At 32.7% G+C, this 60,948-nt stretch overlaps 2 protein-coding genes across 5 annotated transcripts; one reads left to right on the forward strand and one right to left on the reverse strand.

The window, feature by feature from the left end:
* Positions 1-4,276: 4,276 nt before the first annotated feature.
* Positions 4,277-5,746, forward strand: LOC127737212 (ankyrin repeat domain-containing protein 50-like). Its single transcript, XM_052247747.1, has one exon. It carries the CDS (start codon positions 4,277-4,279, stop codon positions 5,744-5,746), a length of 1,470 nt encoding a protein of 489 aa, XP_052103707.1.
* Positions 5,747-18,564: 12,818 nt separating this feature from the next.
* On the reverse strand, positions 18,565-38,613 carry LOC127739284 (ankyrin repeat domain-containing protein 50-like). 4 transcript variants are annotated; one of them, XM_052250945.1, is made up of 5 exons: positions 38,342-38,613; positions 37,904-38,133; positions 26,658-26,952; positions 19,905-22,228; positions 18,565-19,607 (listed from the first exon to the last, which is right to left on the reverse strand). In XM_052250945.1, the coding sequence occupies exons 1-5, from the start codon at positions 38,556-38,558 to the stop codon at positions 18,852-18,854; spliced, it is 3,822 nt and encodes a 1,273-aa protein (XP_052106905.1). In that variant the 5' UTR covers positions 38,559-38,613; the 3' UTR covers positions 18,565-18,851. The 4 variants fall into 4 exon arrangements, with proteins under 4 accessions (XP_052106905.1, XP_052106907.1, XP_052106906.1 ...); XM_052250947.1 differs by having other exon boundaries at positions 18,565-18,914; positions 19,311-22,228; XM_052250946.1 differs by having other exon boundaries at positions 18,565-19,013; positions 19,311-22,228.
* Between the last annotated feature and the right edge of the window lie 22,335 nt (positions 38,614-60,948).

The raw sequence follows: 60,948 nt of genomic DNA on the forward strand, positions 1-60,948 counted from the left end.
TAAGACAATTCTTCAAATTTATTGAATAAATATATGTATAAATTAGTTTTATCAAGGGGTACAATTATACTATTATTTTCTGCAAGTATATGATAAATTAATAAATCAAATGTCAATACTCAGAGGTGTCGTGGATATCTAGAAAAAGACATGTTGCTTTGCTTTATTATGTTTGTTCTATTTAATGATTGCCTGACAGGTTTAGACTTGTAAAATATAGTACTTCCATCCCTTTCAAGGATATTATTTTCTACCATATTTCATCAAGCCTTGATCTTACGTTATATCTTAAAGACTAGGTTTGATCCTCAACAATTAAACATGCCAGGAAATAATATATCTTTTCAGGATAAGTCGAACACATTACTATACATGAATTCACTGATATGTGAATTTGTTGATACAAATAAAAATCCTCTTGCAAATATCATTATTATACTCTAATGATGAGGTTTAATACTTCGACTAACCTTTTTGGTAGGGTAAGACGTAGTCGAAACCTGGCTCATAGTATGATATGTCGGGCTTTTGGGAATGACGGATGGGACAAAGAACAAAACCGGCTTATAGTATGATGATGTCGGGCGGATTTCAAGGAAAAGTGGGTACTAAATTTGTGTTATAAATTTAGATCCCAAAGACTTGACCCTTTTGATTATGTAGCTCCTCAAGTATTCTGGTATTGATAAATACTTGGCTTTCAGGTTATTTGATTGAAGCGGTCCAGGTGAAGGTTTATCAAGAACAGATAAGCACTTCAGACACAACAAGTTTATCTAGAGTCATTTTCATCTATGTTTTGTCTAATCTGGAAGACTGTTCGTTGAACTTTGGATGCTTTTATTTTTTGGTTTGGTTCTTATCAAACTGTAGTGTACCACATTTTGCAGTAAGATTGGTGAAATCAAAATGATGCATTGTTTAATATATTGTGTAACTGCATTAAATTGTTTTATCTCTTACGTCATTGATTTTAAATATAACAGGGAGATACTTTAAACATAATAAGGGATAACACAAAAAGTGGACTTAGACAAAACAAGCGATCAGTCAATGTTCATTTTGTATATAAAATAACATCATCGTATCACAATATTAAAGGATATTGATATGAAAGGAGATAAAGAATAAAAGAGGGACGAAAGATACCAGAGGGACAGTCAAACTCATAGATCGAAAACAAACTGACAACGCCATGGCCAAAAATTAAAAGACAAACAGACAAATAATAGTACAGATGACACAACATAGAAAACAAAAGACTAAGCAACATGAACCCCACCAAAAACTGGGGGTGATCTCAGGTGCTCCGGAAGGGTAAGCAGATCTTGCTCCACATGTGGCACCCATCGTTTTGCTTATGTTATTACAAATCCGGTAAATATTCTAATTCGGTAAGTCACATTTGTGAAAAGGGTGGGTATTGTAGTTACGACATAAGGAACATATCCGATATCATCTGTGAAACGGTTATTCCATAACGGTCAACCAACTCGTGATGGCGTCCGTAAAATTAACGAAGGGATGATTTCAACTTCACCATTTGGAACTCTTGGCTTAATAGCTTCCTTGTGCTCACCATAATAAAAGAGGGACGAAAGATACCAGAGGGACAGTCAAACTCATAGATCGAAAACAAATAGATGACTTCAACTTCACCATTTGGAACTCTTGGTTTAATAGCTTCCTTGTGAGCAGCAATCCTCTATCAAGGAAATCATGATAGGAAACACAAGCCCGGGAATATCGTATCAATTGGGAGGTATATACTCCGTATGCAGGCGCTGCTGGAATGTTGCTACATAGAAATGGGAAGTTCACAATTGGGAAACTGAAATCATCTCTTTTGTCGTAAAGTTTTGTTTTCAATCGACCCTCATTGTCAATTTCTAGATGTAAATCAAGATATGAGGCAGACTTAACTGTATCTGTAGCATCCTTTATTTCTAAATCGATGGGATAGTTTCGTCTAACATAGTCACCAAATTTTGTATTATTTAGTGAGAGAACATCATCTCTATAGCGGAACGTAGAGTTAAAGGATATTGCTAAGTTCTTATTTTTCATCCTAAGAAGTTCCTGTATGAAGTCAGCCTCATAATACTTAAGAAACAAGTCGGCAAGAAGAGGGGCACAATTGGTTCCCATTGGAATTCCGACAGTCTGTTGAAAAACACGTCCTCCAAACGTACCAAATATGTTGTCAATCAAGAAATCAAGCATCTTGATAATGTCAGTTTCAGAGAATTTTTTGTTTGAATCAGAGTGATTCTTTACAAAGTAGAATTTATCCCTCCCCAAGATAAGATACTTGTATCTACGTTCGCCATGTTTTTAATGAAACAAAGTAATACCAACTCTTTTAATTTGTCTTTTAGTTTGGAATGGGGAATACTTGTGTAAAGTGTAGAAAAGTCAAATGTTTTAATACTATTGCAAGATGAGAGAGTCTTAGATTGTATGTACCCTAAAAGATCTTTGGAATTTTTTAGTATCCATATCTAATTCACGTCACCTCTAGAATAGGCAGTTTCACAATAACTTTGGAGCCCGGATAATAAGATGTACAAAATATACAATAAATGCTTAAAAGTCATTGGTTGTCTGTTATAGGGAGAATTTTCTCAAACTATTTGCAGACTCAAAACTTTCAAATAAGAATTTGAAAAGAAATAGGGGCAATTGATGACAAAATACCAAAATAATGAATATAAAATCTCAAATTTCAACAAAATGGACCATTGATAATGAAGATACAGATAAATTTTCAAAAGTGTAGACAAAATTGGTATTGTTGTTCAAATTATCATTTGTTTTATGAGTGATTAAATGGAGATGTACTAATACAGTATGTTATTTATATTCCTTAATTTATATTTCAGCAAGAAATGAAGAAAGACGCCAAAACTGGAAGGACAATGATAAAAAGATGTTCATAAAGACTAGAGCTGCTGAGCATGTTCTCAAATGTATAAAGGACAACAGTTGTGTAACTATAACTGCAAGTTCTGGTGTAGGGAAGACAGCAACACTCCGACATGTGGCGTTGCAGATGGTAAACGAGGAGTATGATGTTCTTATGGTGACCGAACCTAGTGAAATTGTGAATTATAACAATCCGAGTAAGAAGACATTGTTTGTTTTTGATAATTTGTGTGGAAACTTTACTGTTGACCAAAGTGACATTAATAGTTGGGATGCAGTCATGGAGGAAATAAAAGACATTCTTGACAGAAAACAAACAAAAATACTTGCAGCATGTCGATTACAAGTGTATCGAGATGAAAAGTTTGAATCGTTATCAATTTTTAAGTCATGTGTATGTAACATGTTATCAGAGAACATGCGTTTGTCAAAAACTGAAAAACAATCAATAGCAGAGTTATATCTGAAAACTAAAGCCGCAGAAATTACTGACTATTGCAATTTATATGACTGTTATCCGCTATTATGTAAACTGTATCATGATAGCCCAAAACTTAATATTAAAGATTTCTTTCAGAATCCATTTTCAGTTTATGAAGCAGAAATTATCAATCTACAGAAGAAGGGACATCACACCAAATACTGTGCTTTGGCCTTATGTGTCATGTTTAACAACAAGTTGAAAGAAGAAATATTCACTGAAGAGGTGAATGAAGAAACCAGGAATAATATAGAGAATACTTGTGAGGCATGCAGGTTAGACAGGGGGACTTCAAGACTTGTATTACAGGATGGTCTTGAATCACTTAAAGATACATACATAACACAAGAACAAAACATGTACAAGATTTTACATGATAAAATATTTGACTTTTTAGCATACTTCTTTGGACAGAAAATAATTCTTTGTTTGATAAAGAATGCAGACAGTGGTTTGATCAAAGAAAGATTTTTATTAGAAAGAAAGGACGACATGAATCAATTTATTACTATTATACCATCAAAGTATCATCCCATGTACATACAAAGAATGATAGATGACTGGTCAAATGGAAAAGTTCATGATGTATTTAGCAACATCAATATGAAGATGCCTCAGTTCAGACAGAAATTTCTGTCTCATTTGAAAACACTTGAGGAATCTTTCCAGCGGCAGCTGGCACATATCTGTGATAAACATAAACCGAAAATCTATTTTAATTTCTTTTCCTATATTGATCAGACTGATGATGATCACTATGATACTGCTTTATTAAAGAGTAGTTATATAGGAGATATTTCAATGGTCATGTGGTGTTGTTATCTCGATGTTGATGTAAATGAGTGTACGTATACTGGACTATCACCTGTTATGATTGCTTGTAAATATGGTCATACTGAAATAGCGAAGATGTTGTTAGACAGGGGATCAGATTGTAATAAATGTGACTCGTTTGGTCAATCAATGATCATGCAGGCTTGTAAACATGGTCATACAGAAATAGTAAAAATGTTATTAGACAGAGGAGCAGACTGTAATAAATGTGATGTTAATGGTAAGTCACCTGTAATGAAGGCTTGTGAAGATGGTCATACAGAAATAGTAAAGATATTATTAGACAAAGGGACAGACTGTAATAAATGTGATCAAAATGGCCAGTCAGCTGTAATGAAGGCTTGCAAACATGGTCATACAGAAATAGTAAAGATGTTGTTAGACAGAGGAGCAGACTGTAATAAATGTGACAGGAGGGACCAATCACCTGTAATGACGGCTTGTGAAAATGGTCATACAGAAATAGTAATGATGTTATTAGACAAAGGAGCAGGCTGTAATAAATGTGACTCGATTGGTCAATTCCCTATGATGAAGGCTTGTGAACATGGTCATACAGAAATAGTGAAGATGTTGATAGACAGAGGAGCAGATTGTAATAAATGTGACTTGGTTGGTCAAGCACCTGTAATGAAGGCTTGTGAAGATGGTCATACAGAAATAGTAAAGATATTATTAGACAAAGGGACAGACTGTAATAAATGTGATCAAAATGGCCAGTCAGCTGTAATGAAGGCTTGCAAACATGGTCATACAGAAATAGTAAAGATGTTGTTAGACAGAGGAGCAGACTGTAATAAATGTGACAGGAGGGACCAATCACCTGTAATGACGGCTTGTGAAAATGGTCATACAGAAATAGTAATGATGTTATTAGACAAAGGAGCAGGCTGTAATAAATGTGACTCGATTGGTCAATTCCCTATGATGAAGGCTTGTGAACATGGTCATACAGAAATAGTGAAGATGTTGATAGACAGAGGAGCAGATTGTAATAAATGTGACTTGGTTGGTCAAGCACCTGTAATGAAGGCTTGTGAAAACGGTCATACAGAAATAGTAAAGATGTTATTAGACGGGGGAGTAGACTGTCATAAATGTGATGGTTATGATCAGTCGACTGTAATGAAGGCTTGTGGGGGAGGTCATACAGAAGTAGTAAAGATTTTATGTGACAGAGGAGCAGACGTTTATAAATGTGACAGATGGGGTCAATCAACTGTAATTATGGCTTGTGAATATGGTTATGCAGACATAGTAAAGATGTTATTAAACAGAGGAATAGACTTTAATAAATGTGGCTTTAGGAATGAATCACCTATAATGAAGGCTTGTGAACACGGTTATACAGAAATAGTAAGGATGCTGCTAGACAGAGGAGTAGATTTTAATGATTGTGATAGGTTTGGCCAATCTCCTGTAATGAAGGCTTGTGAACATGGTCATACAGAAATAGTAAAGATGCTCTTAGACAAATCCGCAGAATATAACAAATGTGACAAGTAAGGTTAGTCTGTCACCTGTAAGGAAGTGAGCATGGTCATACAGGCATAATAAAGATGCTCCTAAACAGAGGGTTACACTATGATAAATGGAACAGGAGGGGGTCTGTCAACCTTACGTCTTTGGTCTTTTTTAGTATCCACATTTGATTCACGCCACCTTTATAATTAGTAAATTCACAATAACTTTGAACCCCGCCTTTGATTGCTGATAAAGTTAATTTTAATAATTTAGAAAGATGTTTCGTGAAGCACCTGAAGACTCAGCAACATAAAGCTGATTGTAAGAACACTTATGCAGTTTAGGTATACAGTGAAGGAAGATCAAGTTCTCCATCTGTGGTTGAAATTTCAGAGGAACATAGAACAGACCTATGCTTATACAGGATAAGTGTCGTGTGGGGGTATATGTTGAGTTTTCAAGTGAATTGTCAATACCTAATTCATTTATCAGCCAGTTTATGTATAATTAATCAACATTCTTGTCAGAAATCAGTTATAATTAAAGTCTTATCAGTGTATATATAACATTTTGTATGTGTGTTAAAAATATGTTATTGATTGCATTTTAATGAACGATTATATCACAATACAAGATATATATCATATTACTGTTGTATAAGTAGCACAACTTTGTTATAGTTGAACTTCAAAGTCATCATTGATAAATGAGATGCGACTTTTTTTGAAGAGCAAATGCCTATTGTTAAAAAGATGATCAGCGGTTGAATTTTGATTAAAACAGCAATAGAAAACTGTTCTTAAGCTGCAATTCCATATTATAAAGCAAGACTAAACCGTCGTTCAGATTTTTATAACATTTTAACAATATTTTTCGGTTCTAAAGATGTATTCTGACATTATAATGCAAAATGAAAGATGTATTCATCAATTTCTAAGAAATGTGTTTATATTATAATTGTGAAGTATGACACATAAATATAGCTCGGGTGTCTTCCTCCATCTTGGATTTTGAAGTAGCGGATAATAATTAGTCTAGATCTTTAATGAAATGTGCAAATTTTGAGAGTAGTATGTAATTCGTGTGTTAGACTTTTAATGTTAATATAGAAAATTATGTGTTTAATTATATTTACGGCTGTATTTTCTAAAAAACACAATATTTTTGTTTCATTCATTTTTTTCCAACTTTGCCAAATAAGGGGAGATAACTCAGATAGTCAGGAAGATAACTCAGATAAAGTAATTTTATAATAGAAAGTGTTGTGATTTTACATATTTTAATATGTAGCAAGAAAACAAGTTCGGTGACCGCCTTTTTTATCTTAAAATTCTATGGTGTAGTTTTATTATTGTCACACTAATTGGATTTTCCATGCATAATTTATACAAAATTTGACAATTTTGCACAACTTGTAGCGTGTAAAAAAGGCCGGTGACCCATACTTTTTGTTATATTTTTGAAAAAACAATGATAAAAACTTCATTTTGACAAATTATTAAAAAAATCTATGGGTTTTATTTAAGCCACCTTAAAGCAATACGCTTTAATTGTACAGATGTTTTCTGGCATTATAAATCAATGTAAAAAAGCATCTTAGATACCAGAATTTTAATTTGGTAAATCATGTGTTGTTGTTGTTGATAGATATGATGTTGTTTAAAGATGAACTGTGTTTGATTAAAGATGAACCGTTGTGGTTTTAATATGTGCCATTTTTGTAACAAGATTGCTATTGTTCTTAAAAGATGTGGTTTTGTGGATTTCATAACTCTACACTTTTCTAGAAATGACAAATTCAATAGGTATACCGTGAAGGATTTGAGCGTTGACAAAATGTTCATGGCAATATGACTAGGAATTATCAATGTGTTTTGAATAAAAATATGTTGTTTACATGGAAGTTTTATTGTGTCAAATTTACAGTAAGTTCTATAAAAAGGTTAAATTATATTAAATAAAATTGAGAATCAAAATGGGGAATATGTCAAAGAGACAACAACCCGACCAAATAGTAATTCATATTCTATCATCAATGTATTCATAAATATACAACATATTGTTTTCATTTCTGTATTATTTAGACCAATAGATATTCTATAACCTGTTTCATTAATGATATCTTATTAAATTACATTTTCTTTAATAATTTTCTATTTAAATTATCAGTTGTCACACTGTTATTGTTTCATGTATATTTTCATACCCTGTGATCTTCAAGTTTGTGGTACCCTCTATAAACACATTAAATGTAGATTTTAAACCTGAAGGTTTTTAATATCAATTTTATATTATTTGCTGTTTTTACAATTAACTTTTCTCACAATCTTAGAAATGATTATTTCAACATTGTTTACCTATAGTGTTTATTGTCTCTATTTCACTAGCCTAGTTACATATTTTTATATTAAAATGCATAAGGTATTTTCATATATTTACATTATTTTCTTTTTAATTCTATCCCGTTATTATCTATAAGATTTCAACAAAAAATCTATGCATGTGTGTAGTGTTAATTGAAGAAAAAAAATTTAAAACAGAAAAGGTGTATATCGAACCAAAACAATAAATAATGTTTATCAGAATACTGTGTTTTTGAGAGTTTTAAATGTTAATGGAATTATTAGTAAAAGTATTGTTCAACATGTATACATTGAGTACAACCCTTCTGAATATAGGGACATAGAGCAGAAAAATCACCAAGAAAAGGAAAAGTTAGAAATAATTTGCAGACTATGTAAAAGAAGAACGAAAGATACCAGAGGGACAGTCAAACTCATAGATCGAAAACAAACTGACAACGCCATGGCCAAAAATAAAAAGACAAACAGACAAACAATAGTACAGTTGACACAACATAGAAAACCAAAGACTAAGCAACACGAACCCCACCAAAAACCGGGGATGATCTCAGGTGCTCTGGAAGGGTAAGCAGATCCTGCTCCACATGTGACACCCGTCGTGTTGCTCATGTTATTACAAATCCGATAAATAGTCTAATTCGGTAGGTCACATTCGTGAAAGGAAAGGGTATTGTAGTCACGACATAAGGAACATATCCGATATCATCTGTGAAACGGTTCCATAACGGTCAACCAACTCGTGATGGCGTCCGTAAAATTTACGAAGGGAGGATTTCAACTTCACCAGTTGGAACTCTTGGTTTGATAGCTTCCTTGTGAGCAGCAATCCTCTATCAAGGAAATTATGATAGAAAATACAAGCCCTGGAATATCGTATCAATTGGGAGATATATATACTCCGTATGCAGGCGCTGTTGGAATGTTGCTACATAGAAATGGAAAGTTCACAATTGGGAAGCTAAAATCATCTTTTTTGTCGTAAAGTTTTGTTTTCAACCGACCCTCACTGTCAATCTCTAGATGTAGGTCAAGATATGAGGCAGACTTAACTGTATCTGTAGTATCCTTTATCTCCACGAAACCTCTTTCTAAATTATTAACATCTATTTTATCAGCAATCAAAGCCGGGCTCCAAAGTTATTGTGAAACTGCCTATTCTAGAGGTGGCGTGAATCAGATGTGGATACTAAAAAATTCCAAAGATCTTTTAGAGTACATACAATCTAAGACTCTCTCATCTTGCAATAGTATTAAAACATTTGACTTTTCTACACTTTACACAAGTATTCCCCATTCCAAACTAAAAGACAAATTGAAAGAGTTGGTATTACTTTGTTTTATTAAAAAGAATGGCGAACGTAGATACAAGTATCTTGTCTTGGGGAGGGATAAATCCTACTTTGTAAAGAATCACTCTGATTCAAACAAAATATTCTCTGAAACTGACATTATCAAGATGCTTGATTTCTTGATTGACAAAATATTTGTTACGTTTGGAGGACGTGTTTTTCAACAGACTGTCGGAATTCCAATGGGAACCAATTGTGCCCCTCTTCTTGCCGACTTGTTTCTTTAGTATTATGAGGCTGACTTCATACAGGAACTTCTTAGGAAGAAAGAAAAGAAGTTAGCAATATCCTTTAACTCTACGTTCCGCTCTATAGATGATGTTCTCTCACTAAATAATACAAAATTTGGTGACTATGTTGAACGAATCTATCCCATTGAACTAGAGATAAAGGATACTACAGATACAGTTAAGTCTGCCTCATATCTTGACTTACATCTAGAAATTGACAATGAGGTTCGGTTGAAAACAAAACTTTACGACAAAAGAGATGAGTTCAGCTTCCCAATTGTGAACTTTCCATTTCTATGTAGCAACATTCCAGCAGCGCCTGCATACGGAGTATATATCTCCCAATTGATACGATATTCCCGGGCTTGTGTTTCTTATCATGATTTCCTTGATAGAGGATTGCTGCTCACAAGGAAGCTATTAAGCCAAGAGTTCCAACTGGTGAAGTTGAAATCATCCCTTCGTAAATTTTACGGACGCCATCACGAGTTGGTTGACCGTTATGGAATAACCGTTTAACAGATGATATCGGATATGTTCCTTATGTCGTAACTACAATACCCTTCCCTTTTCACGAATGTGACTTACCGAATTAGACAATTTACCGGATTTGTAATAACATAAGCAACACGAAGAGGGGCACATGTGGAGCAGGATCTGCTTACCCTTCCGGATCATCTGAGGTCACTACCAGTTTTTGGTGGGGTTCGTGTTGCTTAGTATTTAGTTTTCTATGTGGTGTCATCTGTACTATTATTTGTCTGTTTGTCTTTTTATTTTTGGCCATGGCGTTGTCAGTTTGTTTTCGATCTATGAGTTTGACTGTCCCTCTCGTATCTTTCGTCCCTCTTTTATCTCTAGTTCGATGGGATAGATTCGTTCAACATAGTCACCAAATTTTGTATTAATTAGTGAGAGAACATCATCTATATAGCGGAACGTAAAGTTAAAGGATATTGCTAACTTCTTATCGTTCTTCCTAAGAAGTTCTTGTATGACGTCAGCCTCATAATAATAAAGAAACAAGTCGGCAAGAAGAGGGGCACAATTGGTTCCCATTGGAATTCCGACAGTTTGTTGAAAAACACATCCTCAAAACGTAACAAATATGTTGTCAATCAAGAAATCAAGCATCTTGATAATTTGCATAAACGATTGTTTATGTTGACATTTTGATTGCTCTCCAAACTATTTTTATGTCTTCTAAAAGAACTTGAAACTGAAAAAAAAAATATTTAGTTTGTTCATTGGTTGAATATTGTTTGTTTAATGCCTATAATATCAGATACTTCTCGTATATTCTGGAGGAGCAAAGTAAACAGTAAATAAAGAATGAAATCGAGTAGAAGGTTGAGGTGGATATATTGACTGGATTTGTTAATGAGAGTGTTTATTAGTATGGAATATTGTATTGCGACAGCTCAACTAGCAATACACGATAATTTGTTACTAAGTGTTTAGCCTTTCATTCTCCGAAATATGTTATTTAACTAGTTGAGAAAATACCAAGTAGATAATGTGGCTGTAGTTGTTATATCCTTACTTCTCCATTAATTGAGGAAACAAAGCAAAAATCGCTCCTACAATCATACTTCCTAGTGTTTGGTAAAAATCACAGTTCAGAAAGTCAAATTTGTTTTCTTCAACTTGTGCAAATTTGACCATGAAGAAATGTAATCATTCGAATAAAGTTTGATTAAAATTCATACAGGCTTATTCTTCAATCAATGAATGCATTCCACATTTATGAAAAAATCAAAATGAACCAACACAATCTTTATTTATCCTCTTTTCATGGCTTTCAGATAACATAAACCATCTGTTTAAGTCACAAATTTACATATGTATGTAATCATTATCTTCATTTGATTGATTTTGTTTTCGGTTGTTCAAATGGTAATATTTCATTTTGTTTTGTGTGTATCCATTGCATAACCTTGACAAAAATATTGCAAAAAAGACATGAATATTCCACACGTTTCCACAAAATCCGATTTAAAGTAGAATTTCAGTCCCTTTTAGTGATGCCTTTTCTAAAACTGTTTACAATTATCTACCAAATAATCAAATAATAATTGGGTGTTTTTGGTCTCAGTATTTACATATTACAATGGTTTTAAAATAAACATTACAATAATTTCTGGTCTCATATCTGACATTGTCTGATAAGATACAGATTGTCAGACCGAAAAAAAAACCCACCCAATTAAGCATATATAGTCGGCCTTTTACAGCCGACTATACGGTATTTGATTGTTTTCTTGTTGAAGGCCGTACAGTTACTTTTAATTGCTTACATCCATTTAAATTGAACTTTGGTGGATAGTTGTCTCATTGGCAATTATAGCACATTTTCTTATTGTATATAACACAGTCTTGATGTTCATGTAAACCGCTTATAGGTTATTATTTATTGCACAATAACTTGCATATTTGAAAAAATATCATCAGGGCAAACATGCAACACCACATACTTAACTGTAGAGTCCTACATTTACCATTTCGCAGAAAAAGAAGATACCAATTTTCTAGTCTTTGTTTTTACCTGGTAACACGAGACCACAGGGTTGGTGCTTTTGGAGATATATAATCAATCATTATAGATCAAACTTCAAACCCTTTCAATATCATGTCTTGATGTTCAACTAATCTAACAATTTCTAATTAATAGGATTTAATATGTACATTTTCTAGAGAATACACCAAAAAGTAATCTTAAATGCTATTGCAGCAACAACCAAAGATAATAATTTCTCTAGCAGTGTATGTAAATAAGCTTTGTGTCAAAAACGAGTTTGAGGGCAGATACTCCTGGTGACACCATGAAAGTATAAAAGTATCTAATATCTATCCATCACCTACAAAATTATTTCACATAGTTGACATAGAGATTTGTCTCGCCTACATGTAATTAGGATAGTAATAATACTTTTTATTCCAAAAGTAAATACAGCTTATATGATATATACAATTTTTGACAAATTAATTATACATTCACCATATCAAATAAACAGAAATAAGATAAAATGTTAACTACATTTAAATACATTAATTCATGCTCTTCAACTTCGTACTTTATTTAGCCTTTGAAACATTTTTTGATTTGAGCGTCACTGATGAGTCTTTTTTAGACGAAACGCGCGTCTGGCGCAAATATAAAATTTCAATCCTGGTATCTATGATGAGATTACTTATACACATATTACAATATTAAGTATAACGCAGAGTAAGGCATTCCTCGAATTCATCTTAATTCAAGTATTTATAAACATAGGGCATATATAGTATCCTGTTTAACAAGATTATTTGTGAATTATTCACTCCTGCAAAAAATAATTTCCTTTTAACACATTCTCAATATTGGAAATTAGGACAGTTGTCCTACTTGATACAAGTTTTCAATAATAATGAATATCCATTTAAATGTTGAATCTTTTAGGATACCAAAACTAAAAATTTTACAGTATAACACAAATTACTCAGAGCTCTCGTTATGTGAAGGATGTAACTGTTTTGTATATCACTTGTATTGAAAAATTCGGAAGCTTTTAAAATTTATCAACGTTTACAAAGTAATTAAAATCATCTTCAACAGTAATTAAAAAAAATATTCTAGTTTGTTTTCATCAACATTCTTAATTAAATCAAATGACAGAAAGAAAAGACACTCAGCATCAATTTCATTTTTATATATAAGAAAATTTTATGGAGACGACCATTTGATATTCCGAGGATAGAGGGACGGGCCAGGAAGATTTTGAAAATAAATAACAAGGCCTGGTAGGAACTGAAAATAAACATTTTGCACAAGACAGGATGAGTATGAATATTCTGTTAAAATGCAGAACATAAATGTGTACAAAAGTGACAAAAATAAGCATGCGTAGCATCAAATGAAAATAAATGATCAATCTGGAAAAGCCCCGCCCCACCTTACCAACCACCCCCGAATATCAAATGGTCGTCCCCTAACTGTGAGTCACTAATTAAGATGTGTATTATTTTGATCAAAGCTTCCATATAGAAGTAACCTATTATTTGGTATTGCAGTCAGTGTATGCAATGACCTTCCATAAGGCAGACAACCTACTATCCTTTAACCTAGAAATATTAAAAAAAATATCTTTGATACATTATTCAATGTTTTTTTGTCAATTAATTTGATAATATTGTTAAACTGTTGGAGCTTATTAAACCTCAGGTTTTTAAAAAACTTGACCTTTGGTTTGTATGCTTGTCTATAACTGATGACCTGAAGGTGATCTCAGCCAGTCTTGTTGATCATATATTGTTGGATTGTTGTCCTAATGATGTTGTGAAATCCAAGGTTTCATAAAAAACAATTTGTATTCAATATCGTTGTTAAGCCATTTTACCTTAGACACAACAGTCATTCAAACAGATTATGGCAAGAAAAAGGTGAAAAAAACATAAACATTTCTACTTTGTTCTTTCACATGGTTATGATTAATGACAGCTACTTGTACTGGGTTCTGATAACGGACACAGCATCTTTTGAAATACTTAATATCAGTTAAGTTTGGTTTATGCCTTTATGTTTATCCATGCAAAAACACTGTGTTTTTAAGGTTTAACCATATTCTTAATAGCCATCTTTAATAATCACTGTTATATACATCTTGGATTTCAAATATTTTAGTGTTCCTGATGAAGGTTAATCCAGAAAAGCGCTTTAGACACATGGAATTCATAAAGTGTTGTATAATTTTTTAACGTCTATGAGCTTTGGACAATTAAGGAATATGCGTCTTAATGTTTAAAGTAGTAGATTAAATCTTTTAAATTGATTTAAAAAAGATAGAAATTTATAATATAATCATTTTCCACATCCTGGCCCAATGAGATCTTGAATGAAAACAGCGTTCTTCCTTTTCTGTTACTCTGATGAAGATTTCCTCGTGAAATAAATATTACAGTGTAATCAATTAAAAACATAACTCTATTGACAATGTTCGATCAGAATTAATAGTTACAAATAGTTGAATTAATATCCGTTTACTCTTGTGATCAGGTCTAGTCAAAGCTAATATTACAAACACTAAAATGTACTACCACTTACTATCCTAAATAAAGGCAAAGGTAGTATATCGCTGTTCAAAAGTCATAAGTCGATTGAAAGAAAACAAATACGGGTTACAAACTAAAACCAAAGAAGCACATCAATTTTAAGAGGAAAACAACGGAACAACAGAAACACTGAAGTGCAACAAAAACAAACGCCAACATACATAGAAACGAACTATTTGATAACAACTGCCATACTCCTGACTTGGTTCAGGACATTTTAAGAAAAAAATGGTGGGGTGAACCTGGTTTTATGGCTAGCCAAACCTCCCGCTTATATGGCAATGTTAAAAAATATCGCTAAAATGACATCACTACGTGACAGAAATACAGCACAAACAAACGCAAGAACACTCAGCACAGAGAAACGCACAAATAAATAATATAATAGTCGTTACAACATGTAAACTACAGAATAACAACGAACATCTTCCATTAACGACAGCACAGGACATCACAAACAGTGACGTATTTTTGTAACGATTATATAACCATGTCTAAGCATGCATTATATGAAAAAACATCTTACTGCACTACGTTTGTACCGCCTATACTCCTAAATAATGTTAAATTAGAACTAATGTAACAAAAAAAATTAATATACCACAAACTCTTGTGAATAAGTACAATCAGAACTAAAGTTACAAACCCAATATTTACTACGACTTAATCTCCTAACCATATCTAATATGAACTAATGTTGAAAACAGCTTATTTTCCTATCGCATACTCTCTTGACCATGTCTAATTATTGTTCAGAACCCTATAATTTACCAATCGTTTGTTTGTTTTTATTACACAATTAGGGTTATTTAGTGACATTTAAATTATTCCTCAGCATTATTATCTGTCCCTTGATATAAAACGGCTCCAACTCTTACATCATTTGCGCCAACAGCAAGATTGAATTATTTTTCAAAGTCTGGAGTGATCTAAACCGGACTGTTTATTAAAAGTGATTTGCTATTTTCACTCCAGATGAATTAAGAATCTTTCCGTAAAAGATATTTAAATGGTTGAACAAAAGTAGCAAAATTTGAACAGAATTTCCTGTAAATTCCAATCATGTATAAATATCTCATAAGTTATTTTTATTTGTAGGAGGAAGAAATTTGGTAACTGCATCCACTTCAGTCATAATAGGTTTCACGTTACCTTGTTCAACTGTGTGCCCTAAATAATGAATAGTGGCCTGACAAAATTAACTTTTACCAAGATTAACAGTTAATTTGCTTGTGACAATCTACCATAGTATAATATAAATTTGTTAAATGGTCTCCCCAGCTATCACTACATACAATAAGATCATCAATATAAACATAACAACAGTCTAAATCTTTTACAACATTATTGACCATTCTTTTAAATGTAGCTGGAGCACTTTTCATACCAAACGGCTTGACAGGATACTGAAATAAGCCATCTGGTGTGACGAAAGCTAATATTTCACGAATTTTCTGTGTCAAGGGCACCTGCCAGTAACCTTTCAATAAATCAAATTTGCTCACAAATTGTGCTTACCCAGTGTTTTTAATGCAGTTGTCTATCATTGGAATCGGATAAGAATTAGATTTTGAAATTGAATTAATTTTTCCGGAATCAGTTACGACACGAAAGTTGTGATCTGGTTTGGGCACATGGAGACAAGTAGAGCTCCATTCACTGTTACTCGGCTCAATAATATCATTGTCAAGCATTAATCTTATTTCTTGTCTCATAAATTCGAGTTTTAGTGGATTGAGCCGGCAAGGATGTTGCTTAATCGGAGAAGCATCACCTACATCGATATCATGACAAACAGCAGTGGTTGTGTTTGGCACGTCTGGAAAGATTTTTAATAGAAAATTCCAAAGTTTACAATTTTTCATTGCGATCAAAAGTCAGATGTGTATGTTTTGAGACAAAATTTCTGAATTTTTCTATCGATCTGTTTGTTCAATAGTCTTCGAATCAAAAGGTCTTTTAATTATATCTGGTTTGTCATGATCTTTCTCCAACTTAGCTATGTCTAAAGTGTTAACTGGCTTGCTCTCACCTTCATTAGTACGTTCAAAATATGGTTTTAACATATTAATTGGACACACTCTATTTTGTTTACTCCGACCTGGAGTTTTTACAGTTTAATTCAAATCATCGATTTTACTCTCTATGGAAAAAGGACCAAAGTATTAAGCCTGTGAAGGATGCACAGGGACTGGAAAAAAATACTAGTACTTTATCACCAGGCTCAAAAACTCTGTCCCTTGCATCTTCATCATACCATATTTGTATCTTATTCATTAGATTTTTTTAATTTTTCTGAGCAATTTGACAAGCAGTATACAATTTTTCTTTAAATCAAGAAACATAGTCTAGAAGATTAAAGTCATTGAGTTAAATAAGCCACTTTTCCTTAACTAATTTCAAATGTCCCCTTACAGTATGACCAAATACTAACTCAAAGGGATATTTGAACAGCCTCTCGGACAACAAAAAGTAGAAAATGAACACTATCATCCCAGTCCCTGTCAAATTGAAGACAAACAGTACCAATCATGTTCTGCAATGTTTGATATAAACGTTATAAATCACCTTAAGATTTTGGATGATAAGCACTTGATCTATACTGAGCAATCCCTAACTGGTAAACGACCTGCTGAAATAAACCTGACTGTATAGACTAAGGAAGTCCTAATAGTGGAAAAAAATGATAAGAGCTTTGACAATAGTTGGTGTCTTAATATTCCTTAACAGAATAGCATTAGGAAAGCAAGTGGATGTCAATAAATACGCATTTTCAGTCTGAGTTTTTGGTAAAGATCCAACGCAATCAATTAGTATCTCTGCTGAAAGGGTATTCAAAGACTGGAATTGGCAGAATTTGTGCAGGTGGCATTTTCCGGTAAGGCTAATCAACAGCCTGTCATATATGGCTTGGTTTGCAAAATTGTGTGACATCATCAGAGGTCTGGGCCAGAAATGTTTCAAGATCTTATTGCAAGGCTTTCTTATATCAAAATGTCCGGTCAAGTGGGTGTCATGGGCAAGACCATAACTTCTTGCCTATATACTTTAGACACCAACACTTGGTAAACCACTCCCCATTTCTCCTCTGGGATAGCATCAAGGGTCTCTATTTCCACATTAAAATAGTCTCAAAGGTAGTAACATTCTGCTACTTTGTCTGCTTCCTCCTATGGTTGAGCATTCTTGCATAACTGGAGAACCTCGGGGTATTTATCTTGCTCTTTCATAAACTTTCATTCGTCTAATAAATAGCTGTTCACCTCTGGCCATTACATGCTTGTTAGTACTAGGTGGTTTTAGCCAACAAAAGACAAAAATCAAAAATAAATTAAACAATTTTCCAAGAAATATTATACAAATAGAAATCTCGACTTAACTGTCAAAATATCTGAATGTCCGATCCTAGTCTTTTCTTTATCCAGAATTCTTCTCTTATCTGTTGCGGAATACAAATGGAATATTCCTATGTCCAATAAGTTCACAAACGTTGATGTTGTTAACCTAAAAAAAATGTTAATCCAACAACTCCAGAAATTTTCTGATATCTTTTCTGAATAAGGCTTATTTTGGTGTCTGTATATATAGATACCAAGAAAAATGCTAGATCACTGTAGAAGGGAAATTTCTAAAAAAAACGGTAGAAGGGAAAATTCTAGAACATTGTAGAAGTTTAAATTACGCATCGTAGATTATGATTATTCTGGAATTATTATGCAAGTCAAACAGAAAGTTCAATTATTCCATCAATATCTACGACTGTTACAGTGATTTGTAAACTGCACAATTACAACAATTATAAATAAGTCACAACCCAATTATGTACCCATCTTTATTGTCTTTGTACACAAAACAAATTAGGCCTAGATAAATATTCATAACAATAACAACCTTATTTGTTCATCTGTCAATCAGCATCTTTACTATATCCGTTTGACCATCCTCCCAAACTTTCATTACAGGTGACCGATCATCTTTGTCACATTTATTACAAGCTTCTCCTCTGTGTAACAACATCTTAACTATTTCTGTATGACCATCTCTACAAACTTTCATTGCAGGTGACCGACCATCCTTATCACATTTATAACAATCTTCTCCTTTGTCTAGCAACATTTTATTTCAGGTGACTCACTCTCCTGTCACATTTATTACAGTCTGCTCCTCTGTCTAACAGCATCTTTACTATATCTGTATGACCATCTTCACAAATCTTCATTACCGGTGACTGACCATCTTTGTCACATTTATTACAGTCTGCTCCTTTGTCTATCAACATCTTTACGATTTCTGTATGATCATATTCACAAGCTTTCGATACAGGTGACCGACCATCATTATCACATTTATTACAGTCTGCTCCTTCGTCTAGCAACATCTTTACTATTTCTGTATGACCATGTTCACAAGCCTTCATTACAAGTGACCGACCATCATTATCACATTTATTACAGTCTGCTCCTCTGACTAACATCATTTTTACTATTTCTTTATGACCATCCTCACAAGCTTTCATTACAGGTGACCGACCATCATTATCACTTTTATTACAGTCCGACCATTTGTCTAGCATAACCTTTACTATTTCTGTATGACCATGTTCACAAGCTTTCATTAACGGTGACCGACCATCATTATCACAATCATTACAGTCTGCTCCTTTGTCTAGCAACATCTTTACTATTTCTATATGACCATGTTGACAAGCCTTCATTACAGGTGACTGATCCCTCCCGTCACATTTATTACAATCTGCTCCTCTGAGTAACAACATCTTTACTATTTCTGTATGACCATTTTCACAAGCTTTCATTACCGGTGACTGACTATCATTATCACATTTATTACAGTCTACTCCTTTGTCTAGCAACATCTTTACGATTTCTGTATGATCATATTCACAAGCTTTCGATACAGGTGACCGACCATCATTATCACATTTATTACAGTCTGCTCCTTCGTCTAGCAACATCTTTACTATTTCTGTATGACCATGTTCACAAGCCTTCATTACAAGTGACCGACCATCATTATCAAATTTATTACAGTCTGCTCCTCTGACTAACATCATTTTTACTATTTCTTTATGACCATCCTCACAAGCTTTCATTACAGGTGACCGACCATCATTATCACTTTTATTACAGTCCGACCATTTGTCTAGCATAACCTTTACTATTTCTGTATGACCATGTTCACAAGCTTTCATTAACGGTGACCGACCATCATTATCACAATCATTACAGTCTGCTCCTTTGTCTAGCAACATCTTTACTATTTCTATATGACCATGTTGACAAGCCTTCATTACAGGTGACTGATCCCTCCCGTCACATTTATTACAATCAGTTCCTCTGAGTAACAACATCTTTACTATTTCTGTATGACCATTTTCACAAGCTTTCATTACCGGTGACTGACTATCATTATCACATTTATTACAGTCTACTCCTTTGTCTAGCAACATCTTTACTATTTCAGTATGACCATGATCACAAGCCTGAACTAAAAGTGACTGACCAAACTGGTCACATTTATTATAGTCTGCTCCTCTGTCTAACAGCACCTTCACTATTTCAGTGTGACCATCTTTACAAGCTATCATTACAGATGACTGACCAACCCAGTTATATCTATCATAGTCTACTCCTCTGTCTAACAACATCATTAGTATTTCTGTATGACCATGTTCACAAGCCTTCCATGCAGGTGTCTCACGGAACAGGTCACATTTGTTATAGTCTACTCCTTTGTCTAATAACATCTGTACTATTTCTGTATGACCATGTTCACACACCATCATTACAGGTGAATGACCATATTTATCACATTTATTATAGTCTACTCCTCTGTCTAACAACCCCTTTACTATTTCAGTATGACCATGTTCACAAGCCTTCATTACAGGTGACTGACCAACCCAGTTACATTTATCATAGTCTACTCCTCTTTCTAACAAAATTTTTACTATTTCTGTATGACCATGTTCACAAGCTATCATTACAGGTGACTGACCCCACATGTCACAATTATTACAGTCTGCTCCTCTGTCTAACAACATCTTTGCTATTTCTGTATGACCATGTTTACAAGCTATCATTACAGGTGACAATTCACTATGTGTACATATTTTTACATCAACATCCTGATTACAACACCACTGAACCAGGGAAATATCTCCTATATAACAACACTGTAATAAAGCTGTATCATAGGTATCATCTTCAGCATCTGATAAAAAGGAATACGAATTAAGAGGTTTTTTTAATGGTTTATGTTTATCACAGATATGTGCCAGCTGTCTCTGGTAAGATATATCTAGTGTATTCAAATGGCAGAGAAATTTCTGTCTGAATTGAGGTATCTTCATATTGATGTTACTGAATACATCTTGTACTTTCCCCTTTGACCAGTCATCAATAATTCTTTGTATGAATATTTGATGATATTTTGTAGGTATTACAGTAATAAACTGGTCAATGTCATCCTTTCTTTTTAATAAAAATCTTTCCTTGATCAAACCACTGTCTGCATTTTTTATCAAGTGAAGAATTATTTTCTGTCCAAAGCAGTATACTAAAAAGTCAAATAATTTATCATGTAAAATCTTGTAAATGTTTTGTTCTTGTTTAATGAACGTGTCTTTAAGTGATTCAAGACCATCATGTAATACAAGTCTTGATGTTCCCCTGTCTAATCTACATGCCTCACATGTGTTCTCTATAATAATCTTGGTTGCTTCATTAACCTCTGCTGTGAAAATTTCTTCCCTCAACTTGTTGTTAAACATGACGCATAAAGCCAAAGCACAATATTCAGTGTGATGTCCTTTCCTACGTAGATTGATGATTTCTGCTTCATAAACTGAAAACGGATTCTGAAAGAAATCTTTGATATCAAGTTTAGGACTATCATGGTACAGTTTACATAATAGCGGAAAACAATCATATAAATTGCAATAGTCGGTAATTTCTGCGGCTTTAGTTTTCAGATATAAGTCTGCTATTGACTGTTTTTCAGTTTTTGACAAACACATGTTTTCTGATAACAGGTTACATACACATGATTTAAAAATTGATAACGATTCAAACTTTTCGTCTCGATACACTTGTAACCGACATGCTGCAAGTATTTTTGTTTGTTTTTTGTCAAGAATTTTTATATTCTCCATGACTGGGTCCCAACTTTTGATATCACTTTGTTCAACAGAAAAGTTTCCACACAAATCATCAAAAACAAACAAAGTCTTCTTATTTGGATTGTTATAATTCACAATGTCACCTGGATCTGTCACCATAAGCACATCATACTCCTCATTTACCATCTGTAAAGCCACGTGTCGGAGTGTTGCTGTTTTTCCTACACCAGAACTAGCAGTAATAGTTACACAACAGTTTTCCTGTATACATTTGAGAATATGCTTGGCAGCTCTTGTCGTTATGAACATCTTATCATCATTATCCTTCCAGTTTATGAGTGTTTCTTCATTTCTTGCTGAAATATAAATTAAGGAATATGATTAGCATAGATATTTTAGTATAATAAGTCATCTCCAAATAATCGTTCATAAAATAAATGATGAGTTGATCAACTATACCAATGTTTTTCTATACTTTAAATATATTTTCATTATCGACGCTCCTTTTTGTTGAAATATTTAGATTTCATTTGCATTCTTTTGGTATTTTGTCATCAATTGATTTTTTGATTTTTTTCACCTTGTTTGAATGTTTTGAATCTACATATACTACGAGAAAGATCTTCCTATAAGACTGCTATTCGATTAATCACTTTTTATATTTAAATTATCTTCCTGTTATCTTTCATGTTAAAATCAATGACCTAGAAAAAGAGTATTGAACAATGGATTTCTTTCATCGACGCTCCTTTTTGTTGAAATATTTAGATTTCATTTGCATTCTTTTGGTATTTTGTCATCAATTGATTTTTTGATTTTTTTTCACCTTGTTTGAATGTTTTGAATCTGCATATACTACGAGAAAGATCTTCCTATAAGACTGCTATTCGATTAATCACTTTTTATATTTAAATTATCTTCCTGTTATCTTTCATGTTAAAATCAATGACCTAGAAAAAGAGTATTGAACAATGGATTTCTTTCATCGACGCTCCTTTTTGTTGAAATATTTAGATTTCATTTGCATTCTTTTGGTATTTTGTCATCAATTGATTTTTTGATTTTTTTTTCACCTTGTTTGAATGTTTTGAATCTGCATATACTACGAGAAAGATCTTCCTATAAGACTGCCATGTTTAATCACTTTTTATATTTAAATTATCTTCCTGTTATCTTTAATGTTTAAATCAATGACCTAGAAAAAGAGTATTGAACAATGAATTTCTTTTATTTTACCAATTTTTCTACGGGATATGGTACACTACAGTGTATTCAAACTATTTCATTTATGCAAATGAAATTGATGTAACTAGTTATAAATTAAACGATATATATTTCACTGTGACAGCAAACAAAAACACAAAGGCTTTTTTAGATCAGCAAATAGTCTTCGAGAGTAGACCATACAAAAGATGTCCAAAACAGACAAAAAACAACAAACTACACATGGTCCAACCTTCCTATTGTGATATGAAACCTTATGCTAAAATTATATAGAAATCCATACACTTACACTCAATTCATTGCCTGCAAACCAGAAAAATAATTGTTTTGGTCCCTTTTCGACCCCTGTTTAAAAGGTTTGGGCTATGACCCCTAAAAAATCAATCCAAACATTCCTTTTGAAGTATGAAATCTTGTGGTAAAATTTCATAGAAATATATACTCCTATATACAAATTATTATCCTGAATCATGCAAAAATGCTTGTTTTGGCTCTGTCTTGGTCCCTAATTACGAAACAGCTACGACAATAACCCCCAAAATTAACCTTTTTTTTTTGTGATATGAAACCTTGTGTTAAAATTTGATAGAGTTAATTGCACTTAAACTCAAGTTATTGTCTTGAAACCAGACAAATAATTGTTCTTGGCCCCTTTCTGGCCCCTTTCTGGCCCCTTATTACAAAACAGCTATGACAATAACTTCCAAATAAATCCCAACCCTCCTATTGTGGTATGGAACCTTGTGCTAAAATTTCATACAGATCCATACACTTATACTTAAGTTATTGTATGCTAACCAAAATGTCTTCGGACGATGACGCAGACATCGCCTTAACATAATACGTACGCAAAAAATTGTGCGGTCATTTAAAAAGGGCTTAAAAAAATAGCCAAATCCGAACAAGTGGTGGTGTTAAACAACTTTTTTGTGTGAAAAAAACCTGAAAATGACACTAGATAAAGTTGTTACATCCGAAGCGCTTTTCTTGATAAACCTTCATCAGAACCGCTTCAAACCAAAAATCTGAAAGCCAAGGATGTACAAAAACCTGAATACTTGAGTAGCTACATAACTAAAATGGACCTGAAAAGAATAGCCTAATTCATTCAAGGTCAGCTTCGCCTGAGGGAGTTGGGACCTAGGATTCGTATTCAAATCTAAATTAATAATAGAGAATTTAACGAAAGTATGTAATAAACCATGCCAATACCAAGGCATCATTGACAACCGTGCTAATGATACCATAGGGGACAAATAGTTCACCAGCAGGATTAAAGACAAAGTGTTAGAAAATGAAAATACTTTATAATTTTGATCGTCTAAAAAGAGGCGAAAGATACCAAAGGGACATTCAAACTCATAAGTAAAAAGTAAACTGACAGCGACATGGGTAAAAAAAAATACAAACAGCAGTACACAAATCACAACATAGAATACTGAAGACTAAGCAACACGAACTAACCAAAAACTGGGAGTGGTCTCAGGTGCTCCGGATGGGTAAGCAGATCCTGCTCTACATGTTGCACCCGTCGTGTTAGCGTGTTGTAATGTAAGTATAAACTCTGTGGTAAGTTGGTAGGTCACATTCGGGGAACTCGGGACGTGATACAGTTACGACAATTGGAACATATCTGTCGTCATATGTGAAACAGATATTCCATAATGGTCAACCAACTAGTGATGGCGTCCGTAAAATTTACGAAAGGATGATATAACTTCAGCTCTTGAACTCTTGATTTAATAGCTTCCGTGTGAGCAGCAGACCTCTAACAAGGACATCATAATAGGAAAACTCTCCTGTTAGAAATGTCAGCCAAAACTTAAAATGATATAGGTAAACTTAAATCTTTCAGATTGATGATTACTTTTTTAATAAAGTATGGTTTCTTTTGTTTTTGGTGGATAATTGTCTTATTTGGCAATCGTATCGTATTTGTGTTTTTTTTTTTATCTTAACATAAATTGACCTTTACTAGATTGATTGATTGTTAATATGTAAAGCCACTTTCAGTACACTTTGCTATATGATAGCAATCGTTTTATGTTGGTTTTGGAGGCTGGAGTACCACCAACTTCAGCAGGAAAACCGACACTCATAATCAATTATTGTCAGCATAGAAATTGCCATACCGTAAGCCATAAGCAGGATTCATATTCACAAGCGCAGACATGACAGGTGAGTGATATATCCAGATGAATTATTTAGATCAGAACCAACGTGATCACAAATTCAACTTTAAAACTTTTGGAATATGATTAGATATCAATACCTATATTTCTAAATATGAGCCAGAGAGAGCCGGTATTATTTGTGACTAATCATTGTAAAATGTACGTTATAAATTTTGCGGGAAAATAACTAAGTTTCCAAGTCCAGAAATATGTGAATAAAATTCTTTAAATAATTCCATAATAGTAAGTGCAAAAATTTAACATGTGTACATTCTTTGGTCAAGTCTTAGGGATCTAGGGTGAAAAATGGTAATATCAAATTCCCTGAAATCCCGCCCACCCACCAGCCCAACATCACCATGCTATAAGCCAGTTTTTGACAATGTTTTACCCTACAAGAAAGGCTAGTCCAAGTATTAGACCTGATCATTGGAGTAAGTCAATGATATTTGCCAGAGAATCTTTATTTGTAGCAACCAATTTACATATCAATGAATTCATAGATATAGGAAGATGTGGTATGAGTGCCAATGAGACAACTCTCCATCCAAGTATCAATTTATAACCATTATAGGTCAAGGTACGGCCTTCAACACGGAGCATTGGCTCACACCGAACAGCAAGTGGATCAGACCTTATCCTAAAAAGTTATACCCTGACCACTGAAAATTTGAAATGCAAGCAGGGCCATGTTGAATATTTCAGATGCCTATATACTTGTTACAATAAATCTACATACCAAATTTTGTTTTGCTGTCATGTTTAGTTATTGAGGATCAAGCATAATTCTTAAAACGTTGAGCTTAATGAAATATGCTAGAATGTAACATATTTTCAAAGGATGAACATACCATGTATTTCAGACGGTTAGACCAGCAAGACATTGACAACAAATCTACGGCCAAAATTTTGTTGTTTTCCTGTCATGTTAAGTTATGGAGGATCAAGCATATTTTTTGAAAATTAACATGAGATTAACAAGGCTTTGTGAAATATACTATCCTGACAAGGGATAAACATACCATTAATTTTAGACGAGTAGACCAGTCAGGCACTCATTAAACAGAACAAACAACTGTTTTCTGCTCTTTGGTCGGGTTGTTGTCTCTTTGACACATTCCCCATTTCCATTCTCAATTCTAAAATCATGAAAATTTAACTTGTCTTTTCTTGATATCAACGACACCTCTGAGTAATGACTTTTGACCTATTCAGGTATGAGAAATTACCTCTCTGAGGAGTAAACTTTCAACACACCAAGCTTTTAATATGTCTACAGAATTTTAACCTCTTACTTTTCAAGGTTCAAGTTATGACGTCTAAGAATTATTACATTTTTGAATCACATGTGATCTGACCTCTTGATACAATTTCTCTAACTGTTTACCTCTAGTATTCCATGGTACTGTATCCTGCTGGGAGGTTTTCATTATTTCCATTTCTTTTGTCACTTTTCTATGGTCGTCTTGTAACAATTCATGAGATTTCTTAACTTTTTTATGGTTTTCTTGTAATAGATCATGGGATTTTCTCATATCAATATGTGAGCGTTTCAGATTTCTTACTGATTTCATTAGTCGTTTGATGTCTATCATTATTTCTTGATTGGTTTGATCTAAAGGTTTAGCTTTCAGTTGATCACACTCTTGCTTCATCTGCTGCCCACCTAATCTATCTATGGCCTGCAAAATATAGGATGATACTTTTCACTTTTAATTGATAGTTGCATACAATATCTATTGTCAAAATTTAAATAAATCAAAATTAAATTTGTTTATTTGAAATATCAAATACGTATACTGACAGGCTTGGCAGTTCGAGTCGTGCTTTATTGCTATAGGTATGCTAAATAGAGAGGTTTGCCGTAACACTCCGTGCACTTTAATAGTTTACATTTACTTTTAAATCCAAGAAGACGTTGGAAAAGATAGAAGAAAAAAAAATAAACACAAGTACTAGTATATCATGAATTTAGTTAAAAAAAATAAATATTCTAGCTTGAATTCGGTTTAGGTTATTTGTTTGTTTTGTTTTAGATAAATATTTAGATTTTCAATGAATTCAAATTGCAGCCATTTGGATATGGAAAAAAAAAAGAAAAATCAAAATGAATAAATTTTACATTTCTATACCCGAATTGCTTGAATATGTTTTATTTTGTCTTTGGTGTAGAATTACAAGGTATACATATAAATACTTGAGTACAAGTATTTGAAGCCAGGTTTGTTAAGTAAAAATGTGTGTAAATGTGTGTGTGTTTGTGTGTGCGTTTACAAGCTTACTTATTTAATATCATATCCATATATGCCACATAAATTAATATGGGATAAGAAATTTATACAAGATTCAATTTTGAGGAGTTCGAACACTAGTATCGATAATTTTATGTAATTTTAAATTATCAATTTGATGGATAATAGTTTAGGTTATGACCCTTCTGTGCATCTGCGTGTTACAGAGTTTTCATCATACTGTTGTATAGTTTCAAAACAACAAATATACTAAGTCACGTGCCATATTGTAAATATACCTGAAGGAGGTGTCTATTACACAATAATAATATTTGTTATTTCGTTACACTTTGTGGAAAAAGAATATTTTTTGAGGAGGGTCCATGGACTTTATTACACAATTTATTTATTATATAGATATAAGAAGATGTGGTATGAGTGCCAATGAGACAACTCTCCATCCAAGTCAAAATTTATAAAAGTAAACCATTATAGGTCAAAGTACGGTCTTCAACACGGATTCTTGGCTCACACCGAAAAGCAAGCTATAAAGGGCCCCAAAAACATTTTATACATTGATTTACGCTTGTTTGTCCATGTTGTCTGGTAAGGTATGGTTTGAAAGTCAGGAGGACCTTTAATTATTTTTTTTAAATATCATGCTGGTTACTGAAGTGGAGAGCACACAAAGGTGTACTTGAATAGGTTTATACTTGATAACGAATGACAAAAAACAAAAAATAAAACTCAGAAACGGAAAAATACTAAATACCAAACTCGTTCAAAGGGTATCGACACGTCTCAATCTTCAAAATCGCTTATCTAAAAATACTATTATCGCTAACATTTTTAATAATGAAAATCTTGGTTATCCTTCTATCGATAATTGTCATGCCAAAAACGACTTACATGTTCCCGTCTTTCCACCAACAATACGGTAAGGTCCACGTTTATTGGTCGCACATTTTCCTTAAATTTTGAAACTGATATAAATTGAAAAAAATAACAGTTTTATCTACTGTTCACTAACATGAAACAAACTGGGATGCAGTATTCAGTACGTAGGTGAAACTGGACGCTATTTATTTAAGGTTCATGTGGACCCTTCGTCTAAAATGGCTGCATTTTCACCTCAAAATTTACTCTGAGTACAGACAAACCTGTGCATCTGGAAAAGTTTTAAGGCATAGCATGCCCTAGATAAATAAAATTCAAATATATTTTGTGTTTTAGAAAATTAAAAACTTAACCGGATTTTTCAGTGCACTTTTTTTCATTCCACCAGAAGGTGCCAAAATAAACAAAGTTGGGAAAGATGTTTGAGAACTTCCCCACAGGTAATAATTGAAGTGAACTGTTTTGATTGACATGGACAATAGATGGACAATAGATACCTGACAATAATTGGTGATTTAAACTGTGTACCTGAGTGGCCCATATCAAGTGAAACTCAACTGTTTGTTAATTTTATCATCTTCTGCAGGGACGAAAAAAAGTGCACTGCTAAATCCAGTTAAGTTTTAAATTTTCTAAAACATACAATGCATTAGAAGTTTATTTATCTAGGGCATGCTATGCCTTAAAACTTTTCCAGATGCGCAGGTTTGTCTGTCCTCAGAGTAAATTTTGAGGTGAAAATGCAGCCATTTTAGGCAAAGGGTCCACATGAACCTTAAACGCACGCAAGAACACCTTTGTCGTTTTAAAAGACCCCATAAATTCAAAAGTATCATTTATCAACACCTTAATAAGCACTATCATCCTATTAAATATTTAAAAGTTCAACCCAAATACCGAACTCCGAGGAAAATTAAAAACGGAAAGTCGCTAATCAAATGGCAAAATCAAAATCTCAAACACATCAAACGAATGGATTACAACTGTATATTCCTGACTTGGTACAGGCATTTTATTGTGTAGAAAATGGTGGATTAAACCTGGTATTATAGCTTGCTAAACCTCTCACTTGTATGACAGTCGCATGAAATTCCATTATATTGGCAACGATGTGTGAACAAAGCAAACAGACATAATAGGTAAAAATGTCAAAAATAGGGGTACAGCAGTCAACATTGTGTTATAATCTTAATCACTATAAAAAAAAATATGTCAACAAAAAAAAAAAGACAAAAAAAAGAACATTAGCAAAAATGAAAGACAAGAATACAAAAATTTACTATAGCACAATGACACAATGACGAGATGTATAATTACCGAGCCACGTCAAATATTACCAAAAACAGATTAAACAGTAAAAATATTTATTTGCAAACACAAATAAAAGAATAAAAAAGCACGTTATGAAGATGATAAAGAACGTCAGTACCTAGAATCTATACTTCAAGACCGTCGTGTATTATTTGTGAAGTTGATACGGAATATTTATCAACAAGGTCTTGGTATCATCCGATATACTTTTTTAGAAAAAGGACGAGACGTTCTTTGACATACTCTTGGTTCATCAACTTTCTGCTCAGACACTGGTGACGTTTTACAAAGTCTGAGTAGCAGCTGCAAGCTCTTGAATACCGAATGAGTTGGGAAATGTATATGCCATATGCAGGTGCAGTTGGTATATTGCTGCTAAGGTGGGGGAAATTGATAATTTCAAAATAAAATCGTCTCGTTTGTCATAGATTCTGGTACTGAGATGACCGCTTATGTCAAATTCAGGTATAGGTCTACAAATGAGGCAAAGGAAGCCTTGTCTGTTATTTCTTTAATTTTTAGTTCTGGAGGATATATTAATAGAACCCAATCAGAAACGTTTGGATTTTTAATGGAACGAACATCGTCAATATATCTGAATGTGAAATTAAATGATCTGGCTTCTTTGATCTTCTTGTTTTTGACAAGTGTCTGAAGGAACCCAGACTCATAAGAAAATAAGAAGAGGTCAACAAGGAGAGGCGCACAGTTCCCATAGGCAGTCTGGTGAATCACATTTAAAGTTTGTACGATCAATGAGAATAATTGAATTACATTGGATTAAAAAATGGATTAAAAAATTACAGACAGTCTATCGTCTCGGTCTCAATGATAATATTATGGGCATTGGTAATATATCAAGAACCGATTCTGTTAACATTTTGGATATAGTTTCTAAAACTGTTTGTATAAACCATTCTTATGCGCGTAAAATCGCAATCAAAGAAAATTTCGTACCAACAATACAAATATTTCGGACCTAATTACTATTAAAAAAAAAAAACGGCAGACAGTATCTGTTCACCAAGCTCTGTTCTTTACCTGTTAATAAATTACATCAAATTGTATACGATTGCAACACAATTCCATATTGCAGTCGTAAGTATGAAATCGTCCAAATTATAATTGCATATTGTTATTCTAAGCTGTTTCCAAAAATTGATCGTCCTGAAGATTATAAAAAAACATTTTATTAAAATCAAATATGTCAATAAAGGTTTTGATTTTGTAAATATTGCCGGTATTTTTTAATGATCATTCTGTTAAAGAACAAATTCCTATTTTGATAAAACTGAACTCCCTCTTATTTGTTATGTTTACAAAATATCTACCCGGAAATATGTGTTTAATTAAAGCGAAGTGTGTAAAGATGTTAATATCAGTGACAATACACCTACGTCGTGAAATTGCAGTAATACCAAAGCTGCTAATAATATCATCATTGTTTGACGTAAATTTTAAATTGAGGTACTACTAAAGGAAATCACGAATTCACCAACATTCCAACTTACTCCATTTTCGAAAAATGACATCTGTAACAAACATGAACTTATAGCTATCTCTTTACAAGCAGAACCAAATAGAATGAAAGTTCGAACTTGATAAATTGCATGCCTATATTGGTTCAAAGTTTTGATTTTTATACCCTATATACCACTTTGCCTCATAATCTTACTAAGAAAAAATTCACGCACCTAACGAAATGGCTATTTAAAAAGTCAGAATGCGAATATATATATGTTCAAACTCTTTCATGTAATTTTTTAGTAACAACAAACAAAAGAACTATGTCAGTTGGACCTGCTTTGATACTATAACTGCCTATGAAATTTTACTAGATAACATTTTTGTTCGTTATGGAGATTCCGTATATCGTCAAATTATCGGAATTCCAATGGGGACTAACTCTGCACCACTTTTTACGGACCTGTTTCTGTATTGTTATGAGTTACAATTTATGACTAAAATCAGCAAACCCATCGCAACAACATCTGATACAAAAACTTAATAACACTTTTAGATATTTGGATGATATATTGGCTCTCAATAAGGACGAGTTCAGTATGTACACTAAATAGATTTATCCTGCTGAACCGACTTTTAAATAAAGCTAATACTAACAATGAACACTGCCCTTTCCTGAATCGTGATATCTGTATCTTTAACGGGAAGCTAAATACCAAAATTTATGATAAAGGAGATGATTTTTCATTTCCTATTGTTAATTATCAATTTTTAGATAGTGACGTTCCCTTGTCACCATCTTATGGTGTTTATATATCTCAACTTGTTCGATTCGCTCGTGTATGTAACAATGTGTTTGGCATATGGAATATGATCCCAGTGACAGGATACCAGTCCAGTACCTACGAATGATGTCCCTTAATAAATCTACCAACTTTTAAATGGGATATTGTACCGAGATGAAAATTATGTAAAGATGCTTAAATTTGTAATATATCCATAGGGTTTTCATTAAACTTTCAACTTCTGTTAAATTTTAAGTGATTCTGAAATGTATAGGATGGATGATTGTCTGAGTAAATGGTCCAAATTTTATTTTCGATTTTAACCAGGAGGTTAATAAAATTACCCTTTTTATACTCAAACTAGTATTGCTCTTTTAAATGCCGGTCATGACCCTTCAAGAATTCTCCAAGAAACCATGGAGGGGGCTACTAGTATATGAAGTAATTGAAATTTTGCAGTCTATTATAGGGAATAAAAAATCTGCCCCTCAATTTGGATAAAATTGCATTGAAGTAATGGGGGAAATAATTGGGTCCCCGTTCCTGTGAATGGTAAAGTACACATGAAGGAATTAAGCAACACAAATCTTCAAATTGTGGTTAATTTGATAGACATTGGCAAAATATTGCAGAATTAGAAAGATTTTTTTTTTATTTATCGGTGTATTGGTAATATTATATTGGTGTCATATTACAGGCTATTATGTAATTATATTAAAGAAATACTTGATTTTCCTTATTTTTGAGCAGATATATAGTTTAAACTTCTTAATAGTGGCTGCAAAGGTTTTTTTTTAACAGACAGTGTTAGATAGTGCAGTTTTATTTCATTTTTTCTTTAAAAGTACAGTTGACCCTTATTATTAACATTTTAACTGTATAAAATGTGCGTAATTTGATACCGAACAAACAAAATGATTCAAAAAGAAAATTTTAGACCACAAAATATAGCCACCAATAAAACTGATCAATTCTGTGATAAGCTTGATATATTGTTAGGGCCATACAGTCCTAGTTTTGTAATTAAAAGTCATAGTTTACCTGTAATGTGCAATTTTATATGAGATGGTTAATAAAAAATCTGCTAAATTTTGATAATTTTGGTCAAAATAGTCAATATTTAGAGAGGATTTTTCTTTTTCTAAATATGAGAATAAGTTTTTTGTTGCAAGACTTGCTGATGTGACTCTTTCTTTCATACAATATTCAATTTTGGCAAAAAAAAAAAAAGGCAAATTATAGCATATTTATCGTTTCTAAAGAAACGCACCCAAATTATATCATATTGTAACAAAGCCCAATACACTCTTTCATTAGGTTTTCATGTAAATATTGAATTCTGAAACTGATTACGTATGCATTTTACTAGTACTCTTTACATATCCATGCCTGATTTTCTTTTTCTTTGGTGGAAGTTGACGAGAAATAGAAATTTAAGCCATGGTATACATATATCAAAGATATCTCATTTTACATAAATTTGCAAATCTCTGAAGCTAAAATTAGGTTTTTGCTGCTCGTAATACAGAGAACATGCTTTTATATATATTTAGAGCTGGCAAATTGAATGGGATAAGGAAAAATTATTTTGAGACTTCTTTGGTCAAAATTAAATTTTGGCTGAAAATATGCTCTTTTTGGAGTGAAGGGGTGGCCTCTTGTTTCTGGCTTTAAAATCCACAAAACAAAGACTTAGACATAAAACAAATTGTTTTATTGAAGATAATTTTTTCTTCTTTTTTAGATGATCATGAGATCTGATAGGAATAGGACCCCAGTTACAGGATACCAGTCCAGTACCGACGAACGAAGTCCCTTAAGAAATCAACTTTTAAATGGTATATTGTACCGAGATGAAAATTATGAAAAGATGCTTAAATTTGTCGTATATCCAAAAGGTTTTCATTATACTTTCAACTTCTGTTAAATTTTAAGTGATTCTGAAATGTATAGGGTGGATGATTGTCTGCGTAAATGGTCCAAATTTTATTTTCGATTTTAATCAGGAAGTTAATAAAATTACCCTTTTTATACTCTAACTAGTATTGCTCTCTTAAATGCCGGTCATGACCCTTAAAGAATTCTCCAAGAAACCATGGAGGGGGCTACTAGTATGAAAAAGTAATTGAAATTTTGCAGTCTAATATAGGGAATAAAAAACTGCCATTCAATTTGGATAAAATTGCATTGAAGTAATGGGGGAAATAACTGGGTCTCCGTTCCATATTTTGGTATTAATATTTATTCACTCATAGGGTCTTTGCATCGGAAATAAACACATTTATTCTAATACCAGTTGTTGGCATGATACGGGTTATGTTCTTCTTATACATTTTATGATGGTATGATACTAAATCCCTAACGGGACGGATTGTGCTTGATTTTCATATGATGAATACATAATCTTTCAATCAGTTTAATTGAGGTCTGGTGCTGGCATGTCAGTAACTGCTAGTAGTCCTTTGTTAATTTATGTATCATTGTCAACAAAACGAAACGATTTCAGGACATGACCTTTTTTTAACCAAACTGGATGCTCCGCCTAGCTGGTCATGGATGAGTGCCGAATCAAGCACATGTTGAATACTACTCCTAGATGCGACCATTTGATCTTCTGAGGATTTATGTGCCATTAAGTAAAGGCAACAGTAGTATTCCGCTGTTCAATAGTCATAAATCGATTAAGCGAAAATAAATCCGGGTCACAAACCAAAACCGAGGGAAACACATTTACACTTGTATGAGACTTATTTTCCGTCAGGTACTGAGTACTAGGTACTCCGGGGACTCTGCATCACACCAGATGTCAAATAATATATTTTCATTAGTTAAAGGAACTAAAAAGCCTTGGCTATGCTGTGACGTGACACTTACTTTGTGAAATGCAGAATTGCTACTCCAGTCTTAAATGTGCCAACATTTTTACAGAATGGTGGCTTGATGTGCATCTGCTGAATAATGCCAAAATTTGAAACTCTTAAATTTGTTACGAAATTTGCAATCAGTACTGAATTTACCAAAAGTAGAACATTACTTTTTTTATCATGTAGCCTTTCAGTAGGGTAGAAATCTATAATAAATGTGTGATATAATTTTTGGTAGTGTACGAAACAATTTAAATACAACCTTAATAAATAAAAAAAAGATGTAGGAACAGTGTCAAAAAGACAAAAAAAAGTGGCGCTTAATAAAACAACGTTCACAGGTAAATTTAAATATAATATTTTTTTTGTTAGGAGAGCGAAGGTAAACATCTTTTACAAAATTAATAGATTTGTTTTTCACAGTACGAGCACAGAAGTGAAAATATATCGTCATACCCAATACTTATCAAAGGTGGTACATATAAAAAAATAGTTAGACGAGATATAACACATAATAAGTAGACGTTGAATTACAGTTAGCATTACAAATTGTGTCAACAGGTCAAATTAACACAAAAGTACGATTAAAGAGTACTTGCAGTTACTGAAAGCTAGTTCAAAGCTAGTTCAAAGCCAAAAACAATTAACAATAAAAAATCAGGCATCAGAGACTACAATCAATTAAAACACATTCAAGGGATTTAACGCCATGGACAGTCAAATAAGGCATGACTTGTGCAAGGCCAAAATTAAAGTATCGACAGGCAGTTTCCTTTTAGAAATTGAAATGTCTAATCATAGAAAAGGACAAATACTGCTGTTTATGTTAGATTTATCTTTAGGTAAATTTCGGTAGTAGAACTAGAGAACTCTTGATTATTTAACGAAAAGTATCATCAAGATAATGGTAGGTACTGTTGAACGTGTCAACCAAATATAACAGTAACGTGTTTTACTGAGTTTGGCCATAAACTGCGATGCATAGCCATACAGTAATAAATCTGCTATTAAAGGGGCAAAAAAAGTGCCATGGGAATGTCTAATCTAAGTAGATACACTTTTTTTGCCGAAACGTACCTATATGTTGTCCAGGAGAAAATTAAAAGCTTCAATCATATCTTCACATTTCCAGTAAGTGTATCTAGCATACTTTCCTTTTTCGTTACAGAAAAAGGCTTTTAACGAGTTACTGCAAATACATTTGCAATAAGAATTTTCAAAAGACCATTCAATTAAATATAAAAACTTTTTCATGATAAGATTGTGTGGAAGTGTAGTGTAGAGAGTAGAAAAATCATAACTGTCAACAGAATTAAAAGAACCATCAAAAGCATGTATTTTATCTAAAACCTCTTAAGAAAATTTAACAATCCATGAATAATTAATACCATTATTTTCATAAACTTTATTACAAAAGTTAATAAGTTTTTTTTTATAATAGTAAGGAAGGCAGTTAGAAGCACTGACAGATAAGTAGTAGAACACTTACTAAATGGGGAGATGAATCGAAATTTAAATGGTTGTTTATGTTATTTGAATTGATTACTTATGTCAATAATTAGAGGTACAAATGTTTATTTCGAGAAGATTTACCGGTATGATCAGCAACTAATGTAATAAATGCAAACAATCTTACAAGATCTTGGTCTTCTATTGAAGGCATTTTACGGTAGACTGTTATAGCAAATGGGAAATCAGACAAGTGTTGGCACATTTTGTAATCGAACATGCTGGAATTTGACTTTAAGGGTGCTTATTACTGACATAATTGTTTTTATACCTATTCATGTTTAAAATGCGAATTGACACACCCTTTCGCTTTCTATTCAAGTAAACAAATAACAAGTAAAACAATGAAAGTTATCCTTGCTTTCAAAATGCAAACATGGGAATATATTAAAATACAGCGAAACCTATTTTGATAATTTGAACTTAGGACTCAACATATTTTTTTAAACGAGCAGTTGACTCGACTCATGGATTTAGAACCTGATGAAGCAGATTTCATGATCAATAATGGATGAACACAAATATTTAACAACCCTTAAATTTAATCTTTTTCAGAATTTTTCAGTTAGGCGTATGGTGTCGTGGCTTTATTAATGTTACAGAATAAAATAAGCACTTTTTTAATCATCCAAACAAGCAAGATGCAATGATTTTATATAAGGGATTTTCTGAAGGTGTTCGGTTGAATTATGTTTAATATATATCATACTTAAAAATAATACCTATTACACTGTCTTGGTTACTTATTGGAAAATTATTTTCATTATAGAGAAAAACAACATTTTATCTAATATGAATAATAATAGGGTTGTGGTTAAAATTTTAGATAAATGTTAATAAAGAAGACATCAAATCCTTGCGTATAATGAAATGTTTTAGGCTAAAATATGTTGGTTATTATTCGAAAAGTTTCACATGAAAGCAGTTTATTCCTGCTTTTTCAAATATAAATGCAGATTGCAATTCTAGTAATAAATTTCAGAGATGCAAAGTTTGGCATTATTCAGCAGATGCACATCAATCCACCATAATGCAAGAATGTTGGCACATTTAAGACAAGAGTAGCAATTCTGCATTTCAAATAAAGTGTCACTTCACAGCATAGGCAAGCCTTCTTAGTTCCTTTAACTAATGAAAATATATCATTTGGCATCTGGTATGATGCAGAGTGCCCGGAATACCTAGTATTCAGTACCTGACGGAAAATAAGTCTCATACATGTGTTAATGTGTTTCCCTCGGTTTTGGTTGTGACCCGGATTTGTTTTCGCTTAATCGATTTATGACTATTGAACAGCGGTATACTACTGTTGCCTTTATTTAATGGCGCATAAATCCTCAGAAGATCAAATGGTCGCACCTAGGCATAGTATACAACATGTGCTTGGTTCGGCACTCATCCATGACCATTTAGGTGGGGCATCCAGTTTGGTTAAAAAAGGTCATGTCCTGAAATAGTTTCGATTGCCTTTATTTAATGGCAAATACAATTGTATAAGGTGTCTATACAAATGTCCTCCATCAGGTGACTTAATTACATATATTCAGTAAAATGAAAATTTTAAATACATACTCCAGTTATATCAGTCCAGGCTGTGTTGAAAACTGAAGTGTCTATTTTGCCATCTTCCAAATGAGCTAAAAAAATTCTGTAGTGTTTTATTCTTGCCAAGTCTGCAGCTTGGGTGGTTTCCATGATAGTAGGTAAACAGTCAAATCCACAAAGGGGAGGGTTTAAGGGAATCAAATTCCTCAGTAATGTTGTCATCAACGTCACATCAAAAGATTTAGAATCTGGAACACCTGGGAAAAATAGCTGAAAGTAAAAGTCACATCAAAAGTTTAAGAAGAATCAGAATCTTAAAGTCGAGTCATCAGGAAAATAAATCAGATACTTAAGACACATCAAAAGTTTTAGAATCTGGAACAGCAAGGTTTTCTATATATTAACTTGGAATCTTAAAAATCTTGAAAAGGGTATTTTAGTTTTTATTCAATATTCTGTTCTTACCAGGAAATCTTGGAAACAGATGGTTCCACTGTGATTGGTTGATTCTATGTTTCTTCTTCAAGTCGAGCAATTTGTTATACTCTTTCTTTATTGTCGCATCCAAACATGCTGGAGCAAATTCACTATCAAAGAAGGTTCTAGCGGCACGTGGAGAAATTCCTGTTAGTAATAAACTCATTCGAACATAGTTTTCTTCCTCTACAGAAAGAGACCCCATACTTAAGTTTCCTTTATTTCTTTGCTAAATATTCCATATTTAAGTCAACAACAGATTGTCACTGAAACGGTCAAAACCAATTGTTAGTTATACATGTATATAGTTATATTGCCAAATATATGGCATTTCAAGCTGGTTTAAATCTTGGTTGTTGTATGAAGAAAACCACTATGTTATCTGGTAAATTTACGAAAAAAAACATAATTGAATTTAAGATAAATTTTGATACTGGTGTTACCTGAATAAATCTCTTTTTCTCTTGAATAAATATGTCATTTAAATGTAACTTTGTACAAGCAAACTGAACAATGATAATCTACCTACGCTTAACTACAATGTGTTAAACTCACAATGATGAATCTTTTCGGCAAAATGCTTTTTCTTGCAACTCTACAATTGATTTTTTGAAAGAAATTTTAGTGACACTGTATTCTATTTGTTGACTAGGTGGTCAATTAATAAAATTGTGCTCTCCTTATTTTAAAATATATTTGCAAGATGATAGGTTTAAATGTCAGCTTCATATATTTCAATGCAATCATTTGCTTGTACATTTAAAAAACATCAAGTCAATTATTTGATTATGTTTAGGGAATTTTAGTATTTTATTTTCATCAATCAACTTACAATATGGGTGCATGCACAATGTATGGATGTGTTAAACAAGTTGTACGTGAGAATATAAAATTAATTCTATTTATTCATGTATTAAATATATACAATTATCTAAATGACTGATTCTTGTTTGTTACTTCCTTAACCTGATATTACGCCTTCACTCTACTGAATGCTTCTTAACAACAGCTGCTATTCATGCCACATAAAAATCAAGTTCATGCTTCGTCTTAAAATGCGATTGCAGACATATCGGCTGCAGCGAAGTTTTTATAAAATGTCATATGCATAATTTTCAGTTCCCATCTTACCTACATTAACTATATCATATACGAGTTAATTGTAAACAATGCCATGCAAAATTTTGTTTGCACAATTACGTGTTTATCTTGTTAATCATTTTCCTTTTTTGTCTCCTCCCAAACTGTAGGACATGGTCACGGCTGTTCAGATTAGTAAACGTCCGATCTTACAACATTTGTCTATTAAGTTCATTATGTTTTTTTACAAAAAAAATTAAATAACAAAAATACCGAACTCCGAAGAAAATTCTAAACGGAAAGTCCCTAAGCAAATGGCAAAATCAAAAGCTCAAACACATCAAACGAATGGAAAACAACTGTCATATTCCTGACTTAGTACAGGCATTTTCTTATGTGAAAAATGGTGGATTAAACTTGGTTTTATAGCTAGCTAAACCTCTCACTTGTATGACAGTCGATAAAATTTCATTATATTGACAACGATGTGTGAACAAAGCAAACAGACATAATAGGTAAAAATGTCAAAAATAGGGGAACAGTGGTCAACATTTTGTTATAATCTTAATCACTATAAAACAAACAAATATGTGACAAAGAAACACAAAAAGGCATATAGACAAAGCACATTAGCAAAAATGAAAGACAAGAATACAAAAATTTACCATAGCACAATAGCACAAAGACGGGATGTATAAGTACAGAGCCGCGTCAAATGAATATCACCAAAATAGACTAAACAGTAAAAATAATATTCATGAAGACAAAATAAAGAATACTATAACACGTTATTAAGATGATAAACAACATCAGTACCCAGAATCTATACTTCAAGACCATCGTGTACTATTTGTGAAGTTGATACGAAATATTTATCAACAAGGTCTTGGTATCTTCCGATGAATAAAGGCAACAGTAGTATACCGCTGTTCGAAATTCATAAATCGATTGGGAAAAAAAACAAATCCGGGTTACAAACTAAAACTGAGGGAAACACATTAAATATAAGAGGAGAACAACGACACAACAGAAACACAACATTAAAATGAAACACACAGAGAAAAGAACTATAATATAACAATGGCTATTTTCCTGACTTGGTACAGGACATTTTAAGAAACAAATGGTGGGTTGAACCTGGTTTTGTGGCTAGCCAAACCTCCCGCTTTTATGGCAATGTTAAATATAACATCAAAATGACAACATTACATGACAGGACTACAATACAAATAAATGGGAGAACATAAAGGACAGAGAAATATACGAATAATAGCTAACAAAAGGTACCAGGTTTAAAATTTAATACGCAAGACGCAAGACTAACCAGTGACGCTCAGATAAAAAAAGTACGAAAGCCAAAACAAATACAAAGTTGAAGAGCATTGAGGACCAAAAGTTCCAAAAAGTTGTGCCAAATACGGCTAAGGTTATATGTCTGGGATAAGAAAATCCTTAGTATTTAGAATAATTCATACTTTTGTAAACAGTAAATTTATAAAAATGACTATATAATAGATATACATGATAACACCGAAGTGGTGACTAACTACAGAATAGAAACAGATACATAAAACAACATAAACTAGCACATAAAAATTCACAGCCGAGTTAGCCAAAGAGATCAACGCTAAAAATAGGTGACGTCACATTTGAATTTCTGAAATTTCCCCAAAATAGGATAGAATTAGGACAGAATTCAAGATTTGGTTTATAATACTCATATAACATTTATCAACAACAATGAAAACTACAATACTAATTAATATAAAATGTGGTAGTAATTAGATAATTAATAGTATTATTTAGCTATGTCGGTGTTTCTTCTAAATCAAACTGTAAACCAAATATATCGTATAAATTTAGTTGACCCAAACTTAAATCTAATTAACGAACAGAGTGCTTAATAATCTTTACCATAACACACGAATACAACAGAAAAAAATAAGATTTACAACTACAAACGATAAGACATTTGACAAAATCCGATGAGAATAACAAATATAATATCAAAACTAAATACATGAATTTTGTATAGAAAGGTACCGTGACACGTCTTATAGAAATGCGAATTCACACTCAGCAAAACAGTCACAATCGGGAATAAGTCACGTTCGGTAATTAAAAGATCAGACGACGTAATGTCAAACCACAATCTAACACGTTGTAAAAATGTCCTTAGTTAGTTTTGACAAAGACACATCGTATGGATCGACCAATTCGTGATGGTGTCAGTAAAATTTACGGAGTGTCATTTTTAATCTGTCCTCCTCATAACTTTGTTGGAGCAGTTTCTGCGTTAGGAGCACACTCCTGTATATGAAGTCCGTATAGTGTGAACATGCACGAGCATAACGTATCAACTGAGATATGTGAACACCATACGAAGGGGCAGAGGGTATGTTACTGCTGAGAAATGGGAAATTGATAATTGGGAAGTTGAAATCGTCCCGTTTATCATAGATTTTCGTGTGGAGTCGTCCATCTGTGTCAATATTGAGGAAAAGATTAAGGTATGAAGCAGTCCTTCTAGTATCAGTAGTATCCTTAATTTCAAGTTCACTAGGATATATGAGATGTAAGTATTGGCTGAAATATGGGTTATGCAATGATAGGACATCATCAATATATCGGAAAGTAAAATTAAAGAATTTCGTAAGGTGCTTTTTCTTTTTGTCTTTTAGAAGGTTCTGAATAAAATCTGCTTCATACGAGTACAAAAACAAATCGGCCAGTAGGGTGCACAATTAGTACCCATTGGAATACCGACTGTATGTTGAAATATAAATCCTCCAAACTCAACAAATATTTGTCGATCAAAAAGTCCAACATTTTGATAATATCATCAAATATAACCGATGAACCTTTTTAGAAAAAGGACGAAACGTTCTTTTTACAAATTGTTGTTAGCGATACAACAGATACAATACACCTTTTAATATGAAACGTCCTTAATTGTAAACAAACTTTTTTGTCGTCGCTCAATTTCAAATCCAAGGACCATTATCAGAATAATAATATACCGTACATTACACATTTGCAAACTAAAACTTTGTATGCTGGACATTACTTTTTGTTTCATCAGCAGATTGGTAGATGAGATAATGTATAATGTGAGTGTCACCAAAATTACTATCTTTTTCTCGTAACATTCTATGTAATAATGATGAAAATATAACCTTGTACACAAGGAAAAAAACATATATAAACTACTTACAACTAACTAGAATGTGTAACAACTCACAATGATGAATCATTTCGGCAAAAACTTTTTCTTGCAATTTTTAGATAGATCCTATAAATGTGTTTGTTTACTAGGTGATCGAAAAAGAAAATGGTCGTCTCGTTATTTGAATTCATTTGCAATATAATAGGTTTAAATGTCACCTTGTATTCAGTACGTTTGTGAATTCAATGGAACCACAGTGTTTACATTTAAAAAAATCAAGTCAATAATTCAATTACGTTAAGAGTATTTTTGTAGTTTATTTTTCATCGATCAATTTACAATATAGTTACGAGCAGACAATATGGATGTGTTCAACCAGTTGTACGTGCGAATATGAAATTGATACGATTCATTCTTGTGTAGAATAAATCCCGTTATCTAAGGGGACTGATGCTTGTGTGTTTCTACCTTACCCCCATATTACGCATTCCCTCTACTGAATGCGTTTTGACATTGTTTGCTAAACATGTCACATAACATTCCAATTTATACTGCGTGTATAATTATATGCGTTTCAAAGGACGTCTACAGGAATATCGACTCAAGCAAAAGTTTTATAACATGTCATATGTATTATTTTTATTCACATAAAACCTCAATTAACTATATCATATAAAGATTATTGCAAATAATGCCCTGCAAAATATTGTTCGGACAATAAGTGTTGATATTTTTATGTTTTTCATTTTTTTCCGTCTCCATCCAATCCGTTGGACATAGTCACGGCTTTGTAAACCAGTAAATATCAGATCCTCAACATTGGTCCATTAAGTTTATAATGTACATTTACAAATTATTGATAACGATACAACATATTTGATACACTTTTTGATGTGAAACGTTTCTCATTGTGAACATATTTTTTTGTCGTCGCTTAATTTGAAATCGAAGGGCTTTTATTCGAAGAATACTTCTTATAAGTATGTTTGATATATGTGTTTAATAGGCAGTTTGTATTTAACGTTAGACAATTTTTGCCCACCTATTTTATAAAAACCAGTAACCGTACATTCATATTTGCAAATTAAAGCTTGCATGCTGGACATTTTTATTGTTTTATAAGGGAATTCGTAAATGAGATAATATATAATGCCAGTGTCACCAGAATAACTCTCGCTTTCTCATGAAATTTTATGTAATATTAATGGAAATATAACCTTGTACAAAAACAAATAAACAAAGATACTTTTCTTATAGTTAAATAGAATATGTAATAACTCCATATGATGAATCTATTCGGAAAATAATCTTTCTTGCAACTTTTCAATGGATCTTTTAAAGAAATTCGGAGTGACAATGTATTGTGTTTGTTTACTAGGTGATCGAAAAACAAAATGGCTCTCTCGTTTTTTAAATATTATTTTCAATAAAATAGGTTTAAATGTCGCCTTATATTCATTACGTTTGTAGATTTCAATGGAACCATTCGCTAGTACGTTTAAAAAATCAATTCAATATTTCAATTATGTTAAGTGTATTTAAGTATTTTATTTTCGTCTATTAATTTACAATGTAGTTATATGTTTTTCAAAAGTTGAAATTCACTTTATACCTATAACTCATGTTACAATTTCTGTAATAACTTACAATGCAGTATATCCCTTATGCAATTAAACGAACATGTTTTTGATAATGTGAATGCCATTATTGTTAATTAATTTAAAGAAACAAAAATTGCACAAGCAACACGCCGTGTGCCACATGTGGAGCAGGATATGCTTACCATTCCTGAGCAACAGTCGAATTTGAATGAGATCTTACCCCGGTTTTTGATGGGGCTAATGTAGCCCAGTCTTCAGTTTTTTTTACGGTGTCTGGTGTTTGTATTTTGGTCGATTTTTCTTTGGCATGGCTTTGTCAGTTCGTTTTCGACATAAGAGTTTGACTCTTCCATTGGTATCTCCCACCTATAGTGAATGGTTAGAAAAAAACCAATATGTTATTCAAATGTATTTGATAACTTTTGCATGTAATTGACTGAAGGTTTGGTCTTGTGAATACCTGACCAAGAAGACAAAGCATGTGTCCTGCAAACAAAAACTGGTATCAATTAGAGGTAACAGTAGTTCGCCAATCTTCAAATCTAATAAATCTATTCTGAAAACACCAGTTTCGGTAAGCTATAAAAACCTGGTGAGGATCGCGTTAACTTCAAAAGGAGCGAGACCAGGTGCTTCGACAATTTAAGACCGTGGGAACATTTCAAACCTCTTTCAATGAAGTCCGTATAAAGTAAACATGCACGAGCGTTACGTATCAATTGAGATATGCAATTACTATGTAATGTGTATGTTACTGCTGAATAATGGGAATTTTACACTGGTATAGCTGAAATCATTATGTTTGCGGTATATTCTATGAAGAAGGCCTTTACATTTTGGTAATATCATGATGTTTTTAAGAGCCTATCTATGAGAAAACAATGCAAAATAGTCCGGAAGCATCATTTGACAATCTTTATGAAATCTTGTTTTTAGGTTAACCTTACCACATCTATTATAAATACATATAAATTTTCGGTCTGATTCATATATCTTGGCGGTAGTGGGCGCTACCTTAAATTGAAAATTTTCAGATGAAAACCAATAGAAAATACACAAATAGGCATATTTTGAAACAATATTTATTATAATAAAAAACGTATTATCAATACTAGTGGCATCACATGTAACACATAATACAAGGACCTTTTCATAGCCATATCTGCCAAGGGAAATCATTGAAGTCCGCCATGGGCAGATAACTATAAAAACTTGGCAATTTTCCGAAATTCCCATTTTCTCAAAAATGCCCAAGTTCATAGGGTTGTATATACAAAGATAACACTTTTATTTCTTTTGTTTTTTTTTCACAATCATTTAAGTCTAACTTATCACTAGCTAAACTCCTTGCTTTGCATTTGAATATTAACAAAAATATTTGCAATACAATTCCCCCCTCCCTTTTTTTTAAAAACTGAAAAATTGAGAAAATGATCAACTATTGACAATTCAATAAAGCAAAAAGCGACTGAATTTAAATTGACATTGATAGTGGGTTATTACTCAGATTATATGAGAGACTACATAAAATCAAATAATTCTTTTAAACATCTTGGTTGCAAAGGACATTTAAAAATCATTGTGTTTCGGTGGCATTGCCATTTGAGCTTTTGAAAAATTTAAATGAAAATTTTTTGCAACAATTCAATTCTATAAGACATTATCATTTGATCTATATAAAAATTAATAAAAAAGAGACTACAAAGAAAGAACATCTTGGTTGCTAAGGATATTTAAAAATCATTGTGTTTAGGTTGGATAATGTGTTATGTTTTATCGTTTGTAATCAAAATAATTATAAAATAGCTTTTCAATACCGTCATTATCATGATAATTGTTTGGACTAGTATTGTGAAAATAATTATATGAATTTCAAGATTATATATTCGTTACAAAAATACGTCACTGTTTGTGATGTCCTTTGCTGTCTGTCGTTAATGGAAGATGTTCGTTGTTATTATGCGGTTTACATGTTGTACCGACTATTATATTATTTATTTGTGCGTTTCTCTGTGATGAGTGTTCTTGCGTGTGTTTGTGCTGTATTTCTGTCACGTAGTGTTGTCATGTTAGTGATATTTTTGATCATTTAAAAAGGTTTAAACTTTTGGCTTCGAACGTACCTGAATGAGTTTAATCGATACCACGTTTCGTGCGGATACAAATCGATATCATATGTTTTTGGCTAGCCATTATACCAGGTTCAACCCGCCATTTTTTTTATTAAAATGTTCTGTACCAAGTCAGGAATATGGCAGTTGTTATAAAATGGTTCGTTTCTATGTATGTTGGCGTTTGTTTTTGTTGCACTTCAGTGTTTCTGTTGTTCCTTTGTTTTCCTCTTATAGTTGATGTGTTTCCCTCGGTTGTGTTTGTAACCCGGATTTGTTTTCTCTCTATCGATTTATGACTTTTGAACAGCGGTATACTACTGTTGCCTTTATTTATGCATGTGCAGTCGTAAAAATGAAGTTTGGTGCTTTAAGATGATTTAGGGTGGTTCGTTGGGTCGGAGCATCATTTTAGCATGTTGCAAACATATGATTTTACTATGAAAATATCTTATCAAATATTAATGAATTATATAACAGCAACATTAAGAGGTTGAAAAAATCAAATAAAACTATTATTATAAAACATATTAATGTATTCAAAGTTTTTTTTTTAAACTCCTATCAAATTAAAGGCTCATAAATATTAAATTATCATAATGAATTTAATTGGAAAAAAACTCACATTTTTCAGAATTAAGTTGATCCTCTTTGTTTATCAAATTTTTAAAAAGTATTCATGAATAGTAATTTTCCCCTTGCTTTGTAGCGAATTTATTTGTTGCTGATGGAGTAATAACTGTTTCCCCTAAATATAACATAAACACTTTACTACCTAAGGCTGAAATATAGTTCTTTTATTAATATGAAAAACATTGTCAGTGACCCCAAAAATTTATTATCAATTTTTGTAATTCCCTTGATCTAGCAGTCCCCCAACAATTTGCCATTGAAAGTTTATTCTCCCATATGCCCTAATGAGCATGCTACAAGAAGTAATACCCATATAACAAACAGGATACAAATATTATCATTTATCTGTCATTTTGGTTAGTTATAAAAAAATATCGTAAACAAATGCACTCAATAATTCATTAATAAATGGACCAAATGTAAATCAGGGTACATATATATACATGTATCTATACATTGTTTATGACTTTAATATTTGTACCAATACCAGGTTTGTAATTGCAAAATGTCATTATATTACAATCAAGGTTACTGCGAAAATTTAAATGGACTCAAAACAAAGTCACTCAAGTTTGAATGTATGTCATGTTAATCTAATTGTTGTTGAATGTTAAATGTGATGTGAGTATTAGTCAGATTAAGCGAAAATCAGTTCGGGCATATGGCATTTTTGGAAATTTCATATATACATGTACAATGTACGTATTAAAAATAAGCGTTAGTTTTCTCAATTGAATTGTTTCATATTTGTCATGTCGGGGCTGTTTATTGCCAACTATACAGTATGGTTTTTTCTCATTGTTGAAGGCTGTACAGTTGCCTATAATTGCTTACATGCATATCCACTTCATTTAAACTTATATTTGTCTCATTCGCAATCATACCACATCTCCTTACTTTATATATGTTACATGTATTTGTAGATTTCAGGCAAATATAAATCTAAAATACAGGCTGCATTAAAGAATAAATTGCCGTATACATACGTTATTTCCTGCCAAGTTATATAGCAAACATGTTTGTATTGTTTTTTCACGCTTCAGTGTGATTGTCCAGCTAATTATGACAGTGAATGTTTAATTCATTTGCAAAATTTGTTTTGTTGATATTACTCCATGGCTTTGTTCTTCAATTCACAGTTATGGCATGATCGTCAGTTTCCAAAATAATTCCGCTCTACCCAGTGCTAGGGGCCGTCTTAACATTGTAGAATTCATGAAGTTAAATTCTACTTTTATATAATTCAAATGACTTATATAAGAAATATATGGTTTAGGTTGAGAAATATTAAAACAAATATTTTTATTTGTATATTTACTAAACACATGAATGAAATGAAGAATTTTATGTCCTGATGTGTAATATAGTGCAAAAGAATCAAAATAAAAATATGTTAATACATTAGAGTATATAGCCCTCGTAGTGCACAATTTTGATGTTTAATTAATATTATGTGTGTAGTATTTTTCTCTCAATTATTTGCTATACATCAGTAACTTTTGATCTGTACTGATGGGTTTTCTGCAAGTAAAAAAGGATATTCTGTCTGAAATTCTTCCTTTTTTCGTAAAATGTTTTGATTTTTTGAAATGCTTAAAACATACTGACACCTTATTTGCAAAGCAAAAGCTTACAGACACTGAAGATATCAACCTTATGAAACATAAAAAGCACAAAATAAACAAAATTCAGGTGTTATCTTACAAATTATAAACTTTAAAAAACAGTAGGCAATATCAACCTCTGTGTATCAATCCTTTTTCAAAAGTTGGCATGATGCCAATTTGTATCATTTGACGGTAAAATCCGTATTTCAAGGATGAAAACATGTTAAACGTGCATTCTATCAAAAAAAATAAAACAAATGCGCATAAATTTTCAAAGAAAAATATTTCAAAGATGGCCCTTTTTCACAGGAAAATGCTTGTGCCAATGTTTGAAATTGTTTTAAAAATAGAATTGATTATTTCTAAAAATAGAATGAAATATTTTCACTTTTGATGGTATACACAGAGTCCCTTCATGTTACCCTTCCAGATACATGCCACATACAATAACATTAATTTTCAAAACTTGCTTCATGACGATTTTTCGGCATATTGCATGATTTTCTCATAGACATGCTCTTAACACCTATTCGTTTGCGCTGGCTGGTTGAATATCAGTCCCAGAGTGTTCGCTCTGCTGAGTATCACGTGTTTCGGTATTGGAATGATTTCAATGAATTCTTTGCATCAAGTTTTTTATTTCATGAATTATTTAATTTAATTTTAACAGGTAAGCTGTTGTTAAGCCCCTTTTCACCCTCAAACCCTTGATTCTATCTTTCTCAAACACATATTGGTATTGATGGGATGGGTTTTTATTCCTATACTTATCAAAAATTCCTCTCTATTATATAAACCCCATTATGACCCCGACACATGTCGTATGCATTGAATTAGTACAATACGCTTTTTATATAACTCATTTGTCATCGACTGATACTCGCGCCTAAATAATTTGATAAAGGAGTAGGGTCATTAAGGGCCATTATTTGCCCTATTTCAAAACTTTCATTATTAGTGGTTTTCTGGTGGAGAGATGACCACTTTGACACAAAATGAAATTTTTCAATAATGTTTTTTCCAGTTTTCCTCATTTTGGGGCAAAAACAATAAAAACTAGAGAATTTCTGGAATTTTTTTATAACAAATTAAATAAACATAATTAAAATGACAAATATGATGCATGTATTGTTTAAAACTACAGTTAAGACTACCAAGTTATAAAATAACAGTAAAATGCTTTGAAAGGTAAATTTTGGGGCAAAAACCATAAAAAATCAACTAAAATTGATGATTTCTGGGAATTTTAAATAACAAAAAAACGAACATAACATAAATGATAGAAACAGCACATATTTTGTTTACCAGTGCAAATAACAATACTTAAGTTATCCAATTACAAACAAATGCATAATAAGTCATTTTTGACACAAAGATCATTAGAAATATAAAAAAATGAGGTTTTCTGGGTATCTGATATCATGTATTAAATAATGCAATAAATTTGTATCAAGAAAATGTGCAGTCTTTCTAAAATTGGTAGCTTCATTGCCTCAATAAAATTGTTATTACAACACATGGAAACGTTACAACTATTATGATGAAAATGCTTAACAGATGATGTCCGTCTATGATAACTACATCTACTGTCTAATGAATAGTATTGCTTGTAAGCAAATAATTAGATATCAATTAAAAACTTCGCGTTCACTTTATTAATGGCACATTTTCTAATCAATATTGAACTTCAATGTTATTTATCATACCTGTCTCGTTAATATTCTTTTCATCGGGAATTTTTCAAAGTTTTAGATATTTTTCATTATCATGTTCTATCCTTCTACATTAGAATTTATTGTATGCATTGTTAAAGTAGAAATGCTTCTGACTAGGAACACGAACATTACCTTTTGTATGATAACGATAGTAACAGGAGTTTTTATAAAATAGTTTGAAAAAGGACATCGTTCAATTGAATGAGAAGAATAAAATGGTCCTATCTATAGTCAGCATCACCAACAATATTGTTTCATTTTGCAACTTTATCTGGAAGGTTTGTCAGTATAGTAAAAAATATAATACTTGTTGCCAAAAAAAAATCATAATTGTAATTTTCGTTTTTACCATATGTCCGTATCATTTCCCCGAAGTAATAGTTCTTTAGCAAAAGTGACCCTTTACTAAAATAATCATTTTCGTCAGTATGTTCTCTCACACAGTTTAAAGTCTTTACCAGTTTATGCTTTTAAAAAGGTTTAAACTTTTCGCTTCGAGCGTACCTGAATGACCTTAATCGTTTCGTGCGGATACAAATCGATATCATATGTTTTTGGCTAGCCATAATACCAGGTTCAACCCGCCATTTTTTCTTAAAATGACCTGTACAAACTCAGCAATATTGCAGTTGTTATCAAATAGTCTGTTGTATGTTGATGTTTGTTTTTGTTGCAGTTCATTGTTTCTGTTGTTCCGTTGTTTCCTCTTATATTTGATGTGTTTCCCTCGGTTTTGGTTTGTGACCCGGATTATACCCTTTATGTTTACAGAAAACAAACATAACTATACATTATTGTGATGTTTATGTTTTGTTCGTTTGTCAGTTCGTCCTTCCGTTCGTCCGTCTGTCCCGCTTCAGGTTAAAGTTTTTTGTCGAGGTAGTTTTTGATGAATTTGAAGTCCAATCAACTTGAAATTTAGTAAACATGTTCCCTATGATATGATCTTTCTAATGTTAATGCCAAAATAGAGATTACATCCTTTTTTTCACGGACCACTGAACATAAAAAATGATAGTGCGGATGGGGCATCCGTATACTAGGGACACATTCTTGTTTATACTTTAATCAAGCGGTTACGTACATCAGACGGAATTAACAAATGTTGCTGCGTTTACACCATAAAAATTTAATCTGTGTACGGCCAAACTTGTGCATCAGGTAAAGTTCTGATGCATGACAGGAGTTTTCGAGATGATCTAGATTATACAACTTTTTTAATGTTACTTTTAACATCTAAAGTGTTAACCAGATGATCCAGATACTTTTGATGTGACTTTTAGTATGTGATTTTTTTTCTCCAAATGTTTCAGAGACTTAACTCTTAATGTGAATTTTGATATCTGATTAAATACAGGTGTTTTAAAGTGACTTTGAGCATCTGATTGTTTGAATCTGTCGTAGTTTATATAGTTTTGAAGTGACTTTAAGTATCTGATTTATTATTCAAATGTTACAGATTGTAAAACATTATCTGATTGGTTTTAACCTAATGTTTCAAATTCTAAAGATTTTAAACTTTTGACTAGATTTTTAGTATCTGATTTTTGTTAACCTAATGTTTCAAATTCTAAAATTTTAAACTTTTGGTTAGACTTTAAGTATCTGATTTATATTACAGATGTTCTTAAATCTAAAACTTTTAATTAGACTTAAAGTATTTCATTTTTTTTCCAGATGTTCCAGATTTAAAATTGTTGATGTGACTTGTAGTATCTGATATGTTTTCAAGATGTTACAAATTCTGATACTGTTGATGTGTCTTTCAATAACTGATTTATTTTTAAGGTCTTTCAGATTCTAAAATGTGACATTGATGACAGCATTACTGAGAAATTTGACTCCAATGACCCCTCCCCTCTGTGGTTTTGACCGTTTACCTTCTGCAATGGAAACAACACCAGCTGCAGATTTGGCCAGGATCAAACACTACAGGAATAACCTGACTCATCTGGAGAATGGGAAAATAGACACTACTTTCTACAACACAGCATGGGCCGATATAACTGATGTATGTATATAATAATTTTCCTTTAACTGAATATATGTCACCTGTAATAGACGACATTTTAAAATAATAACTACACACATAATAATTTTTTTTTCAAATAGACATGATCTACAAATAAGTAAACATGGATTTAAAATGTTGTGATCCATCATTTTTGTTGTCCTATTATTTTGAAAACTATCATAGAAACTTTAGACAATTAGAATGATTAGCAAAAAAAGAGATGCACTGTTTTCCATCGCCCGCTTCATTCAGCTTTATATGAATTATTGCCCTAAAATGATGGTTATAATTAATGTTTTTTTTGCCTATTATCAGAATATCTTGTAAGGTTTATTTGATCGAGAGAAACTTCATAACAAAGATGATTAGTAAGACAAGGTCAAAAATCACTTATTGATATAATTGACCCTAAATAAGGATTTTTGCTATTTTGTTTTTGTTTTTGCTTATTATCTCAAAAACTGTAATTGATAGAGAGAATTTCTGAATAGAAACAATGATCAACAGGACATGATATATATATATCGAGTGAACCAAGGCTTAAATCATTAATTTACTCTTACTAAGAGATTTAGGGTATAAATAACGATTTTAGACATTTTTGCATTTTGATTAAAAAAAAATATTAATGAACAAATTCAAAATTACCTAAAAGATAAGATAGAACCAAATGTAATGGTTCCAAAAATATTGGGCAGCTATTGTCCTTAAATGACAATTTTTATCCCTTTAAGCAATTTTGGGTGAAAACTATCGAAGATTAAGAAAGACAAGTTCTTCAAATAAGTCAGCCTAGCTGAATTGTCAGTTGACTAGCCTAAGTAAAGCCCTTGCATTACAATTTGTATCCATTTGTTTTGTATTTAATAATAATAAAAAATAATAAATAGAAAACTATAAACAGGAAAATAATCAGCATGAACAAAATAAATATACTTTTAAACAGTGACTGATGTTGAACATCAACATTGATCCAAAGAGGAACAACACAGACTTTTAAGTCTCTATTGTCACAATAATTTGCATTTCTGTCTACAAATTCTACTTTAAAGTCAGACCGAAAATGCAGTTGATATTCTAAAATATCACTGGATTGGTTATAGAAGTTTTTGTCACCATTTAGCATTTCTGACTTTAGCGTGAAACTAGTTCAAGTTATACAAGATAACCAAACAGTTAATATTATTAAAAAAAAGCTATTGATTTCTCATCGGAGTTATTGTCTTTTTGTTGATTTTGAACTTCCCCATCCCCGAGCACATGTCCCTTCTGTTTTCGTTGTGTGGCTTGCAGTGTTTAGTCGTCTATAGTTTTCTAAGCTAGTTTTTCTAGACGGTTGCTTGCCTTTATGTCTTTCCCCCTGTTTTTGTCATTGCATTAAAAGTATGTCTTTGACTCATAAGTTTGAATATGTCTTTTTTCTGTAATCTTTCAGGGGCCTCTGTGGCCAAGTGGTCTAGTTAGTTCTACTACTGCAATCACTAGCCAGTCAACAATGAGATTGCGAGTTCGAACTTTAGTCTTAAAATGTAGATAAAAAGCTAACACAAATTGAGAATTTAAGACGGCTCCAGAATTATAATTGTCAGTAGGTTACTAATTTGCCTATTTGTCCCTTAAACTCTTAATGTCAACAAATAATGCAAGTGCTGTAAAATACAAATGAACTTTGACTGTTTTTGTTAGACGTAATAACTAATGAACCGGCGGTGTTATAATTATTACATTTTATGCCTGTAATTTTGACTGACAATTCTTTTGATCAAGAGATATCAATAAAACAACGAATTTCCCTTTTTTTATTTCTAATTTTGTGATACGTTCAAGTTCAGCGGTTGTCGTTTCTTGTTGTGTTTTATAAGTGTTTCTCTTTTTTTTTTAATATAGATTAGACCGTTTGTTTTCATGTTTGAATTGTTTTACACTAATGCTTTTTTCTGGGGCCCTTAATAGCTTGCTGTTAACTAAGGTTCCGAGTCGAAGGTCGTATTTTGACCTAAAAGTGTGTACTTTTTGCACATTGTGACCAGGATGAGAGTTGTCTCTTTGGCAATCAAACGACATCTTCTTATTTATACTAACATCATATTTTGACTGATTAGGTATTAGTGTCATCATTCATCTCACCATTTTGCATAGTTACATGCGCTTGTATCCTTACTTGTACAAATGGCACTTGCACGTTCAAAACTGATTTTGCAGGCCCTTGCATGTGATATTGAAAAGGCATGGGAGCATGGAATTTTATAAGATCAGGTGTCTGAGTTTACTTGCAGCTACCATTTCAGTATCGGCCGGTGCATCGACATCAGGGTTCCTCCTTCCACTTCATTTATTTGGTAGATGTGTTTAAACCACAGGCACTCGTATCCCCCATTTCTATTTACTCGACGACCTATCCTAGGCATCTTTATGAACAAAACATATTGAAAATTTATGTGCATATAATTTTAGTTGCTCAAAATAAGTGTTTTAATACCACAAATTATCAGTTTTCGAAAAAGAAAGGTATGTTCTTGATGATGATTCAATGTACGCTTGTGTCATTTGGACTATGGTGGAGAGTTGTCTCTTTGACAATTATACCACATCTTCCTATTTTCATATATGGAAATTTTATTAGAAAATCCACAGCATTTCACCTTGTCCTCTTATATTAAATAATTTTATATTCAAGATACAGTGGATAACTGCATGCAGTATCTCATGTAGTAATGGATTCCATAAAACATGATTTGATTTTATATAATGATATTTGGTAAAACACGTTCAAGTATGGACCTATCTAAATATATGAATGCTCTCGACTTCGGTGACCAGCATGATGTTTTTGGGGAAAATAAATGTTCCTCCGGATTTTCAAACCGTACCATGCCAGCACAACATGGAAAATCAAGCGTGAATCAATGTTTTAAATGTTGTAAAAAAAAATGTGCGTAATAACGTTCTTGGACCCTCCTCAAACATGTGTCAGAAGGTTTAGCCTAATTTGCCACAAAATCTTCTTGTCCTACGAATTTTAACGAAACAACAAATATTTCTACTGCAAAATAAAGGCAACAGTAGTATACCGCTGTTCGAAGTGACCCCCTTCGTGTATTTGTACAATATGGCTTGTGACTTAGGATATTTGCTGTGTTGAAACAATACAACATTATGAAAAACTCTGCCATACAAAGATGTACAGGAGGGTCATAACCTCCACTAATTCCATCAAATTGATAATTTAAATTTGCATAAAATTATCGATACTAGTGTTCGAACTCCTCAAAATTGAATCTTATAGTAATGTCTTACCCAATATTATTTTATGTGGCAATTTTAATTTGATATTGAATAAGTAAGTTTGTAAACACACACACACACACACACACACACACACACACACACACACACACACATCGTTTACTTAACGAGCCTGCCTTAAAAAACCTGGTCTCACTTACTTTTATTTATATCTTGTATATTTCGCCTACCACAGGTAATTCTATTGATTTTGTGGTAGGAGGAATAGCATCATAAGGCCGCTGCTTCCTTGCAAACGATTTTAATCGTGGCTCTTTAACAGCAAACGGTGATGTTTCCGTACATGATGCAAACAAATACTTCTATGATGTCCATGTCAGTGTCTTCATAAAAATCGGACAAATACATCTGAGAATACTTCCAATGTCTGCCAAGCTGACCTCTTCACTTTTCGATGAAATACCGACACAGTGTCACACCCACTAAATGCATTGAAGAAAGGAAAAGCTGCTACACGAGGACCAAACGCATTTGATATGGCATGTACAGGAAGCCATCAAAAGTCTTTATTCCTTCAAAAATCTATACCCAATTTGTCCACACCTAATCTTGCGAGTAGTGCAATTCCTAATACTACTACATCTATGTCAGTACTACTTAAAATTACTTTTTACAACCATTTTCAGCAGCATGCTTATCATGGACAATCATTCGTGTATCTGCCTTTTCATGGTCACAAGGTAAAAGCTGGGAAGTATCCGTATTGAAATTGCAAAGAATATTTTCACCTTGAGTAGCATAATCATTCTCAACTTGAACAATTCCGTTTTGTTGTCATCTTCACAGAGAAAAGTACTCCAAACCCTTGGCGTTCTACCAGAACCAACAACTTTCCGTCTTGCACCTGTACATTGCCTTTTGTTTTCGTCCCAGCCTTTAAATAATCAATTTAGTAAACATCAAATTGATGTCTACTCTTGGATACTTATCGAAGGAAGATTTTATGTAAGGCAGTATGATATCATTAGCATAATCATCAAATATGTTTTCCCCAAGTAGTGGCAATAAATTAACCATTGCTGCCCACCAACGATAAATGCGTCAAAATTTAGATCAGTTGATGGCAAATAGCAGAATGTTTCAAGTATACCCATTTTCTGCGATTTAATACCACATCCTGACACAAAGACGGAGGAGCAGTTTCGTTTTCATGGCTAGAGAAGAAATGAAAAGTCCAGCAAAGAGATCGCAATCAGTGTTCAGGTTCTCTAATTTTAAACAAAGAAGTTTCCAGTTCCATTCCACGGCTTTTATATGGAAACGTTCTTTTTTATCTGGTTAAAAAAAAGCAAATTCTCCTTCGTTTCGCATTTGCTTCAAAAGATCGTACTGTTTGAAACCAATATCTTGGAGTTTATATACATATCTTACCTCTTTTTGAATCAACAATTTCCTTAAACGAGTAAATATTGTACAAATCTGACGACTCTTCTAGAAATGGATTTCCAAACCCGTTCATCACTTTAGAAAGCCTTCAAATATTTTTGAAGAAATCCTTTTGTGTTTTCGTAGAGTTTCATGACGTCGTTCATCTGTTGTAGAATAACTCAAACCCTTAATTCTTTCAAATTCATCTACCAGTCTACTGACTTCTGGTCAAGTTACCATCCATCGTCTCGAATGGATCTGCGATTAAACGTATTGTACCAACATCGCCGTTCACGACTCATTATTCCTTGTTTGTGCCTGATCAATTGTAATATCAACTTGCTGGTCTTACGTACAGTAAAAATTACCATTTACAAATTTCATTGTCACTTGTGGGTGATGTTCGTTAAGGGAAGCCATATCTTGGAGATTGATCGGTAACCATGGAGCATAATTTACACGACCAAGACCAAGATTGGTAACATGCTTGATATGAAATGTTTGTAAAGTACTACCGAAGGCACATGAAGTTCTTAATTCATAATTGAAAGCCAGAAATTAAACTGTGGTCGATATGACTCTCTTTCCTTACATCCGTTGATCACATACTTGAACGTCACAGATACATGAACTATATTTTCTGTGTTTACGCTTTCATAACGGCTGGCATTATCAATTCAAGCAAACCACATGCAGTTATCTGATGCGCATGTCTATTCCTAATTACATTTGAACATACATGAAAAGCATATGCCATTCTAGGTGTTGCGATATCGGCCTCAGTGAGGGCACATGTCCATCCACTATCACGCAATATATCACTCAGAATTTTAAATCAAGCCATTTGTATGTGCAATCCACCAAACATGACGAGAAACTTATGTTTTCCGTACAAATCTGGCCATTCCAACTGAAATCGCTTAGCCAATACCAAAGTGTTTATCTGCGGCTATAATTGATGTGTGCCCGATATTATGAAAGTTAAACACCTTTTTCACCTTATCCATCGAATGCTTGATCATTGCGACTGAAAGGGCGTGTGTTCAAAAAGTGGCATCAAAGAAGTAATACTTTATACTCGAACAGAAGAGCCTAGATGCTTAGGGGAATGAATGACGACCAAGAAATGTTTAAGAAATTCAAATCCTCATCTGTTCGATGAACTACGATTTTTCATCATTGAGCCCTTGTAGTGCGTGTAATTTGCTCTTTATTTATAAATAGTTTGCCATGCGCGAAATTGTTAAACGCATGTGTATCATAACCTTAAAAAATGTCATCAAACAAATTCATAACATCATTAAAATTTCAAAATCGCGAAGCATGTAATAGATAGTTCAAATGTTTGTGTGTGAATTTTGTAACATTTTCACGCATGCGCAAACCCAGAACATGTCAAATACTCATTTCTAGTATGAACGTGACATATAAAGAAGGTTTCTCTCAAACCTGATAATATTTTTTACTCATAGAAGGTCAAAGAAAACGTTTTCCAGAAAAATAAGTATTTCAATCTTGTAAAAATAGCCATTTTAGAAAAGGTGGCAGCCATCTTGAAAAAATGAAATTTTCTTATGGCCAGCAGTTTTTTCTTGAAAAATATGTAATAATGATGCTTCGTGTTAATTTTCATGCTTGTATCATCATTTGCACAATTCCCTTTATTTTGCTTGCTAATATCTTCCGCTATTAGAGAAATTAAGTAAATCTAAATATTTATCCAAAAAAAAAATAGTTTTATTGACCTTAATTTAAGCTAAAATATTTATTATTTTTCCCAACGTCTCTAACCTTGGATTTAAAAGCTAATGAGAACTATTAAAGTGGACGGAGTATAATGGCAAACCTTTCACATGCTCGAATTAGCATAACAATAGCAGTTTAGGAAGACCCGATTTGCAAAGCCTGTCAGTACACGCATTTGATATTTGATTAATCAATTTAATTATAATAATATATATTGTTGTCGCAGGAAAAATGGGACACCAATTATATATCGCCCATATTTAATCTCCTTCTTAAATATTTCACATTTGCTACCTTTAAGTTTCAAGCCGTCGTGTTTAAGACGACTAAAACAGACTCAAGTCTAGCAAAATGGTCATCTATGTTACGTGAAAACACCACAATGTCATCTAAAAATACCAAGCATTCACGTAAATGCGCTTCTCCCATGCATCTTTCCGTCAACCTCTGAAACAATGCTCCTGCGTTTGTCAGACCAAATGGGAGCCTTTTAAACTCATAGAACCCCAAAGGACCTAACGAAAACGCAGTCTTATGCTTGTCTGACTCTTTAATGCCAATTTGCCAATATGCCGACCGAAGGTCCAGTCGTGTAAAGTACTTAGCCCCAGCTAAACAATCAATCGTCTCGTCAATGCGAGGCAAAGAATAACTGTCACAAATTGTTTTTTTGTTTAAAGATCTAAAATCTAATCAAAATCTCAAAGAACTGTCCTTCTTCCGAACGAGAACAACGTTACTAGCGTAAGGACTGTTTGACTTCCTTATACAGCCCGCTTCCAACATTTCACGTACATGTTCTCTTACCTCATCGAACAATGCTGGTGGAATACGCCTGTAAGGTTGTCTTAAGGGTTTATCATCGGATAACTGAATCTCGTGTTCAATCAGATCTGTGAGCCCAATATCAGCGGGGCCTTTGGAGAAAATAGACCTCCACTTAATAACTAAACCTTTCAATCTAAGTTTAGTACCATAAGGAACATCGACATTCTCTAAGTTAATTCATAGAGTTGACAACTTCTGATCAGACAAAATACTTTTCTCATCCTCAACAGCGCTTTCAGCACTTTTAAAATCAACATGACGGACAACCTTAACCTCATTCAGAGAACACAAGTGTGTTTAGGTTTTATTACCATAGCTTTGGCAGTCATGTTAAAAATTCTAACTGGAACACGACAAGTTGGCCCCTTGATGTTTACTTCCCGTGGGCATAGTGACACATCTGAAAAGTCATCTGACAGATTTTCTGTCACTTCTGTACATGCTTCTGGTGTCTTAGACCTGGCTTAACCTGATACATTTAAGACAGATAAAGGTATGAGCTTGAAGGGATTTCTATTTGTAGAGTAAACTTGACCTATTGCTTAATCTTTAATAGAATTAAAAGCAATATCCTACTCTCTTAGGATCTTTTCTGTCAACCATAAAACATGTACCAAACAATCTGATAACATTTGTACCAATAATAAGCGGTACATTTTTGTTATAATCAGTAAGACAACCAACAATGGTATCATAAAATCTTGGTCTACAAAATCAACATTTATCTTAGCCTCTATGTACCCTAAGTATGGCAGATTGGTACCTCCTGCCACACTAATTGATGAGCTAAAGTCATCTAAACTTTTCAATTCAGGTGGAGATGTTAAATCATTCAACATACCTTCAGATATTGTTGATATCATGGACCCTGTATCAATCACAGCCTTACACTTTATACTATTAATGTAAATAAAAGATTCATTTGCTAAACCAATCATACGCTGAGCCAGAATGCTCTGCGTACAAGTATCAACACGTTTGGGACTAGGCACATTCTCAGGCGAATATAAGTCTTTGGTTTGTCCCTCAACCGAGACCTTTAACCGTTTAAACCGTTCGTCTGAGAATTATAATTCTGGTTTTTTTTTTGTATCCCGCATAGCCATGGCCACGCCAGCTACGGTTATTATTGAATCTACCCCTTCTATTAGACCCCCGATAGTTCCCGCGACCTTGGCCACGAAACAGATTATTTGAAGATTTTACTTTCTTTTATTTTCTTTAACTCCCCCTCAAATGATTCCATTCTGGTATTCAAGAGCTTCATGGACTTTATCATCTCTTGTATACCTGACTGTTAACAACCGCAGGTTGATGTTGAATCTTATTTTCAGAACCTGAGGCATAATTGGATACGTCCAATTCAATAGATCGGATCTCCTTTAATAACTGATAAAAATTTTCAACAGTATCATACTTA

Source organism: Mytilus californianus, unplaced genomic scaffold (genome assembly GCF_021869535.1).
Source record: "Mytilus californianus isolate M0D057914Y unplaced genomic scaffold, xbMytCali1.0.p SCAF_4, whole genome shotgun sequence".
Lineage (NCBI taxonomy): Eukaryota > Metazoa > Mollusca > Bivalvia > Mytilida > Mytilidae > Mytilus > Mytilus californianus.

Excerpts from the sequence above, each read along its gene's own strand:
- LOC127737212 (XM_052247747.1), top strand. The coding sequence starts at position 4,277 with ATGATTGCTTGTAAATATGGTCATACTGAAATAGCGAAGATGTTGTTA.
- LOC127739284 (XM_052250944.1), bottom strand. The coding sequence starts at position 38,558 with ATGGGGTCTCTTTCTGTAGAGGAAGAAAACTATGTTCGAATGAGTTTA. Across the intron at positions 38,134-38,341 it reads TCTGTTTCCAAGATTTCCTG|GTGTTCCAGATTCTAAATCT; the intron begins GTAAGAACAGAA and ends TATTTTTCCCAG. Across the intron at positions 26,953-37,903 it reads CCTGGACTGATATAACTGGA|GCCATAGATAGATTAGGTGG; the intron begins GTATGTATTTAA and ends TATATTTTGCAG.